Source organism: Oncorhynchus kisutch, linkage group LG22 (genome assembly GCF_002021735.2).
Source record: "Oncorhynchus kisutch isolate 150728-3 linkage group LG22, Okis_V2, whole genome shotgun sequence".
Taxonomy (NCBI): domain Eukaryota; kingdom Metazoa; phylum Chordata; class Actinopteri; order Salmoniformes; family Salmonidae; genus Oncorhynchus; species Oncorhynchus kisutch.
This window is the reverse complement of record NC_034195.2, coordinates 4,282,847-4,344,259: the sequence shown is the minus strand read 5'-3', so window position 1 is coordinate 4,344,259 and position 61,413 is coordinate 4,282,847. Positions and strand designations below refer to the sequence as shown.

Below are 61,413 nucleotides of genomic sequence, written 5' to 3'. Positions count from 1 at the left end.
AGTAGCTCAGTTTGGTACCTGCAGGACTTTAGGAATATGGTTGTCTGCCCCTGCTGTGGGCTATATGTAAAAATAAATATTACAAATTTAAAAATGCAACAATTCAAGAGTTGAATTCATCAAAGAAATCCATCAATGTCATTTTTACAAAGAAACATTATGTAAAGAAACATTTCAAAAGAACAGAATAGCCAATTTTTTTAAATGTTACTAAGCTTTGCTAGCCTGAACAATGATGCTGCGAGTGATCACATGGACGCATGGAACAGAGGTTATTCTTGGGAAAGTGATATTTTGAAAAATAGCTCACCTCTTGAATTTGAGTTATTTAAAAGGTGTTTTAGAAACTACAGAATCAGCCCTTAATGATACTATATAGAAATCAAAATGCTCTGTTTTTTTAAATTATTTATTTACCGTTATTTAACTAGGCAAGTCAGTTAAGAACAAATTCTTATTTTCAATGACGGCCTAGGAACAGTGGGTTAACTGTTGGATAGGTGAAAGCAAGGTTACCACACTCTTTGGAAAAAAGGTTCAATGGCTGCATTTACACAGGCAGCCCTATTCGGATCTTTTTTTCACTAATTGGTCTTTTGACCAATCAGATCAGCTCTAAAAAAGAGCTGATGTGAAGAAAATCGGATGTGATTCGTCAAATGACGAAATTTGTATAGCACCCCTAAAGGATCTATATAGAAGCCTTTTGTAGAGATCATTGGCTACGTTTTCACAGGCAGTCCAATTCAGATTTTTTTTTGCCAAATGATTGGCAAAAGATCTGATCTGATTGGTCATAACACTCACGAGCCAAAAGTGATCCCCATTTGTGTATTAGGTCATCATTGTGTACTTTAATTTTTTTGCAATTTGCTAGGAATCCAATTTGTACTATATGTTATGAATTTGTTGTGCTTAAGATCCTGGAGTGCATCTTTAAGCACGTCATACACGATTTTAAGATGTGATTTTGCAACCATTTGGGATCCATGACACATTTCTGGGATTGCAGGTAAATCGTATAGTTGTAGGCTCCAGCCAAGATGCCCCACCTGTTTTGAGCAACACACTTTTTGCATTAAAAAAAGTGTATACATTGGAGCAAAAAAGTATTTAGTCAGCCACCAATTGTGCAGGTTCTCCCACTTAAAAAGATGAGAGGCCTGTAATTTTCATCATAGGTACACTTCAACTATGACAGACAAAATGAGAAGAAAAAAAATCCAGAAAATCAAGTAGGATTTTGAATGAATTTATTTGCAAATTATGGTGGAAATAAGTATTTGGTCAATAACAAAAGTTTATCTCAATACTTTGTTAAATACCCTTTGTTGGCAATGACAGAGGTCAAACGTTTTCTGTAAGTCTTCACAAGGTTTTCGCACACTGTTGCTGGTATTTTGGCCCATTCCTCCATGCAGATTTTCTCTAGAGCAGTGATGTTTTGGGGCTGTTGCTGGGCAACATGGATTTTCAACTGCCTCCAAAGATTTTCTATGGGGTTGTCATCTGGAGACTGGCTAGACCCATCCAGGACCTTGAAGTGCTTTTTACGAAGCCACTCCTTTGTTGCCCGGGCGGTGTGTTTGGGATCATTGTCATGCTGAAAGACCCAGCCACGTTTCATCTTCAATGCCCTTGCTGATGGAAGGAGGTTTTCACTCAAAATCTCACGATACATGGCCCCATTCATTCTTACCTTTACACGGATCAGTCGTCCTGGTCCCTTTGCAGAAAAACAGCCCCAAAGCATGATGTTTCCACCACCATGCTTCACAGTAGGTATGGTGTTCTTTGGATGCAACTCAGCATTCTTTGTCCTCCAAACATGACGAGTTGAGTTTTTACCAAAACGTTCTATTTTGGTTTCATCTGACCATATGACATTCTCCCAATCTTCTTCTGGATCACACAAATGCTCTCTAGCAAACAGACGGGCCTGGACATGTACTGGCTTAAGCAGGGGGACATGTCTGGCACTGCAGGATTTGAGTCCCTGGCGGTGTAGTGTGTTACTGATGGTAGGCTTTGTTACTTTGGTCCCAGCTCTCTGCAGGTCATTCACTAGGTCCCCCCGTGTGGTTCTGGGATTTTTGCTCACCGTTCTTGTGATCATTTTGATCCCACGGGGTGAGATCTTGCGTGGAGCCCCAGATTGAGGGAGATTATCAGTGGTCTTTTTTGTCTTCCATTTCCTATTAATTGCTCCCACAGTTGAAGTCTTCAAACCAAGCTGCTTACCTATTGCAGATTCAGTCTTCCCAGCCTGGTGCAGGTCTACAATTCTGTTTCTGGTGTCCTTTGACAGCTCTTTGGTCTTGGCCATAGTGGAGTTTGGAGTGTGACTGTTTGAGGTGGTGGACAGGTAAGTTCAAACACATGCCATTAATACAGGTAACGAGTGGAGGACAGAGGAGCCTCTTAAAGAAGAAGTTACAGGTCTGTGAGAGCCAGAAATCTTGCTTGTTTGTAGGTGACCAAATACCTGATTTTTCAAATAAATTCATACAAAAATCTGTATTTTTTTTCTAATTTTGTCTGTCATAGTTGAAGTGTACCTATGATGAAAATTACAGGCCTTTCTCATCTTTTTAAGTGGGAGAACTTGCACAATTGGTGGCTGACTAAATAATGTTTTGCCCCACTGTATATGTGTAAAAAAATATATATCATTGAGTTAATAAAGCCGCATACAAACAGGCAGCTCCAAAATGGTGTTTCAGCCTAGCTCAGTGCTTTCTGTTGTGGTGGGGCCGGCCAGCAGAAAATAGGAGCATTTCACAGTGATTGGCTCAGTGTTCTGTCACTCATGGGGACACTACGTCACCCACCTTTAGTAAGGGTAGACATCAAGAATGTGAGCCCTTTGGGCCCTACCATAGACTTAGATTAGAAGTGCCCTTCCAAGAAGGCTCAAGATTGTAATTTTATCTGTGGCCAACATCAAATAATGTTATCTACAGTAGCTTTGATTGGACTGATCATGTAAACATCTTACTTTCAAAATCTTAGCTAGCAATTGTGTGGTGCACTTCGCAATTGTGCGGTGCACAATTGGCCCAGCGTTGTCTGGGTTTGGCCGGTTTAGGCCGCCATTGTAAATAAGAATTTGTTCTTAACTGACTTGCCTAGTTAAATAAAGGTTACAAGAGAAATAATGAAGATAAATTGCAGATAAAATGTATTGGTGCTCATCGGACATTGGACATAAACATTACACAATTACAAGTTGTTTGGAAGAAATCAGTGACAGTGGCTAACCGCAAGCATTGCAACTGGGAAGTCAGACTGGAAAAATACATTTTGAATGGTCACCCAACTCGGAATTGTAAATCTTTCACTTTGATGACAAAATTTGCCAACGATGGACAGCCACGCACAACAAGGAGACTTCAAAAATGTCTTATGCTGCTTCATAAATGATGTAATATGGAGAAATGGTCAGCCATATCAGCTATGGTTTTTAAAAAGGCAGTAAATGAAGCTGAATGAACTGTTTCACTGCCAGACAAGGCTCCGCTGCTAGTCCTGTGTAGCGGTGGTAAGGATTCACTCCATTGTGCTGGAAAGAAAGCTCTGCTGCTGGGACAGCTTTATGTAGGCACTAACAGTTTGTTGGCACCGCTTGTTGCTGTTACAGTGGAATTAATGTATTGTTTAGTGTTGTGTAGTGGCTTTGCTGGCATGCTTCTGAAAAAATTGTGGGGGGGGGGGTTTGCCCCACCAAGATTTACATGCTAAAATAGCCACTGCGTAGGTCACATAAAATGAGCAGGTCAAAGACATGCGATTATGGGTCTTGCGCTCATAATGGGGGTGCCACCATGAGACTTGTACAACTTGTATGTAGTAGCTCAGTTACAGCCACAGAGAAGAAGGGGTAATGATTACACTTAGCGCTACGACACATCTGGAAACCCGCAAGACCAGAGAGGGGTCTGGACAGGTTCAAAATTGTAGCGAACCTGTGTAATATGAGCACACAGGTTGCAGACTTCAGGAGTCCCAGATTATAATGTAATGCATAATGTAATAATGTAAGTGCTCCCAAGATGTCAAGATTTTAGTCCTAGTGTAACGGATGTGAAACGGGCTAGCTTAGCTAGCGGTGGTGCGCGCTAAATAGCGTTTCAATCGGTGACGTCACTTGCTCTGAGACCTTGAAGTAGTGGTTCCCTTTGCTCTGCAAGGGCCGCTGCTTTTGTGGAGCGATGGGTAATGATGCTTCGTGGGTGGCTGTTGTTGATGTGTGCAGAGGGTCCCTGGTTCGAGCCCGGGTATGGGCGAGGGGACGGTCTAAAGTTATACTGTTACACTAGTCTAGTGTATGCCTAGCTTTAGGGTTCTATATAGACACCAACACCAATCCAACATCAAGGAAGGATGCATGTCTGTCGTATTCGAACAAGGCCCTTTAATGAGCACTAATCACCACCCAGCACTGACGATGACTGTGCTCCTGTTTTTGCACAGTACAATTACCTATTTTAATTGTATGGGATTTTAATTAGCTTCATTGTCATAATTAGATCACATCAAACATTAGTCATCATCTGGCCAGCTTAAATGTGAATCTGAATAAACCTGATGAGAACATTTTATGAGATTTACTCTCTATCTCTCTCTCTCTCTGTCTCTCTCTCACACACACACACACACACACACACAATGAGGTAGGCTGCCTCCTACACAACACAGTCATTTCGGGCTGACACTAGGCTGACTGCCGACCGTGGACGGAGAACATACAGAAAGGACAATTTCATCCCGAAAATAATACAAGGTGTTCGTTTGATTCAAACGGAAATTAGCCCACTGTCTAGACTACAGCGTGTCATAATTTGCCCTGCGTATAGGCTACAGGATGGATGTCCAGAGTATGAAATAGAGACTAACCGAGTAGCATATCTAAACCGATGATGAGCGGGGTTACTTCGGGCACAGGGTCGGCTTCGTGCCGCTTCGCCCACTACTTCGTGGTGTGTGGATTGGACACGGAGACTGGTCTAGAACCCGAAGAATTAGCAGGTAAATATTATGTTGTTGATTGATATTTGCCTAATTAATAGAATAAAAAATGTATCTAAACTTAAGAATTAGCTTACGCAATTAAAGGCGAAAACCCGAGAGATCTTCAATTGATTGATTGATCAATTTATTTATCAAAGTGACTGTGGTGACTGTTCGAGAGGTTTTTATTTGTGTCTGGCAGCAAGTCCAGTGTCATGTGAGAAGTGATGTTCCGTGGCGTGAGACAACGTCGGGAAAACAGATGAGACTGGGAGCGGTGTTTATTGTTGTCACAGTCACCGCTGAGTGCATATGAAGCCCCTAGTTGGGTACTACGGGGTATTCTAAGAAGAATGTCTAATTGCTGACACAAAAAAGCAATGTTTGGAAGAAAATTGGTATGTGGACGAAGGTCATGCTTAGATTAATAAACTATAAAGGAAAACAAATGGCTACAGTTTATTTTGTTATTTTATGAAATGTTTTTTAGAAAAGGGGTGTTTTTTAAAGTACCCGGGTAACCCCGGTAGAAGATTAGGGCATAGGGTTTCACAGAAGTGTCTTTAAATCAATTTAAATTTAAATGACATTCTGGAGCAAAAGGTTTTCAATAGTTGTCTTTAATTCATTAAAAAAAGATGATTTGGAATGGAATATAACTAATAACATTAAATAACATTGGAATATAACATTTTAATAACAATAACTTAACTAATTAACCCAGTGTAAAATTGATGTGGCAACTCGCTTATCCTCTGCAACTGCACGATTCTAATTTGTACATTGGTCACAAATAAAGCTATCCCCAGGAAAATTGGAGCACAACTCATGAGCCCACCTTCTGCACTGCTCAGACCTAATCCAGTCCCCACCTGTGACTGAAAACTCGGGGAGAGATGCCAACTGAAAAGCTCACTTAAAACATAGCTAGCTATCTAGCTATATGACATAAAATGCTGTGTAAAATAGCTAAAAGGCTAACATTAACTGTAAAGCTATCAGTGACTAGTGGAAACATTTACAACTGCAACCAAGTTGCGTTATTTTGTTAATGTATTTTACCTCAGACGATCTGGCAGTAAGGTTGCTAGCTAGCACTCCTAGCAGCTTATGCTAACTAGCTAGCTGGCTAGCATTTACTGCTAGTGAAGTTGCTAGCTAGCATAAACTAGCGCTAACTGGGTTAGTCATTGTCTAAATGACAGTTTGCTTCCATTTGGTTCTTAAATGGTTTCCGTTGCCAGACGTAATGAATACACCCATAGTTTATCACAGTCATGGTAGAGGTAAGGGTTAAGGTTAGCACTGACCCAGCCAACCCACAGTTACTTCTTCGCTGTGGTTTTATGGCGAACTACGCTCAAAAAGGTGTATTGCCGCCACCAACCGAACGGTGGTGAAAAAACTCACAAAAAAAGTATTTGCGTTACAGGGTAGGGAAAATGAACATTAGACAAACTACAAAAAATAATTAATAACATATATTCCCATTACTTCAGTCATTTGAAAACTCAAATACCAAATACTATATAAATATAATAAATAAATATACAAATACTCAAATAGGCTCTGAGGCCTGAGAGGGTGGGACCGCACGATACAATATTCCATGTAGTTCCTCTGATGATAAATATTTTCGACCCAGAAATAGTTCAGTTGCAAAAACAATGACGTCCATCAATTCTTGACTTCTTTTCAACTTGTGTAGTGCCGTTTACATCGCTATAAAAGACACAAAGTCACTTTATTTAGGTGAAATGTTTATTAGCGGAGGAAGGCAGATCCCAACCATGTATATTATTCCACTCCCAATCACTCTTGTTGATGCTGCAGCAGAGTAGCCCACACACAGGGACAAACAAGTGAATTAACATCTTGGACATGTTTATTCTGATCTGCACTCATCTGTAGCTGGAACAGGGTGGATGCACACTCAACCAGATTAACAAAAGCCGTCTTGCTGGACTGTGCTTGGTACCAAATTAGACATGGCACTGTCAGGTGTGTGTGGTATCTCGTCTGCCGAGAATAGACCTCCTTGTGAGGTCAAAGGTGGTGCATGGCGGTTCTCCAGGGATAATCTCCTCCACTGATGAGTCCTGTTTTATCACAGACAACCATCTCCCTGTCCTATCCTCCGCTGTAATGGGTGTGGTGGGTCTTGTTCATTGATTATGGCACAAACTGTTTACAAAATGTTGTGCAACACGACACAAAAAAACAAGCCTTTCTTAAAAGGGCCTACTGTTTCGTGCCCTGTAGTGAACACGGCCTGTTTGTTCTGTAGCCAACTCCGTTGTGGTTGTCGTAGCCTACCTTGGGGCCAGAGCCTTTCCTGGTCAGGTCACTCGGATGCAGTGGATGGCGTGCTTCACGTTGCCACGGCAACCGCGACAGTCAGCCACGGTGATGCTGTCTTGCCTGAAACCCGAGGGGGAGTGGCCACTTCCAGAGAGTCCCTGGCCTATGGTGTGTAAATGGTATATTGCAGGCTCTTGTATATTGGATTCTCCATAATAAGTCCCTGGTGAGGAGGAGGCAAGGAAGTATGTGTGCGTGCGTGCGGGCGAGTGCACATATGCATGTGTCCGTGTGTGGGTTCTATTTAGAATAAAACAATTTGAACCTCTCCCCACTGCCTCTCTGTCATTGTTAAATCACAGAAAACACACACACATAGTCACACCCTGTATTCTGTTTTCCATGTGGAGTTGGGGGAGAACGACAGGGGAGGGAGTATCAAAGGCAGAATATCCTCTGTAGAATGTAGAATTCGTCCACAGGGAACATTGCGGGGTGGTAACCGGACACATTTATCCCTCTGTGACTGTCGTCATGCAGCCTAGCTAGACTAGTGCTTTGTCTCAGGCTATGAAAATGGAAAAAAAACATCCTTACCCCCCTTCACATTCACAACAGCCCCCCTACTCACTGAGGATCACGTTATCCAGACCATGCAGGGAAAGGAAAGGACAGAACTCAGTATTACTGTTATTAGTTATAGTGTGTGTTTGTGTGTTTCGATAAATGGATGTGTGGGCATGCATGTGTTCTAGATTATATATATTCTTTAATTAATGCATGCTCGTGTTTTTTCAAGGTAGGAGCGGGTGTGTGTGTCTTGGTGTAGCGTTTCCAAGTAAGGACAGTAGTGATAGCAGGTTCTCTGCTGGGTGGGACATGGTTCTGCTCCCTGCTGGGTTGGACAGGGTTCGCTCCCTGCTAGATGGGACAGGGTTCTGTTCCCTGCTGGGTGTGACAGGGTTCTGTTCCCTGCTGGGTGGGACATGGTTCTGTTCCCTGCTGGGTGGGACAGGGTTCTGCTCCCTGCTGGGTGGGACAGGGTTCTGTTCCCTGCTGGGTGGGACAGGGTTCTGCAATCTGGCCTTCACCAATCTGCTTATGTAACAGCAGGCCATCCTCGTCTGTGTGTGTGTGTGTGTGTGTGTGTGTGTCTGTCTGGATGGTGTTTTCTGAGAGGTATGTTTGTGTCGGTGAACAAATGTGTGTTCCTTTGAGGGGTGTGTGTGTCTGTCGATGGTGAATGTGTTTTTTGAGAGATGTCGTTTGTGTAATTGGAGAGTGACTGCAGAGAGACAATCTGCTCTTGTTGACCTCTCAATAGATGCCCCTTGTGTTTCTGCAGCCCTAATCAAATGTCACATGACGTTCCCGGCTGGAATGCCGGATCGTCGTGGTTTCATCTGCCGGCTGCTCCCGGCCGGCTGACTGTCACACGGAAGGACATTAGTGTCGGAGAGGGAACCCCCACAGTGGGCTGTTCAGGGACGCCGAACTGTCATCCGGTTTGGAACGTGTGATCCAACGCTGGATTGGAAAATGCTTTTTTAAGAATCGACATTGAACAGGTGTCAAGGGAAGTTTAGATTTTTAGAGCCTACTACAACCTTGCTTAAAGGAAGCATGAACGCAGCCTGTGATTAGTTTGTGTGAAGGAAGACAAGGATGGCTCCTGTTGGCTGTACTGTAAAAAGACCTATTGGACTCCTATTAGGCTATATTCAGTCACATTGAAAAGCTGGTGGTTATGCTTGTACAGTCGGTTTTGACCTCACATGAGCTCTTGGTTTCTTCTGTAACCAATCAATGATCAAATCCGAGTCGTCCATTCCCGTGAATGCGTTATCCCTCTGAGCTAAAGCCTTCATGCAAGTTCTCCAGTGTGGAAACAGTGGTGCATATGATTTCAGCAAGCATAGTTCAGCAAACCACTACATTTATTCAGGAGACGAAGACCACTTGGAGATTCTTATAATTGAGACGGAGTGTCTGCTCCTTGAATGAAAGCCCGTTGTCATTCTGTCTTTTTATCGGTCTGCCCACCTCCGTCTCCCTCCTTCTCCTCTTGCCCATCCGAGGGTGTGATGAATTGAATGTGGTGGGGCAATTGAGTTGGGCGAAGATGAAATTACATCGCTCTTTATATAGTCAGTCATCCCTGTCTCAATCTGTCCGTTTTGAAGGATGGGGCGCTGCGTACGACTGTTAATCACACATTTAAATATCTATCAGCCGTGAAATGTCAGCTGCTTTATCATAGGCCTCTTTGTCTTTTAGGTTTCGGATCACACCTCTGTTCGTCTGCGTATCTACTGTATGGGAAAATTGGGTGATTTTTACAGAATGCCTACTAGCATCCAATGAAATTGTATGCATTTGTAATCTTATTTAACATCACCAACACTATAGACCAATGAAAACCAGATCCAATCAGCAATGTTCATTAGGGCACCCCATAGCAACATGTTTTGAAATGTTTCGCAACAGTAAACCAAGTCAAGAGTTTCTTATTGGACAAGGTCTGGTAGTGCCTCCCCATTTGGATTGTTTTCCTTCCGTAAGTGGGCCTACTGAACCAGACTCAGGTTCGACAGCGAAAGGGTTATATGTGGCATAAAAATGGCGTCGTCCTCTTCCTGTCCTGAGAACTGATGTGACTGACTGAACTCCCCTTGAGAAATCTAGCCATGCTTGAAGAGGGATCCTGTGACGTTGAGATTTGCAGCAGTGTCTCGGAGACGTTTCAGTCCCTGGAGTGGAACCGTGAGACTAAAGGCCCGTTCCAATGTGAAGGAATTGCCGTCTTAATTCTTTCTACTGTTCCTCCTTCCTTCCTCTGACTAATCACTGATCCGTCATGGCAGAATTGGTAGGATAAAGTAGGATAAATGTATTTTCGTAGTGTTTTAACATGGCCAACAGATCTGTTGTGGTTGTCTCTGGAGTGAGCTGAGCTGATTTCACAGTGCTGTGTGGGAGATGTCTAGCTAGGGCAATGATGATTATGATAGTCGCACAGCCTAACCGAGGCCCCATTTTTAATCTTTCATCCGCAGAACAAAAACAAGCCACCCTCCCCTCCCCCTCCCTGCTTCACCATCCCTCCTGTTAGCTCCCTCTTCTTCCCCCTCTGCTTCCATATCTCCCTATCCCTCTTCTCTTTCTGTCTCTTGAACCCTTTCATCTCCTACGATTCTCTCTCTCTCTCTCTCTCTCTCTCTCTCTCTCTCTCTCTCTCTCTCTCTCTACCTTTTGTCTTTAATGTGGTCAGCAACTTCCTAATATTTGACCTCAATCTCTGACACTAAACAGCTCAAAAACAACAGTGTACCATTCATTCACCAGTGGACTGTTCATTTCAAGTGGTTATGTTTAAAATGCGTCCCCGTGAGACCTTCAAAGAACAGGTTCAGTGAATGGACATGAGCAGTGAAACCCATTCCCAGGCACGGAGTGAATAGAGATTTGATCACAGGTGGCTTGCCGCACCTTAATTGGGTAGGATGGGCTCTGGAGCCATCTTCCCCTCACCAGCCTCCTGTGGATTTCGCACAGATGTTTGATGTTGCCTCATGGCTGTGTGCGCGTGCGTGCATGCATGCGCGTGCGTGCGTGTGTGTGTGTGAACCTACCTATCTGGGTCAGCTAATGAAACGTAGCGACTGACTCCCTCTCCAAGGCCCCGGCAAACTTAATGCAGGCGGAAATGGTGACCATGGCAGCCAGACGTCCCTCTCTTCTCGACGGCTCAAGGCTCTTCTTTTTTTGTTGCCCTGAGGAAGATCAAGGCTTGGTAGATAACGCGTCACAGTGTGGTCTTAGTGTTTGTCACATCTCTTGAGCTACACTGTTGGTTAAGGGCTTGTAAGTAGGCATTTCACAGTAAGGTCTATACTTGTTGTATGCGGCACGTGTGACAAATACAATTAGATTTTGATTTGATCTCTGCGTGTCCCTTGATTAAAATACAAATAGAGGACCAGAATGGATGACGCTCTGATTCACTTCCTTATCACACCGATATCCAACATTGGCTGCCCTGTTCTCATAACATCGCATTCGTACAATGGCTCCTACCCAACCGGGTCGTTTTCAATAGTGCACACCATAGCAAAACGTAAATGAGGGTTTCTCCCGCAGGAGGCTGAAAAGATTTGGCATGTGACTGGCTGCATCACCGCTTGGTTTGGCAATTGCACCGCCCTTGACCGCACAGCTCTGCAAAGGATGGTGCGGACAGCCCAGTACATAACTGGGGCCGAGATACTAAGCTATATGGAATTGTTTTAAGGTCATACCAAGGATCATTTTGCTATTTGATTTGGAATGTTAAGACCCCTTGAAGTGTATATATATATATATATATATATATATATAAAAATGATTTGGCCTTACTGCTATTAGCCCAATAACATATTCATTACATGGAACAACAGTCCCCCCTCAAACAAATCTGAAGGAAGTTTGTTCTGAAGTGTCTGTCCTATATCTGAGAGATATAAGAACGATCAGGATATTTTAGTGAATAGGACCCAGCCTGCATTCATACTACCCACCCACCAGCCTGCATTCATACTACCCACCCACCAGCCTGCTTTCATACTACCCACCCACCAGCCTGCATTCATACTACCCACCCACCAGCCTGCATTCATACTACCCACCCACCAGCCTGCATACATACTAACCACCCACCAGCCTGCATACATACTACCCACCCACCAGCCTGCATTCATACTACCCACCCACCAGCCTGCATTCATACTAACCACCCACCAGCCTGCATTCATACTACCCACCCACCAGCCTGCATTCATACTAACCACCCACCAGCCTGCATTCATACTACCCACCCACCAGCCTGCATACATACTAACCACCCACCAGCCTGCATACATACTACCCACCCACCAGCCTGCATTCATACTACCCACCCACCAGCCTGCTTTCATACTACCCACCCACCAACCGCTTTCCTACTACCCATCCACCAGCCTACATAAATTCTTGTCTGCAGCATCCTTTCTGTTGTCGGCTTTCCATACGTCATCGGAGAAGTAGGTAGAATAATATAATCTGGGTGGATATGCGTTAGATTGTAAGACGCGTTGTTTTAATTAATTATTTAAAATTTAAAACATTTCTCCCCAATTTCGTGGTATCCAATTGTTAGTAGTTACTATCTTGTATCTTGTACAGAAACCCAGCCTAAAACCCCAAACAGCAAGCAATGCAGGTATAGAAGCACGGTGGCTAGGAAAAACTCCCTAGAAAGGCCAAAACCTAGGAAGAAACCTAGAGAGGAACCAGGCTATGAGGAGTGGCCAGTCCTCTTCTGGCTGTGCCGGGTGGAGATTATAACAGAACATGGCCAAGATGTTCAAATGTTCATAAATGACCAGCATGGTCAAATAATAATAATCACAGTATTTGTCGAGGGTGCAGCAAGTCTGCACCTCAGGAGTAAATGTCAGTTGGCTTTTCATAGCCGATCATTAAGAGTATCTCTACCACTCCTGCTGTCTCTAGAGAGTTGAAAACAGAAGGTTTGGGACAGGTAGCACGTCCGGTGAACAGGTCAGGATTCCATAGCCCCAGGCAGAACAGTTGAAACTGGAGCAGCAGCATGGCCAGGTGGACTGGGAACAGCAATGAGTCATCATGCCAGGTAGTCCTGAGGCATGGTCCTAGGGCTCAGGTCCTCTGAGAGAGAGAAAGAGGACACCAGATAAGACAGGAGAAGTACTCCAGATATAACAAACTGAACCTAGCCCACCGACACATAAACTACTGCAGCATAAATACTGGAGGCTGAGACAGGAGGGGTCAGGAGACACTGTTTCCCCATCCGATGATACACCCAGACAGGGCCAAACAGGAAGGATATAACCCCACCCACTTTGCCAAAGCACAGCCCCCACACCATTAGAGGGATATCTTCAACCACCAACTTACCATCCTGAGACAAGGCCGAGTATAGCCCACAAAGATCTCCGCCACGGCACAACCCAAGGGGGAGCGCCAACCCAGACAGGAAGATCACATCAGTGACTCAACCCACTCAAGTGACGCACCCTTCCTAGGGACGGCATGCAAGAGCACCAGTAAGCCAGTGACTCAGACCCTGTAATAGGGTTAGAGGCAGAGAATCCCAGTGGAAAGAGGGGAACCGGCCAGGCAGAGACAGCAAGGTCTGTTCGTTGCTCCAGAGCCTTTCCATTCACCTTCACACTCCTGGGCCAGACTACACTCAATCATATGACCCACTGAAGAGATGAGTCTTCAGTAAAGACTTAAAGGTTGAGACCGAGTTTGCGTCTCTCACATTGTTAGGCAGACCATTCCATAAAAATGGAGCTCTATAGGAGAAAGCCCTGCCTCCAGCTGTTTGCTTAGAAATTCTAGGGATAATTAGGAGGCCTGCATCTTGTGACCATAGCGTACATGTAGGTATGTACGGCAGGACCAAATCAGAGAGATATGTAGGAGCAAGCCCATGTAATGCTTTGTAGATTAGCAGTAAAACCTTGAAATCAGCCCTTGCCTTGACAGGAAGCCAGTGTAGGAAAAGGCTAGCCATGGAGTAATATGATCAAAGTTTTTGGTTCTAGTCAGGATTGTAGCAGCCGTATTTAGCACTAACTGAAGTTTATTTAGTGCTTTATCCGGGTAGCCGGAAAGTAGAGCATTGCAGTAGTCTAACCTAGAAGTAACAAAAGCATGGATTAATTTTTCTGAATCATTTTTGGACAGAACGTTTCTGATTTTTGCAATGTTACGTAGATGGAAAAAAGCTGTCCTTGAAACAGTCTTGATATGTTCGTCAAAAGAGAGATCAGGTTCCAGAGTAACGCCGAGGTCCTTCACAGTTTTATTTGAGACGACTGTACAACCATTAAGATTAATTGTCAGATTCAACAGAAGATATCTTTGTTTCTTGGGACCTAGAACAAGCATCTCTCTTTTGTCCGAATTTATAAGTAGAAAGTTTGCAGCCATCCACTTCCTTATGTCTGAAACACAGGCTTCTAGCGAGGGCAATTTTGGGGCTTCACCATGTTTCATTGAAATGTACAGCTGTGTGTCATCCGCATAGCAGTGAAAGTTAACATTATGTTTTCGAATGACATCCCCAAGAGGTCAAATATTTAGTGAAAACAATAGTGGTCCTAAAACGGAACCTTGAGGAACACCGAAATTTACAGTTGATTTGTCAGAGGACAAATCATTCACAGAGACAAACTGATATCTTTCCGACAGATAAGATCTAAACCAGGCCAGAACTTGTCCGTGTAGACCAATTAGGGTTTCCAATCTCTCCAAAAGAATGTGGGGATCGATGGTATCAAAAGCAGCACTAAGGTCTAGGAGCACGAGGACAGATGCAGAGCCTCGGTCTGATGCCATTAAAAGGTAATTTACCACCTTCACAAGTGCAGTCTCAGTGCTATGATGGCGTCTAAAACCAGACTGAAGCATTTCGTATACATTGTTCGTCTTCAGGAAGGCAGTGAGTTGCTGCGCAACAGCTTATTATTATTTATTTTTTTCAATTCGATATAGGCCGATAGTTTTTATATTTTCTGGGTCAAGGTTTGGCTTTTTCAAGAGAGGCTTTATTACTGCCACTTTTAGTGAGTTTGGTACATATCTGGTGGATAGAGAGCCGTTTATTATGTTCAACATAGGAGGGCCACGCACAGGAAGCAGCTCTTTCAGTAGTTTAGTTGAACTAGGGTCCAATATGCAGCTTGAAGGTTTAGAGGCCATGATTATTTTTATCATTGTGTCAAGAGATATAGTACTAAAACACTTCAGTGTCTCTCTTGATCCTAGGTCCTGGCAGAGTTGTGCAGACTCAGGACAACTGAGCTTTGAAGGAATACGCAGATTTAAAGAGGAGTCCGTAATTTGCTTTCTAATAATCATGATCTTTTCCTCAAAGAAGTACATGAATTTATTACTGCTGAAGTGAAAGCCATCCTCACTTGGGAATGCTGCTTTTTAGTTAGGGTGCAACTGCATCTAGGGTATTGCGCAAGGTTAAACTGAGTTCCTCAGTTTGGTGGTTAACTGATTTTTGTCCTCTAACGTCCTTGGGTAGGCAGAGGGAGTCTGGAAGGGTATCAAGGAATCTTTGTGTTGTCTGTGAATTTATAGCACGATTTTTGATGATCCTTGGTTGGGGTCTGAGCAGATTATTTGTTGCAATTGCAAACGTAATAAAATGGTGGTCCGATTGTCCAGGATTATGAGGAAAAACATTAAGATCCACAACATTTATTCCATGGGACAAAACTAGGTCCAGAGTATGACTGTGACAGTGAGTAGGTCCAGAGACATGTTGGACAAAACCCACTGAGTCGATGATGGCGCCGAAAGCCTTTTGGAGTAGGTCTGTGGACTTTTCCCATGTGAATATTAAAGTAAACAAAAATGTGAATATTATCTGCTATGACTACAAGGTCCGATAGGAATTCAAGGAACTCAATGAGGAACGCTGTATATGGCCCAGGAGGCCTGTAAACAGTAGCTATAGAAAGTGATTGAGTCGGCTGCGTAGATTTCATGACTAGAAGCTCAAAAGATGAAAACGTCTTTTTTTTTTGTCAATTGAAATTTGCTATCGTAAATGTTAGCAACACCTCTGCCTTTGCGGGATGCACGGGGGATATGGTCACTAGTGTAACCAGGAGGTAAGGCCTCAATTAACACAGTAAATTCATCAGGCTTCAGCCATGTTTCAGTCAGGCCAGTGATCAGTGATTAGTTCATTGACTGTAACTGCCTTTGAAGTGAGGGATCTAACATTAAGTAGCCCTATTTTGAGATGTGAGATATCACGATCTCTTTCAATAATGGCAGGAATGGAGGAGGTCTTTATCCTAGTGAGATTGCTAAGGCGAACACCGCCATGTTTAGTTTTGCCCAACCCAGGTCGAGGCACAGACACGGTCTCAATGGGGATAGCTGAGCTGACTACACTGACTGTGCTAGTGGCAGACTAACAGCCTGCTGCCTGGCATGCACCCGATTTCATTGTGGAGCTAGAGGAGTTAGAGCCCTGTCTATGTTGGTAGATAAGATGAGAGCATCCCTCCAGCTAGGATGGAGTCCGTCACTCCTCAGCAGGCCAGGCTTGGTCCTGTTTGTGGGTGAGTCCCAGAAAGAGGGCCAATTATCTACAAATTCTATCTTTTGGGAGGGGCAGAAAACAGTTTTCAACCAGCGATTGAGTTGTGAGACTCTGCTGTAGAGCTCATCACTCCCCCTAACTGGGAGGGGTCCAGAGACAATTACTCGATGCCGACACATATTTCTAGCTGATTTACACGCTGAAGCTATGTTGCACTTGGTGACCTCTGACTGTTTCATCCTAACATCGTTGGTGCCGACATGGATAACAATATCTCTATACTCTCTACACTCACCAGTTTTAGCTTTAGCCAGCAATATCTTCAGATTAGCCTTAACGTCGGTAGCCCTGCCCCCTGGTAAACAGTGATGGCAGGATGAATCGTTTTAAGTCTAATACTGCGGGTAATGGAGTCGCCAATGACGAGGGTTTTCAATTTGTCAGAACTAATGGTGGGAGGCTTCGGCGTCTCAGACCCCGTAACGGGAGGAGTAGAGACCAGAGAAGGCTTGGCCTCTGACTCCGACTCGCTGCTTAATGGGGAAAACCGGTTGAAAGTTTCTGTCGGCTGAATGAGCGACACTGGTTGAGCATAACTACAGCATTTCCCTCCAGAAACCATGAGAAAGTTGTCCGGCTGAGGGGACATTGCCTCCAGAAGCCATGAGAAAGTTGTCCGGCTGAGGGGACCATGCGAGGGGATTTATACTAACGTTATTATTTGTACTTACTGGTGCCACAGAAGCTGTTTCATCCTTTCCTACACTGAAATTACCCTTGCCTAACGATTGCTTCTGAAGCTGGGCTTGCAGCACAGCTATCCTCGCTGTAAGACGATCGTTCTCCTGTATATTATGAGTATAGCGACTGCAATTAGAAGGCATTATGTTAATGTTACTACTTAGCTTCGGCTGTTGGAGGTCCTGACGAACCATGTCCAGATAAAGCGTCCGGAGTGAAAAAGTTGAATGAAAAAAAGTTGAGGGGAAAAACCCAAAATATAAACGGTAATTAAAAAGTAAAAACCGTAAAGTTGTCAGGTAGCAAAGTAAGGTTGACAACAAAACGCACAGCAACACGTAAACAAGTCTGCAAGTTGTGACCGGAAATGGCGTCACACATGTGTGCATGTGCGCATCCACATCCCAGGCAGGGTAGTAATGGGAAGAGTGATGCACTCTAGGGAAAGATGGTGTTCCTTCAAAAATGAGGTAGTTTGAGTGTACATACCAGGGTTGTGCTCAATTCTGAATTGAATAGAGAATGCCTCATTAATTCCAATTGAATTTGAATTGAAGTAGTAAACAGGATGCAGAATTGCAATTAGAATTTGAATGAAAGGGAATTGAATTCAGTCAAATTCAATCAAATGTAAATGACTCTTCTATATTAGGTCTAGTCTATACAGATATACATATTGTACATGTAAAAATGCATGTAAAATATTGTTGAAACAATTGATTTTCAGGACAAACTCTTAATGCATGATCAATGAAAACAACCTCCATGCAAATATTCCAATATTAATAATAATAATAATAATAATAATAATATTAGGTCTAGTCTATACAGATATACATATTGTACATGTAAAAATGCATGTAAAATATTGTTGAAACAATTGATTTTCAGGACAAACTCTTAATGCATGATCAATGAAAACAACCTCCATGCAAATATTCCATGTTGTTATATTTAATTAATATTCATTCATTCATTAATCAAAATAAAGAAAATCCCAGAATGCATTAGCCCTCAAGTTGACCCTAAAAGCCTTCAAAGAGAAAACCACAAATATTATGGTCGGTGGACATATAATTGGCTATTCTAAGCACAAAGGTTAAAAGAATTTCAATGAAACCTCAGGTTCTATGACTGAGCGGAATTTTTTTGAATTGCACTGAATTAAATTCGACTTCCTGTCACTCAAATTCTACATGATGTGGGATGTGGCCAATTGTAATTTCAACTCATGAGTTGAATGGGAGTCAATTCCAAAATCCTGGATGGAGCACAACGCTGGTACACACCAGTGGCTTGCATCACACACACACACACACACACACACACACACACACACACACACACACACACACACACACACACACACACACACAGCTATCTGTGTGTAATTGGAGCAGGCAGTTGACACAGGGGACAGTGAGAGAGGCAGGAGATGCATCAGGCAGACAAGGTTATACATCAAGGTCAGAGGAAGTGTGTGTCACTGAATTCTCTCCTTCCCTTCAGTGCATGTACACATACCATACATACATACGTGTGTCAGAAAATGTAGTACGTTTTTTTCATTTGATAGTCTGCTACACAAACAAAAAAACACTTTCACTTTGCTGAAACTATGACAGCCAAACCAAAGATCCTCTTTGCTATCAAGACCCAGTTTCAGCTTGTATCCGCGTACTGTAAACAGTCAGGTTCACCCTGCAGAGCGTTGGGATGCGTTCTGTGCATTGCTCCTGCTTCTACAACATCTTGAATCAAATCCCCCCTCATCTTCCTCACTTATCTCCCTCTCCAAATCAACCCTCCTATCCCCTAGGGTTGTCACGATACCAATATTGCAATACCATGACAATACTGGATTTTCATGAAGCAGACTGAACTTTATGGTCTTTTACAAACCAGCTCTATGTGAAATACTGTGTGATATAGCTTTAAAAAAATAAACAAATGTGACTCTGGGTGACAACAGAAAGTCAGCTTAATGTTTTGTCTCCTTGCCATGATACTTCAGAGTATGACTGGGACAACCCTACCTGTCCCCCTGTTCTCTCTCCTCCTCTATCTGACTTTCTGGCGATGGTGCAGTGTGAGGGGATGTGGGCACTGTAGCTGCTTTGAAGGCACCTCAGGGTTGGTCGTTATATAAGTCTGGACTTGGCAGGGCTTCCCCCCGTCACTGCAGAACCACCCCTATTGTCTCACTTCTCTGTTGTCTCACTAACGGTCTCACGTCTCTACTGCCTTACCGCTCTACTGTCTCAGTAATGTCACAAATCTATTGTATCACTTCTCTCTCACCTCTACTGTCTCACTGATATCTCACCCCTCAACTATCTCTTCTCTCTGCTGTTGCCCAACTCTGTCTCATCTCTCTACATTTTCTACTAGCGGGTTAACTTAATTTCCATCTCTGGTCTCACCCCTCTACCATCTCACCTCTGGCTCATTAAAGGTATTCAATACACACAGAGTTTTTAGCTGATATCAGATGATGGGCCAAAAGCTTTGCTGTCTCAGTTATATAAAACCCTGTCTGGTAACCGCACTGTTGCTCTCCGCCCTGTCCCCTTATTAAGAATTCAGTGCGGGGAATGAAGGTCACTTGTCCCTCTGAATTTGTCTGTGCCAGTATTGCAATGCTGACATACTTGTTCTCTCCATCTGTCTGTCTCTACCCTCTCTCTCTCTCTCTTCCCCGCCACTCGTTTTCAACCCCTTTCTCTCTTTCCTAGGTGAGAGCTTTGAGCAGAGCCCTCTACGGAGGTCCTTCAAGTCCAAGGTTCTGGCCCACTACCCTGAGAGCACAGACAGGAGTCCCTTCAACAGAGATGCAGTCAACATGGTAAGACAGTGGGGCTAGGATACATTTAGAGAACTTAGCAAAAGGTTAAGTCTGTCTTTTATGTCATTTTGGCTGTTTTAGCCCTTTATGGAAAGATGGTTGTTTTGAAAATGGCCTCATTTCATGCATTCATTACAAGAAAGTATAGCTTCTGTTGTGCACATATTTTACACAGAATAGAGGACTTTCCATTTGTTGTTTGTGCACTATTGTGCACTATTGGGATAGTTCATCTCCTTCCCCAGAGGCAGATGAACTGGTGGAGACCATTTTTATGTCTCTGCGTGCAGTTTTGAAGGAAGTGGCTAACTAGCGTTAGCGCAATGCTAACTAGCGTTAATTGAACCATTTGAAAGTGGTTGGGCAAATGTCTGATTGTTTGGCAAGAGCCTTAAATGCCATCACGTCTTTATTTTGTTCTCCGGTACCATAATGCATTTATCTTTCATGCGAATGAGAGAATATTTTCCGTTTTTAAGTGTTTATTTTCATGGCACACTCTTGTATCTACAAGTCTGGATGATAAAAGCGTTAGGGCAGGAACTCAACACAATCTACTAACATAGATGAACCAATAAAAAAAAACTTGAGTTGTTTTTGGTGAAAAGTTCAAAGTTGTTGTGAGCAGTCTCCCTACAGACACTGAGGTACTTTGTAGCAGATAGAGAGCCTTTTCATGGAGCCACACTCTGGTTCTTTCCACAAATAAGGACCCTTTTGACCACTAGTCTTTAATGTTGTTTGTCAGAATGAAAGCTCTTCAGAATGATTTGACCCCTCTAATCCCTGTCCATAATCACTTGCGTTTGATTTAAGAGCAGGCTATTGAAGGCAGTTGAGATTGTTTGCCAACTCTTTCTGTACCTTCCCCTACCTCGTCTTCCTCTCCTATCACTCTCTCTCTCGCCCCTTTATTTTCTTTTTCCTCTGCTATGTCCTCTAAAACATCCCAACTCGCTCTTCCTTCGACATCTCTCCCACCTCTATTCCATTCACCATCCTCTCACTCCTCTCTCTCGCTCTTTTTCTCCCCACCTCACCTCCTTCCTCTTCCCATGTCTCTCTTCCTCCCTTCATATCTCTCTCCTCACCCTCTCTCTCCTTTCTTCATCTCTCATTCTCCATCTTCCTCCTTCATCTCTCTCTCTCTCTCTCTCTCTCTCTCTCTCATCCCCAGCTCTGCATGCCGCACGGCCTGTCGTTCCGTAGTCAGGCGGACGGCCGCGAGCACCACTTCCACTCCTTCACGGTCGCCCAGGACGACGGCACGCGCTCCTATGGCTTCGTGCACACGTACTACGAAGCAGTGACAAGTGCCCAGATCACCACGGCGATGCAGACCCTTCATCAGATGCACCATGTGGAGCACTACTCCACCTCCTCTTCGTCATCTTCCTCCGCCTCCTCGCCCTCCACATCCAGCATGGACTCTCTGGTGAGCAGCCTGGATGAGTTGGATGCCGACTCCCTGTCGGCTTGTTTGGGCTGCGCGGCGGGCTCCTTCCAGCCGGCCCGGGACACCCTGTATGCCTCCAAGGCCCTCTGCCTCCTCACGCCCCTCCCCTTCCTGCACGCCGCCCACCACTTCCTGTCCCAGTTGCACCAGACGGTGACATCGCAAGCGGCCCCGCCACTGCCTTTGGAGAGCTACATCCACAACATCCTGTACGAGGTGCCCGTGCCGCCGCCCGGTCGTTCGCTCCAGTTCCACGGGGTCCAGGGGCCTATCGTGTGCCAGCAGCCCGGCCCAGAGGAGCTCCCGCTCGGGGACTACCCACTGGGAGAGGCCTTCTCCCTGCTGGGGGTGGAGAACATGGTGAGGCTGCTCACCTCTGTGCTGCTGGAGACCCAGGTCCTGCTCTACTCACAGGGTAAGCACCAAAAGATCAGGCAGCATTTTCTGAAAGATCACCTGCCTAGGTTGTGTTTCGATCATTTTTCAAATGTAACCCAAAAGTGTGCACTTGTTCATTTCCCATCATGCGTCTCTCTGTCTCCAGACTACCAGCGGTTGATGACGGTGGCAGAGGGCATCACCAACCTACTGTTTCCATTCCAGTGGCAGCACGTCTACCTGCCCATCTTGCCCGTGCCCCTGCACCATCTCCTGGATGCCCCCGTGCCCTTCTTGATTGGCATCCAACGGAAGGATTGCTCCCAATGCTCCACTTTGGATCTGTCCCATGAGGTATTGAATGTACTTAATTGTAAGCAAGCTAGTTACAGTGCCTCCTAAAGAGATGATTTACACCGGAGAAAAGGGGTGGGCTATCAGCTGATCATTGATGTTGATGTAAACCCGCTAGTCAGCTCGCTCTATTTCTTTGACTGGATTGACCTCTGTGTCTGTCTCTCTGCTGCGCGTATCCGCCTACCAGACCTAATTCTGACAATGATGTAGGCCGTGTTGTTCAAATGTTACACCGCTGTGGCAGTACTGTTGATATTTAAACTAGGTAGCTACACACACACTTAACCGGTGACCGCATCTCTCGAGCATGTTTGGATACCGGGCAACCTCAGTACAGGGCAGACTGGGAGCGGAGAAACTGCGCCACGGGGCGTGTCGAGAGCTCCATACGGGGCAGATCAACATGCCAACGGACACGGGATGAGGGGTGGCGAACATGACCACGACTTGCAGGCAGTGGGTTCTGAACAAAACATATCATTTTGGGGGAAATTATACCACCACCCAAAAGGGCACTTTGGAGACTGGAAGGGAAAAGGGGCATGTGCTCTGCACAGGCCCTATCTGTGTATGTGCCTTCTTAGTACTTTGTGTTTGGAACTGTAGGCAACGGTGGCTTAATTTTTTTTTTTTTTATTACCCTCAAAATGCCTTTATTTAACCAGTCTTTTATTGAGAACACATTTCTTCTTTAAATACGACCTGACCAAGAGGGAGCAACCATTTTTAAATGGTTTGAAGTTGACCTGGGAGGAGCAGGAGGACAAACGATGTTCTCATGTAGTCCAAAGTTCATATTTCTTTAATAAGAATGGGAGGTTGCTGAGTCCACACACCTAGTTAGTTTTAAATCCACTCTTCAATTACAATTCAACTGGCCAAACCAACTGGCTATACCATAGACTTTGAAGCATTCTATACTGAACAAAAAGATAAACACAACATGCAACTATTCCAAAGATTTTACTGAGTTACAGTTCATATATGGAAATCAGTCAATTGAAATGAATTCAGTAGGCCCTGATCTATGGATTTCACATGACTGGGAATACAGATATGGATTTCACATGACTGGGAATACAGATATGGATTTCACATGACTGGGAATACAGATATGGATTTCACATGACTGGGAATACAGATATGGATTTCACATGACTGGGAATACAGATATGGATTTCACATGACTGGGAATACAGATATGGATTTCACATGACTGGGAATACAGATATGGATTTCACATGACTGGGAATACAGATATGGATTTCACATGACTGGGAATACAGATATGCATCTGTTGGTCACAGATACCTTTATAAAACTTTTTTTTTTAAATTAATACAAAAAAGGTAGGGACGTAAATCAGAAAACCAGTCAGTATCTAGTGTGACAACCATTTTCCTCATGCAGCGCGACACGTCTCCTTCGCATAGAGTTGATCATGCTGTTGATTGTGGCCTGTGGAACGTTGACCCACTCCTCTTCAAATGGCTGTGCCAAGTTGCTGGATTGTGTACAGATCCTTGCGACACGGGGGCCGTGCATTATCATGCTGAAACATGAGGGGATGGCGGCGGATGAACGGCACGACAACAGGCCTCAGGATATCGACATGGCATCTCTGTGCATTCAAATTGCCATCAAGAAAATGCAATTGTCTTCGTTGTCCGTAGCTTTTACCTGCCCATACCATAACCCCACCTCCACCATGGGGCACTCTGTTCACAACGATGACATCAGCAAACCGCATGCCCACACAATGCCATACACGTGGTCTGCGGTTGTGAGGGTGGTTGGACGTACTGCCAAATTCTCTAAAACGATGCTGGAGGTGGCTTATGGTAGAGAAATTAACATTAAATTATCTGGCAACAGCTCTGGTGGACATCCTTGCTGTCAGCATGCCAATTGCACTCTCCCTCAAGACTTTAGACATCTGTGGCATTGTGTTACGTGAAAACTGCACATTTTAGAGTTGTCCCCGGCACAAGGTGCACCTGTGTAATGATCCTGCTGTTTAATCATCTTCTTGATATGCCACACCTGTCAGGCGGATGGAGAAATGCTCACTAAACAGGGATGTAAACAAATTTGTGCACAACATTTTTGAGAAATAAGCTTTATTGTGCATATGGAACATTTCTGGGATCTTTTATTGCAGCTCATGAAACATGGGACCGACATTTTAGCGTTTATATTTTTGTTCAGATTAGTTCTCTGTAGCATTCTACTGGGCATTTTGATACACCTTCTGACTGGCATTCTAGCAGGCATTCACTGACCTTGGAAAAAACATTCCAACAAGCATTCGAACACAATGCACCGTTTCACTGTAGCGTTTCTAATAACAGGCATTCCATTACGCAATGTAACAGGCAGTGAAAAGAGCTTTGTAACATTTGCTGCATTCTTGCAGTGCCTGCACTAATCCATCCTATTATAGTTGCATTATAACCCCCCCGAGCTCTCTGGTGTTGGAGAACATAGAAATTCACATAGCTCCTCCGCTTCTCCCTTCTCTCCCCAAATCCAATTCTCCATCCCTCAACGAAAGATCGCGTCGTTTCACACAAGCATTTCGCTAGGCATGCGTCCCAAATGGCACCCTAAACCCTGTGTAAAGGTGCCATTTGGGACACAGTTTTAGGAGTTTTCTTTGAAGTGCTAGAGCTGGCCCAGAGAGAGGGAGCAGGAGACATCAGTAGAGAGAGAGAGGTGGGAGGAGGAAGGCATCAAGCAACACATTTCTAAAGATATCAGACAACGTGAATAATTAAGGTTTAAGAATTCCACAGTTTATTTCTGGATGTATGTGAGAGGGTAGGGGGGCCACAGGAGGCAGCAATAGAATGCACACTTAGCAGATTGTGGAACGCATCCCGACCCTATCCTGTGTATTAAATATCTATCTGTCTACAACCCCTTTTTTCCAGCAGGATTAAGTGCGTTTTATCTGTATCCTTATCTAAAGTCATGGCTTTTTAAAAAGCACATAGCTTTTGATGGCATTTAGCTGATGTGTCACAGTACAGTGGGATGTCAACATATTTTGTCATGGTAAATTGGGTCAACATACTCCGAGGGGGAAGGCGAGGGCGTGGTTTATGTTGCCATGAGAAGTGGAGGGGGAAGGCGAGGGCGTGGTTTATGTTGCCATGAGAAGTGGAGGGGGAAGGCGAGGGCGTGGTTTATGTTGCCATGAGAAGTGGAGGGGGAAGGCGAGGGCGTGGTTTATGTTGCAATGAGAAGTGGAGGGGGACGGCGAGGGCGTGGTTTATGTTGCAATGAGAAGTGGAGGGGGAAGGCGAGGGCGTGGTTTATGTTGCAAGCTTTCCAATGAGAAGTGGAGTGGGAAGGCGAAGGCGTGGTTTATGTTCCCATGAGAAGTGGAGCGACAATGCTTCAATCCTATGAACTTTTAAAGGCACATTCTTTGATATTTACATGTTTGATCATTTAAATGAATGATACCCACTGTTCATGCCTGTTCATGATGAATATCACTGTCTTTTCTTAAGTTGAGGAGTGGGCCTTTAAACTAGAACTGTAAACAAATGGTGGTCTGTGTGAATCTGTCTCATCACATGCAGTTAAGTAATAAACTGGACCATGGCATAACGTCAGTGCTAAATTTGGACCAACAGAGTGTCACTTAAGCAGAGCACACTGTTGATGCTGTTATGGGATTTCATGGTGTCGGTCTCTGACATAGTCTGTGTCAGGCCAGTGCCTGCTAAGCTTCTCTCCAGAGGTCGACTCGTTTCTCTGACTGTTTTCCGCATTGACGGACATTTTGTCAGTGAATGAGGGGATGTGCAATGAAACAGTTTCCCCCCTCTGCAACCAGAGGGGGGAAAAAATTCTCGACCACCTTTACTCCACACAGAGAGATGCGTACAAAGCTCTCTCTCGCCCTCCATTTGGCTCATCTGACCATAATTCTATCCTCCTGATTCCTGCTTACAAGCAAAAATGAAAGCATGAAGCACCAGTGACTCGGTCTATAAAAAGGTGGTCAGATGAAGCAGATGTTAAACTACAGGACTGTTTTTCTAGCACAGACTGGAACATGTTAAGGGATTCTTCCGATGACATTGAGGAGTTCACCACATCAGTCACTGGCTTTATCAATAAGTGCATCGAGGACGTTGTCCCCACAGTGACTGTGCGTACATACCCTAACCAGAAACCATGGATTACAGGCAACATCCGCACTGAGCTAACACCTAGAGCTGCCGTTTTCAAGGAGCGGGACTCTAACCCGGAAGCTTATAAGAAATCCCCTCCGACGAACCATCAAACAGGCAAAGCGTCAATACGGGACTAAGACCTATCAGACAAGCTAAACTACTTCAATGCTACGCTTCGAGGCAAATAACACTGAAACATGCATGAGAGCACCAGCTGTTCCGGAAGACTTTGTGATCACGCCCTCTACAGCCGATGTGAGAAAGACCTTTAAACAGTTCAACATTCACAAGGACACAGGGCCAGACGGATTACCAGGATGTGTACTGCGAGCATGCGCTGACCGACTGGCAAGTGTCTTCACTGACATTTTCAACCTCTCCTTGTCCGAGTCTGTAATACCAACATGTTTTAAGCAGGCCACCATAGTCCCTGTGGCCAAGAACACGTCTGTAGCCATGAAATCCTTTGAAAGTCTTGTCATTGCTCACATCAACACTATTTTCCCAGAAACCCTAGTCCCACTCCAATTTGCATACCGCACCAACAGATCCACAGATGATGCAATCTCTATTGCACTCCACACTGCCCTTTCCCACCTGGACAACAGGAACACCTATGCGAGACAGCTATTTATTGACACTACAGCTCAGTGTTCAATACCGTAGTGCCCTCAAAGCTCATCACTAAGCTAAGGACCCTGGGACTAAACACCTCCTTCTGCAGCTGGATCCTGGACTTCCTGACGGGCCGCCCCCCCAGGTGGTGAGAGTAGGTAACAACACATCCACCACGCTGATCCTCAACACGGGGGCCCCTCAGGGGTACGTGCTCAGCTCCTGTACACCCTGTTCACTCATGACAGCACGGTCAGGCACGACTCCAACTCCATCATTAAGTTTGCCGATGACACAACAGTGGTAGGCCTGATCACTGACGAGACAGCCTATAGGGAGTTCAGAGACCTGACCGTGTGGTGCCAGGACAACAACCTCTCCCTCAACGTGATCAAGACAAAGGAGATGATTGTGGACTACATGAAAAGGAGGACCTAAGCCCTCATTCTCATCGACGGGGCTGTAGTGGAGTAGGTTGAGAGCGTCAAGTTCCTTTGGTGTCCACATCACCAACAAACTAACATGGTCCAAGCAGCACACCAAGACAGTTGTGAAGAGGGCACGACAAAACCTATTCCCCCTCAGGAGACTGAAAAGATTTGGCATGGGTCCTCAGATCCTCAAAAGGTTTTACAGCTGCACCATCAAGAGTATCCTGCCTGACTGGTTGCATCAAGGCACTACAGAGGGTAGTGTGTATGGCCCAGTACATCTCCGGGGCCAAACTTCCTGCCATCCAGGACCTCTATACCAGGCGGTGTCGGAGGAAGACCCTAGTCATAGACTGTTCTCTCTGCTACCGCACGGCAAGCGGTACCGGAGCGCCAAGTCTAGTTCTAAGAGGCTTCTAAACAGCTAAGACTCCTGAACAGCCAATCAAATTGCTACCCAGACTAGACCCCCCCCCCCCCCCAATGCTGCTGCTACTCTCTGTTATTATGTATTCGTAGTCACTTTAATAACTCCACCTACATCGACACCAGTGCCCCCCGCACATTGACACATTGACTCTGTACCGGTACCACCTGTATAAATCCCCGCTATTGTTATTTACTGCTGCTCTTCAATTATTTGTTATTCTTATCTCTTATTTTCTTAAAACTGAATGGTTGGTTAAGGGCTTGTAAGTAAGCATTTTACTGTAGGGTCTACACCGGTTGTATTCGGCGCATGTGACAAATAAAATTTGATTTGATTTGAACTTGGCCTGGTCCCAGATCTTTGGCTGTTTAGCCAACTCCAATTGTTCTGGTTGACTCTACAGCGCAAAGAGATCTGGGACCAGGCTACGTGAAACTAGTATGCCAAGAGAGACAGGGTTTTTAGAGAGGAAAGGGAGAGAGGAGGTGAAAGGAGAGATGAGATGTAGGCGAAATGAGGAAAAGAGAGAGTGATCTGGGGAAGAGAGGGATTTGAAACGAGCTGCACCTTTTTATACCCACTGTAAACTGTGTACAACTGTAAACTGTGTACATGACGAGTAACATGTTTTTTTTGATCTGTCCCCCTTCCAGGCCAACCTGTGCTTTGTGGACATAGACAACCACCGTGTGGATCCACCCGAGGACCTGCCCCTCTTCCCAGACCAGCCCGAGCTCATCCTCGAGCTGAACGAGGTGCTGCTGCGTTTCGGCCTCCAGCCACATGGTGGCGCCACCACCGGCAACCCCGCCCCTGCCGCTCCCCTCTGCCTCAGCAGCCTCGTCCTGGAGGATCTGATGGAAGACAGGCGCAATGGGAACCTGGGAGGGGAGGAGTTGGCCGTGCTGGAACGACTGCAGGCACTAGCCAGGAGGTGTGGAGAAGGAGGGGTGGAGGGGGGAAAGACCCTTGGACGGGCGTTCCAGGAGGAGGAGGAGGAACTGAATGCGGCCAAAATGAACGTGCAGCTGAGGGAGGTGTTCGCAGGGCGTTTTGCCGTCATTTTCGGGAGGTACGAAGAGTTTGTGATCCACAGCGCTCCCGACCTGGAGTCCTGGCTAGGCAACCGTGACGGAACCAGCAACTTTGATAAGGTAATGGTGAAGATTGATCGACAGTCACTCACTGAAGGAATACCATAGACACGCATTATATCCATAGGCTACTCCTTCACAGTCAGTAATCATACATACATTCACAAGAAGCTCTCATTCAGGATAGAAGCAATGTTCGCCCGCTGTTACTGCTTTAACTGGTTAGTGGTATCACCAGGGCTCCTTCCTGTCGGTGCAGCCTGCCCCGCACCTGCACTTCCTGTCCTGGTTCCTGGAGACGGCCATGTTCTCATCATTCTTGGACAGCAAGGTGTTGTCTCGCTGGGCCGACCAGGAGCCACTGCAGCGTGTGTTCGACGGCCGCCTGGAGAGGGAGCACCCTTACGACACGTTGGAGGATGACCCCGGCAACCGTCGCTACAGGAAGTGCAGCGTGCTCCACAAGTCAGGTGGGTGGGTGACTGCAGGGTGTGGAAATTGGATCCAGGGGTGTTACAGTAGTACTCACATTTCCATTATTCTTCTTATTCTTATTATTATTTTTGCTAACTGCATCCGGTTGGCCCCCCAGTCCTCCTATCTCTGGGTCATGTTCATTAGAAAATATTTTAAAATCTTTTGCAACAGTAAATGAAAATGAGTTCAGATAGTCCCTCACTCTTGTAGTCTGCTGGTGCCTGATGAACACGGTCCGTTTGTCCAATGCACAGAGTATATTGAGAGGCAGAGATTAGGTAAAGATCCTGAGAGTTGCCAAAACCCGGAATGTGACTTTCAAACCATTATACATCTCGCATTGTATGGGTTAGCGGATTCGTCTTGGCCTTTTTTTCTTTCGATGGAGCGGCTGCGACATAGAATAAAAGATGAGTGAGGGATGGGGGATATTTGTTCTGGTGAAATTAGAGGGGAAATTAAGTTCACTATCAATCTGAGAGAAGACCAAATTGTAAAAAAGGGAGAGTGGAGGGTAAAAGAGGTAGAAAATGATATATGAGGGGGAGAAAGGGAGGTAGACTGAGAAGGGGATTCTTTAGAGCGGTGGAGGATGGGGAGGGGGGATAAGTAGCATATGATGAGAGGAGGAGGGAGAAAACAGTACATTTTTTCCCTATAATGAGAGCCCCAAAACTCTCGGCTTTGAAGTACTGCCAAGTGCTCTGCCAAGCTCTCTCTCTCTTTCTGTTTCTCTCTCTCTCTCTCTGTTTCTATCTCTCTTTCTGATTCCCTCTCTCTTTCTCTCTCTTTCTCTCTCTCACTCTTTCTGTTTCTCTCTCTCTTTCTGTTTCTCTCTCTCTCTTTCTGTTTCTCTCACTCTTTCTGTTTCTCTTTCTCTCTCTCTTTCTGTTTATCTCTCTTTCTGTTTCTCTCTCTCTCTGTTTGTTTCTCCCTTTATCTCTCCCTTGAGTTTCCCAGAAATGTGTCTTTCAAAGGGAACCAGATAGGGTTCACTTCCATATCGTGACAACAACACATGACTGTAGTTATGTACAAAGAGCTTTACAGATCATAGACTTACATACAGTATGACAATGATCAGAAATTCTCTATTCAGAAACACGCATATACAATGATCATTCAATGTAAGACTTCTATGTAGAGGAATGAAAAGCTAGAAATGAGGAAGTGATAACGCTGTTGGTAGAGCATGGCACTTGCAATGCCAGGATTGTGGGTTCGATTCCTGCTGCGACCGTCCATACAAAAACGATGCACGCATGTCTATAAGTCACTTTGGCATATATTCATATTATTTTACTGCCCTATCCTGGTTACACATCTACCATAGTTTCTGGAAATGACCGCATGGAAGGATAATACCAGAGACAGCACAGTACAGTTTGGGTCAGCACTATAATGTGAAAAGGTTCATTGGCACTGCCTCTCCGACAGCATTCTCCAGTAGGCCCCACTCACATCGCCCACCTCTATTTTGCTCTGATCCCTAGCCCAGGCCATGGAACGCAGGTTGCTGAAGGTTGACCACACGGCCATCCACCCCCACCTGTTGGACATGAGGATCGGCCAAGGTCGACACCAACAGGGCTGCTTCCCCAGGCTGCAGGCTGATGTACTGGCACAGGGACATAACACCAATAAGTAAGTGACATACACCCATATATACACACTGACACACAAGAATGATCTAAGCACACACGCACACAAATCACCTGCATGCACCCAAACACACAATGTACACTGAGTCTGATGCAGTTGCCCCTGTGTACAGGTGGTCAAGCCGTAACACTCGCAGGAGCGACATTAAGAGACCAGTGACCAATGACACGACATCAGGACTGGGCAATGACCAGAGAGAGGTAAACACCTGCTTTACCTATGGCCCTGTCCAAAATCAACCACTAGCCCTTTCCCTTAACTGGTGTAAGCAATATGGTGATGCCTTCACATTTCTTTGCATGACCATCATTCTGGATTCTTCGGGGGGGGTTTTAAAAGTGGAAAAAATGAAATGAGCCAGGTAGTCCCTCTCTGTTTTAGTCCGATCTACAAACCCAGGATGGGTAGGGGCTAGGAAAGGAGTTATTGGTTGTTTTCAGAATTAACATTATTTTTGTGTCTGATTGGCTCGTGCTCTCTGGGTTTATCCGTTAGAAGTATTCCCCGGGGAGGAGGAGCCTAAACCAGTCCAAGCTTCTTGACCCCTCCCCCTCAGCTGTCACTCAAATCCAGCGGGGGTTTGTGGAGGGGCTCCTGAGTGAATGTCGCCTGAAGGTAAGGGGTCTCCTGACCCACCACAGCAGGGGCACATCATCTTTCAGTTGGGCATCGACTCTAGACAATCACACAGCATATTAGAGGTAGAGTGATTGTCCAAAATGGAACCATATTCCCTATATTGTTCTCCACTTTTGGAGAAATGCAGTGTGAGTGTGCAGTGCATCTGTAGCTGAAAAATGTCAGTTTTGTGACCTCTGATTGTTGAAATGATAACATAAATCAAGACTACATTCAATGAGGGCCAAGTCCTCCTAACTTGAGTTGTGGGTGCTTAATTCTGACCCTTGCATGAATCATGTATTGACATGTGTCCCAATTCTCCACACTTCTCCTAAAGTGTACCCTAGCACACCCCCCGTCATGGACCTAAAATCCTTAAATCAAGTCCACACTTCGGTAGAAGGGTGTAGAATTGGGACGCAGGCTAAGAGTAAGAAGTCAGGATTTAGGCCCGATTTAGTGTTTGTTGTGTGTCTCTGTGTGGTGCAGACCAGGCGTATGTTGATGGAGAGGATGGGGAAGGAGAGTGTGGAGCTGGGTCAGGGTGAGGCCAGCATCACAGGTCTGCAGGAGAACACACTGATACACAGCCTCTGTGACCTGCTGGAGAGGACCTGGGGCCACGGGCTGCTGCTCAAACAGGTTCGTAACAAACATACACAAACACACGTTCAAACATACTGTAATCACACACTGCTGTTTTGCCGTGATTGAGTGTTTGTTCCGTCCAGGGAAGGTCGGCTCTGTGGTCCCACCTGCTCCACTGCCAGGCCAATGGGGAGAAGATGGAGCCACCATCACCTGCCGAGTCTCCAGGTCAGAGCAGATACCTTCTAGCCTGTTTGTGCTGCCAATGACAATGATCATTGGAATTTAATTTCCAGCACAAACAGATCTGGGACCAGGCTAGACACATACAAGGAATGTAGTATAGTAATCTAATCATGCCTCAATCATTCTATGTTCTGGTCTGCTAGCATCACCTGTCATTAACAAGATAATAGTTTGTCTGTTACGTGTACTCTGTCAAGTCTGATCACATCTGCCAATCACTCTCTCTTCCTGGTTACAGTGTCCAATGGGCTGGACAGCATGAGGCTAGAGGAGGGGCTTGCACCCCCGAAGGGCTCCTTTGTACAGGATATGAGGTAATAAAGCGCAACATAACCCAAATGGACAGTGCAACACAACCCAAAACAGTGCAATCTTTGAAAACTGTTGAATTTCTGATAGCGTTTTTAAACATGTTTGTTTTAGGTTTGTCCAGACTATGAGTGAGGGTCTCAGTGAGATGGGTCGGGCGCGGGCCTGGATCCATCTTTCCCTGGAGAAGAAAGTGCTCTCGCAACACCTCAAACTGCTGCTGGCCAACCAGAACCTAATCAGGTATACACACATACCCTCTTCACACTACTGACCGCAATCATTCCTGTTCCTACGAACTTCATGCTACAATGACTACCGCCCTGTAGCACTCACTTCTGTAATCATGAAGTGCTTTGAGAGTTATGGCACACTATCAACTCCGCCATCCCAGCCCCCTCTAGACCCACTCCAATTTGAATACTGGCCCAACAGATCCATAGACAATGCAATCGAAATTGCCCTCCACACTGCCCTCACCCACCTAGATAAGAGGAATACCTACGTGAGAAATGCTGTTCAGTGACTAAAGCTCAGCATTCAACACCATTGTCTCCTTTAAGCTCATCACCAAGCTTGGGACTCTGGGTCTGAACACCTCCCTCTGCAAATGGATCCTAGATTTCCCGACGGGCCGACCCCAGGTGGTGAGGGTAGGCAACATCACATCTGCCACCCGTAACACAGGGGGCCCCACAGGGGTGTGTGCTTCGTCCCCTCCTGTACTTCCTGTTCTATCCACGACTGCGTGGCCACGCACGACTCCAGCACCATCAAGTTCGCTGACGACACGGCGGTGGCAGGCCTGATCACCGACGACGATGAGACAGCATACAGGGAGGAGGTCAGTGACCTGGCAGTATGGTGCCGGAGCAACAACCTGTCCCTCGACGTCAGCAAGACCAAGGAGATGATCGTGGACTACAGGAAGGGGGGGGGGGGGGCGAACATGCCCCCATCCATATCGACAGGGCGGCAGTGGAGCAGGTAGACAGCTTCAAGTTACTCAGTGTCCAAACCACTGGTCCAAACACACACGCAAGGTCGTGAAGAAGAAGCGACAGTATCTCTTCCCCCTCAGGAGGTTGAAAAAGTTTGTCAGGGGCCCTCAAATCCTGGAAAGGTTCTACAGCTGTAGCACTGAGAGCATATCGACTAGGTGCATCACTGCTTGGTATGGCAATAACACCGCCTTCGACCGCATGGCGCTACAGAGGGTTGTGCGGAAAGCCTAGTACATCACTGGGGCCGAGCTACCTGCCAACCAGGACCTGTATATTAAGCGGTCTGAAAAGAAGGCCCGGAAAATCGTTCAAGACTCCAGCCACCCAAGCCATAGACTGTTTCCTCTGCTGATGCACGGCATGAGGTCCAGTTGCATCAAGTCTGACACCAACGGGCTCTTGAACAGCTTCTATCCCCAAGCAATACAACTGATAAATAGCTAGCAAAATAGCTACACAGACGGTCTGCGTTAACCTTGTATCTTTATTGACCCTTTATTTGTGCACTGTCTCTATGCACACTCACACGGCCCTATACACACTCACTCCAACACACACACACAATCCCTCACTCCATCATTTTCCCACTCACACAGAATACGCACATACATTTATGCTGACTCTACACATCCGCACAGCCACTCACATACAAGCTGCTGCTACCATTTATCCTGATGCCTCGTCACCTTACCCCTCTACATATCTACCTCCATCACTCCAGTAGTCCTGCACATTGTAAATATTGTATTGGAACTGACTTAATAATTGTTTTCCTGTAGATAGTATGCTTACTTACTTACTTTATTGCGCATTTTTTATTCAATTGTTATTGATTAGCGCATTGTTGGGTTTTGAGTTTGCAAGAAAGTCATTTCACTGTACTTGTGCATGTGCCATTAAAACTTGAAACTTGAGCTGAGCAGAGCCGAGCCACTCAGAAGTCAGTGGTGGTCAAATTAAGTTATACCGAAGACATCCTTACTCGCAAAGTCAGAATTGTTTACAATGAAAATGCCATATGGAAACAATTTATCATAAAACAGTTTGGGAAGCCGCACTGAGCTGGCTTGGTTGCACCTCCACGATAGTTGCTAGGACCGTGCTGGAAAGGACCATGTGAAAAAGAAAATATTTGAGCCTCCACGTTTCGGGTCGTCACCATGACGTGAAAAGGGCAATGACAGATGAATCTTCAGACGTCTGCTTCGTTTCCTTCTCTCTGTGAGGTGTGTGTGTGTGTGTTCACTTTTCGGTCCCCTCCCTACAGGCAGCTGTACAAGCCCCATGCGTTCCTACTGTGTGAGGAGGAGAGGGAGCAGTTCCTGTTCCACCTGCTGTCCCTCAACACTGTGGACTACCTCTGCTTCACACGCACATTCACCTCCATCAGTAAGTGTAGCAGGGCTGTGTTCAATGAGAAGCGTTCCTTTTTAGCTTTCTGCTAAATGTGTTCATTTGTTGCGGCTCCTAATGAACACGATCCAGCTTCCAAGATACTGAAACCAGAAAAGTTCCTGGAACATATCTCGTTGGGTTCCTTGTTCCTATTTGGTTGTATGACAACAGTATGAGACTGTTTTCCAAATGTTATTAGAGCGGCACAGTTATTAGATTGATTTTGCAGAAACATTACTTTCATATCATAAGTCAACATCTACCTGCAGTTCTGAAAACAGTTCTTAAGACAGTCCCTGAAACGCTTTAAGAAGGAATGTTTTTAGAACACTGCCATCTTGGATAGTGGAACGTTACCACTAGCGTACTAGGGAACCGAACATCGTTACCACTAGCGTACTAGGGAACCGAACATCGTTACCACTAGCGTACTAGGGAACCGAACATCGTTACCGCTAGCGTACTAGGGAACCGAACATCGTTACCGCTAGCGTACTAGGGAACCGAACATTGTTACCGCTAGCGTACTAGGGAACCGAACATCGTTACCGCTAGCGTACTAGGGAACCGAACATCGTTACCGCTAGCGTACTAGGGAACCGAACATCGTTACCGCTAGCGTACTAGGGAACCGAACATCGTTACCGCTAGCGTACTAGGGAACCGAACATCGTTACCGCTAGCGTACTAGGGAACCGAACATCGTTACCGCTAGCGTACTAGGGAACCGAACATCGTTACCGCTAGCGTACTAGGGAACCGAACATCGTTACCGCTAGCGTACTAGGGAACCGAACATCGTTACCGCTAGCGTACTAGGGAACCGAACATCGTTACCGCTAGCGTACTAGGGAACCGAACATCGTTACCGCTAGCGTACTAGGGAACCGAACATCGTTACCGCTAGCGTACTAGGGAACCGTACATCGTTACCGCTAGCGTACTAGGGAACCGAACATCGTTACCGCTAGCGTACTAGGGAACCGAACATCGTTACCGCTAGCGTACTAGGGAACCGAACATCGTTACCGCTAGCGTACTAGGGAACCGAACATCGTTACCGCTAGCGTACTAGGGAACCGAACATCGTTACCGCTAGCGTACTAGGGAACCGAACATCGTTACCGCTAGCGTACTAGGGAACCGAACATCGTTACCGCTAGCGTACTAGGGAACCGAACATCGTTACCGCTAGCGTACTAGGGAACCGAACATCGTTACCGCTAGCGTACTAAGGGAACCGAACATCGTTACCGCTAGCGTACTAGGGAACCGAACATCGTTACCGCTAGCGTACTAGGGAACCGAACATCGTTACCGCTAGCGTACTAGGGAACCGAACATCGTTACCGCTAGCGTACTAGGGAACCGAACATCGTTACCGCTAGCGTACTAGGGAACCGAACATCGTTACCGCTAGCGTACTAGGGAACCGAACATCGTTACCGCTAGCGTACTAGGGAACCGAACATCGTTACCGCTAGCGTACTAGGGAACCGAACATCGTTACCGCTAGCGTACTAGGGAACCGAACATCGTTACCGCTAGCGTACTAGGGAACCGAACATCGTTACCGCTAGCGGACTAGGGAACCGAACATCGTTACCGCTAGCGTACTAGGGAACCGAACATCGTTACCGCTAGCGTACTAGGGAACCGAACATCGTTACCGCTAGCGTACTAGGGAACCGAACATCGTTACCGCTAGCGTACTAGGGAACCGAACATCGTTACCGCTAGCGTACTAGGGAACCGAACATCGTTACCGCTAGCGTACTAGGGAACCGAACATCGTTACCGCTAGCGGACTAGGGAACCGAACATCGTTACCGCTAGCGTACTAGGGAACCGAACATCGTTACCGCTAGCGGACTAGGGAACCGAACATTGTTAGCTGGTTTAAACTAGAGCAGGGATCATCAACTAGATTCAGTCGCGGGCCGATAAAAAAAAAAAAATATTGTCTTGAGTAAATGAAGGGGCCATGAACTTAATTATAAATAATGTGTAGACTGCAAATTGACCGCGAGAAGCCAAAACAGACATTATGTTTGAGTAAAACATAATCATTTCAGACCTTGTTTATATTTGTAGATGATCCCATGTCTCTATTATGCATGAGAATACTTGGGAACAGATTTCTGGGGTTTTGAACATCTTATGTCCTACAATGATTTTTTAAATGTCCAATTGGGGGGGGGGGGGGGGGGGGGGCAAATAAAACCACCCGCGGGACAAATTCTGTGAGGTTGGGGAAACCTGAACTAGAGGTAAGGCATCTAACATTGCACTGAAATGTTTTCACCGCCTTGCAGTGATAAGAGCATCTGCTAAATGACCAAAATGTAAAAGTCCTTGTTTCTTGTGTCCCTTCAGGCATTCCATACCGTGTTGTCATAACGCCCATGAAGAAGCTGAGCATTGCCATGACAATGTCCAACCCTTGGGTGTGTGTGTCTGGAGAGCTGGGGGACTCTGGGGTCAGGCAGATCCCCAAGAACACACAGGAGATCATCTTCCAGGTGAGATGCTCCGTTCCTCTGGGCTGGGTGGCGTGGATGGAAGCTACTGCTTTGGGAATTCAAACACACATGTGCAAACACATGCATGTACACACACACCACACATGTACACGCATTCTCACAAATCACTGTCTCACACACACACACACACACACACACACACACACACACACACACACACACACACACACACACACACACACACACACACACACACACACACAGTTCTCACTCTGGTCTCTCTGTCTCTGTGTCAGTGCCAGAACCTGGGCAGGCTGAGCACCCTGCAGTTGGGGCAGGAGAACTCTGGCCTACTGGCTAAGTGTCTGGTAGACTGTGTGATTGTGCACAACGAGATCACTGGACACACCTACAGGTAACGCACACATACTGTATGGACACACTGTTTTGGCTGCATGTCAAACCTGCATTAAACTCCACATCTTTTGGGCCACGTTAGTCGGAAAAGTGTTGCTCTAATTTCTGCACTCACCTAGGTCATGTTCATTTGGGCACGCAACGGAAAACGTTTTAAAACATTCTGCAACAGGAAAATTCATGTTTATTATTAGACAAGTTCAGGTCGTCCCTCCCTTTTTGTTTGGTGCCCAATGAATGTGACTCTCCTTCAAAATTCTGAACCAATCCCAAATTACTTCTCGCTTGCCCTATTTCACATCTATCCTCTGACCCCATTATCTATCCTCTGACCCCATTATCTATCCTCTGACCCCATTATCTATCCTCTGACCCCCTTATCTATCCTCTGACCCCATTATCTATCCTCTGACCCCATTATCTATCCTCTGACCCCATTATCTAACCTCTGACCCCATTATCTATCTACAGTTTTCTACTGTGTTATTGACTTGTTAATTGTTTACTCCATGTGTAACTCTTTGTTGTATGCTCACACTGCTATGCTTTATCTTGGCCAGGTCGCAGTTGCAAATGAGAACTTGTTCTCAACTAGCCTACCTGGTTAAATAAAGGTGAAATAAAAATAAAATAAAAATAAAATCCACGCTCTCCTCCCAGGTTCCCCTGTGGCCGCTGGCTGGGGAAGGGTGTGGGTGACGGCAGCCTGGAGAGGGTGCTGATTGGTCAGCTGGTGTCTCCCAGAGGAGAGGAGGAGTCTGGGAGGTGGACGGGGACGCCCCCGGAGCAGGGTTCACCCCCTCAGAGTGGACACATGGGGTCACTGGGGCGCTGTAACAACAGTATGTATGGGGGTCAGACACACACGCAGTTTGCACCTGTAATTAAAACGACAGTCAAAAACAGATATTTCACTGTTTATAGAAACAGTCAACCATAATATTTTCTTTCTATTGTCATGAGTAAAATGTGCAAAAAAAAAATCTTAAGTTACTCATTGCTATACCTTACTTTTAATGCTCTCCTTATCTCCTTATCTCCTCCACGCCATTGTCCATCTTCACGTCTCTTCCTCCTCTCAATCCCTCCATCTCTTCTCCATGATCGTCGCTCCCCCTCTCTCCTTCATTCAGGACTGTCTTCTGTCCAGGTGCAGGAGGAAATGAGGGAGGCAGTAAACAACCTCGTCAAGCACTTCCACAAAGCAGAGCAGGAGGTATGGGTGGGTGTGTGTAGGTGTGTAGGTCTGCGTGTGTGAGAGAGAGATTCCAAAAACAGAAATAGAGAGAGAGCACAGCAGAGAGGTCTAATCTCTGATGAGAAGAGTGTGTGTGTGTGTGCTGGTCTGCGCAGGCCGATGTGTGTGCGCTAGGCTTGGGGAATTTAGAAGTACCACCTATAGTATGATTTTCAATACCGTACTCTGTGGTGGAAATTCTACCTTTTAACTAATAACGAGGAGAGGCAAAGTCAATAATAATGACAGGAAGTCACTCCAGACATACTTCCTCTAACAGCAGCTCAACGGTTCCCCCAAGTTGGGAAAGCAAGCGCCTTTGACTCTCGGCCCAAATGATGTATGTCCTACCCCTAAACACGCACAAAACATGAACCTTTCGCCCAGAAACAGGCTCCAAACAGAACAACAGCTCTATCACTTTACTCTGTCTCCAGTTAGGCTGAGAGGAAGCAGTTGTTTCTGTCATTCTTGGCTGAGCGCCCAGACATCATGGGGTCCTTCTACACACAACACAATTAGAACAGGCCTCTATTAATGCGCACCCACTATTAATGCACACCCACTATTAATGCACACCCACTATTAATGCACACCCACTATTAATGCACACCCACTATTAATGCACACCCACTATTAATGTGCACTTTTCTACCTTGTATGAGTTTGTTAAAGGAACATTCTCAAGCCCAATGGCTTAAAGGATATTTTCGTACACAAGCATTAGTAAGGTTTAACAGAAAATGCCCTTGCAATTCCCCTTCACCCCTCCAAATAAATGGCTATGTGCCCGTCTGAAACCCCCTGGATTAGTGGAGGCTGGTGGGAAGAGCTATAGGAGGACGGGCTCATTGTAATGTCTGGAATGGAATCATCTTTTTGGCCTTCCTGTGACATCGAGTGCTGTAGGTGTCCTGGAGGGCAGGTAGTTTGCCCCCGGTGATGCGTTTTGCAGACCACACTACCCTCTGGAGAGCCTTGCGGTTGTGGGCAGAGCAATTGCCATACCAGGTGGTGATACAGCCTGACAAGACGCTCTCGATTGTGCAGCTGTAACAGTTTGTGAGTGTTTTAGGTGACAAGCCAAATTCCTTCAGCCTCCTGAAGAGGTGACAGCACCTTCTTCACCACGTTGTCTGTGTGGGTGGACCATTTCAGTTTGTCCGTGATGTGTGAGGAACTTACATTTCCACCTTCTCCACTACTGTCCCGTCGATGGGGATGGGGTGTACCCTCTGCTGTTTTCTGAAGTCCATGATCATCTCCTTTGTTTTGTTGACGTTGAGTGAGAGGTTATTTTCCTGACACCACACTCTGAGGGCCCTCACCTCCTCCCTGTAGGCTGTCTCGTTGTTGTTGGTAATCAAGCCTACCACTGTAGTGTCGTCTGCAAACTTGCTGATTGAGTTGGAGGCATGCATGGCCACACAGGCATAGTTGAACAGGGAGTACAGGAGGGGGCTGTGAATTCACCCTTGTGGGGACCCAGTGTTGCGGATCAGTGGGGTGGAGATGTTGTTCCCTACCCTCACCACCTGGGGGGCGGCCCTTCAGAAAGTCCAGGACCCAGTTGCATAGGGCAGGGTCGAGACCCAGGGTCTCAAGCTTAATGACGAGTTTGGAGGTTACTATGGTGTTAAATGCTGAGCTGTAGTCAATGAACAGCATTCTTACATAGTTATTCCTCTTTTCCAGATGGGTTAGGGCAGTGTGATGGCAATTGTGTCGCCTGTGGACCTATTGGGGTGGTAAGCAAATTGGAGTGGGTCTAGGGTATCAGATAGGGTGGAGGTGATATGATCCTTGACTAGTCCCTCAAAGAACTTCATGATGACAGAAGTGAGTGCTAAGGGACGATAGTAATTTAGTTTCAGTTACCTTAGCTTTCTTGGGAACAGGAACAATGGTGGCCATCTTGAAGCATGTGGGGACAGCAGACAGGGATAAGGATTGCCTTGCGAGGGTTAACACATTTAAATGTTTTACTCAAGTTGGCCACGGTGAAGGAGAGCTCACAGGCTTTGGTAGCAGGCTGTGTCAGTGGCACTGTATAGTCCTTAAAGCGAGCAAAGAACTTGTTTAATTTGTCTGGGAGCAAGATGTCGATGTCTGCGACGGGGCTGGTTTTCTTTTTGTAATCCGTGATTGACTGTAGACCCTGCCACATACGTCTCGTGTTTCAGCCGTTGAATTGCGACTCTACTTTGTCTCTATACTGACACTTTGCTTGTATGATTGCCTTACGGAGGGAATAGCTACACTGTTTGTATTCGGTCATGTTTCCAGTCGCCTTGCCATGATTAAAAGTGGTGGTTCGTGCTTTCAGTTTTGCTGACGAATGCTGCCATCAATCCATGGTTTCTGGTTAGAGAAGGTTTTAATATCATTGATGCACTTGCTAATAAACTTGCTCACAGAGTCAGTGTATACGTCAATGTTGTTGTCTGAGGCAACCCGGAACATAATCAAGTCCACGTGAAGCAGTCTTGAAGCGTTGAATCTGATTGGTCAGACCAGCGTTGGATAGACATGAGCACGGGCGTTTCCTGTTTTAGTTTCTGTCTATAGGCTGGGAGCAACAAATGGAGTCATGGTCAGATTTGCCGAAGGGAGGGTGGGGAGGGCTTTGTATGCATCACGGACGTTAGAGTAGCAATGGTCCAGAATGCTACCAGCGCGTGTCACGCATTTGATATGCTGATAGAATTTAGGAAGCCTTGTTCTCAGATTAGCTTTGTTAAAATCCCCAGCTACAATAAATGCAGCCTCAGGATATTTGGTTTTTAGTTTACATAGAGTCCAGTAAAGTTATTTCAGCAGGGTCGTCGAGGTGTCTGCTTGGTAGATAATTTGTTCAGCATTTGATTGCAAGGAATTCTAGGTTAGGTGAACAAAGGGACTTGAGTTCCTGTATGTTGTTATGATTACACCATGAGTCGTTAATCATAAGGCATACACCCCCGCCCTTCTTCTTACCAGAGAGATATTTGTTTCTGTAGCGTTAAGATTTTCCTTCACTTGGAACTAAGGAACTAAGGGGCCTAGCCCGAACTATGAAAAATCGCCCCAGACCATTATTCCTCCTCCACCAAACTTTACAGTTGGCACTATGCATTGGGGCAGGTAGCGTTCTCCTGGCTTCCGCATACCCAGAATCATCTGTCGGACTGCCAGATGGTGAAGTGTGATTCATCCCTCCAGAGAACACGTTTCCACTGTTAGAGTCCAATGGCGGCAAGCTTCACACCACTCCAGCCGATACTTGGCATTGCGCATGGTGATCTTAGGCTTGTGTGGAGCTGCTCAGCCATGGAAACCCATTTCATGAAGATCCTGACAAACAGTTATTGTGCTGACGTTCCTTCCTGAGACAGTTTGGAACTCTGTAGTGAGTGTTGCAACCGAGGACAGACAATGTTTATGCACTACAAAATGGTATATCATAACCTGCAGTTTTGGAACAATGGGAAAGTAGTTCTGCTTCGAAAGTTGATTAATTTGAAACTCCACTTTTGAGAAAATGGCACTTGAATATTTTGGTACACCTACTGGAGAGCTCTCCTTTGTCGACACCTATTCAGCCTCGTTCACACCCTCTGAAGCCTTAGCCCCACCCATCTCTTTAAGGATTCACATGTGCTAAAATGGTGAAAGTAGTAGCCTACAATAAGGTAAAACTCCAGGTAAATATACCCTTTATCTAGTCCTTGGACTATATCCTAATCTGACTTTGCACATTTGCATAGTAGCGATATCAAAAATAGAAAGTGTCCAGATAAAAAAAACATTTGATAATTATGAGATGTCGCTTACCCAGACACACTTGTCTAAATTGATGGGTCATGTGAAAGAAATGCTATAACCACCCCCCAGCCACATTTACCTAAGAAGATGGGTCACTTTTGTCTAGACATTTACACATGTTCATGAAATACAATAGATGGCCGTAATCAACCCCAGACACACCTGGCTAACTTGATGGGTCATGTAATCATCTGGTGAAGTGGACTCTTTTTTGTTTAGACATGTAGCTAGCTAGCTAAAGAAGGAACCATAATCCCAACCCATACTACAAGCAATACAAACGGATTTTCATCGCTAGCCACTTTGCATGAAATGCAAGTATTTGTAGTATTTCTGCAGGTACCTAAAGCTAACCAACTACGTTCAATGTTAAGTAGCTAGCTAACATTAGGATATAACTAGCAATGCATATGGATTTTTGAGATACTAATAATATTATTACACAGATCATACAGTGCCTTGCGAAAGTATTCGGCCCCCTTGAACTTTGCGATCTTTTGCCACATTTCAGGCTTCAAACATAAAGATATAAAACTGTATTTTTTGGTGAAGAATCAAAAACAAGTGGGACACAATCATGAAGTGGAACGACATTTATTGGATATTTCAAACTTTTGTAACAAATCAAAAACTGAAAAATTGGGCATGCAAAATTATTCAGCCCCTTTACTTTCAGTGCAGCAAACTCTCTCCAGAAGTTCAGTGAGGATCTCTGAATGATCCAATGTTGACCTAAATGACTAATGATGATAAATACAATCCACCTGTGTGTAATCAAGTCTCCGTATAAATGCACCTGCACTGTGATAGTCTCAGAGGTCCGTTAAAAGCGCAGAGAGCATCATGAAGAACAAGGAACACACCAGGCAGGTCCGAGATACTGTTGTGAAGAAGTTTAAAGCCGGATTTGGATACAAAAAGATTTCCCAAGCTTTAAACATCCCAAGGAGCACTGTGCAAGCGATAATATTGAAATGGAAGGAGTATGAGACCACTGCAAATCTACCAAGACCTGGCCGTCCCTCTAAACTTTCAGCTCATACAAGGAGAAGACTGATCAGAGATGCAGCCAAGAGGCCCATGATCACTCTGGATGAACTGCAGAGATCTACAGCTGAGGTGGGAGACTCTGTCCATAGGACAACAATCAGTCGTATATTGCACAAATCTGGCCTTTATGGAAGAGTGGCAAGAAGAAAGCCATTTCTTAAAGATATCCATAAAAAGTGTCGTTTAAAGTTTGCCACAAGCCTCCTGGGAGACACACCAAACATGTGGAAGAAGGTGCTCTGGTCAGATGAAACCAAAATTTAACTTTTTGGCAACAATGCAAAATGTTATGTTTGGCGTAAAAGCAACACAGCTCATCACCCTGAACACATCATCCCCACTGTCAAACATGGGGGTGGCAGCATCATGGTGTGCCCCCAGCTGTGCTCTGGACACCATATGTGAACTGATTGCCCCCCATCTATCTTCAGAGTTCGTGCTGCTAGGCGACCTAAACTGGAACATGCTTAACACCCCAGCCATCCTACAATCTAAACTTGATGCCCTCAATCTCACACAAATAATCAATGAACCTACCAGGTACCTCCCCAAAACCTTAAACACGGGCACCCTCATAGATATCATCCTAACCAACTTCCCCTCTAAATACACCTCTGCTGTCTTCAACCAAGATCTCAGCGATCACTGCCTCATTGCCTGCATCCGTAATGGGTCAGCGGTCAAACGACCTCCACTCATCACTGTAAAACGCTCCCTGAAACACTTCTGCGAGCAGGCCTTTCTAATCGACCTGGCCGGGGTATCCTGGAAGGATATTGATCTCATCCCGTCAGTAGAGGATGCCTGGATATTTTTTTAAAATGCCTTCCTAACCATCTTAAATAAACATGCCCCATTCAAGAAATTTAGAACCAGGAACAGATATAGCCCTTGGTTCTCCCCAGACCTGACTGCCCTTAACCAACACAAAAACATCCTATGGCGTTCTGCATTAGCATCGAACAGCCCCCGTGATATGCAGCTGTTCAGGGAAGCTAGAAATCATTATACACAGGCAGTTAGAAAAGCCAAGGCTAGCTTTTTCAAGCAGAAATTTGCTTCCTGCAACACTAACTCAAAAAAGTTCTGGGACACTGTAAAGTCCATGGAGAATAAGAACACCTCCTCCCAGCTGCCCACTGCACTGAAGATAGGAAACACTGTCACCACTGATAAATCCACCATAATTGAGAATTTCAATAAGCATTTTTCTACGGCTGGCCATGCTTTCCACCTGGCTACTCCTACCCCGGACAACAGCACTGCACCCCCAACAGCAACTCGCCCAAGCCTTCCCCATTTCTCCTTCTCCCAAATCCATTCAGCTGATGTTCTGAAAGAGCTGCAAAATCTGGACCCCTACAAATCAGCCGGGCTAGACAATCTGGACCCTTTCTTTCTAAAATTATCTGCCGAAATTGTTGCCACCCCTATTACTAGCCTGTTCAACCTCTCTTTCGTGTCGTCTGAGATTCCCAAAGATTGGAAAGCAGCTGCGGTCATCCCCCTCTTCAAAGGGGGGGACACTCTTGACCCAAACTGCTACAGACCTATATCTATCCTACCGTGCCTTTCTAAGGTCTTCGAAAGCCAAGTCAACAAACAGATTACCGACCATTTCGAATCTCACCATACCTTCTCTGCTATGCAATCTGGTTTCAGAGCTGGTCATGGGTGCACCTCAGCCACGCTCAAGGTCCTAAACGATATCTTAACCGCCATCGATAAGAAACATTACTGTGCAGCCGTATTCATTGATCTGGCCAAGGCTTTCGACTCTGTCAATCACCATATCCTCATCGGCAGACTCGACAGCCTTGGTTTCTCAAATGATTGCCTCGCCTGGTTCACCAACTACTTCTCTGATAGAGTTCAGTGTGTCAAGTCGGAGGGTCTGCTGTCCGGACCTCTGGCAGTCTCTATGGGGGTGCCACAGGGTTCAATTCTTGGACCGACTCTCTTCTCTGTATACATCAATGAGGTCGCTCTTGCTGCTGGTGAGTCCCTGATCCACCTCTACGCAGACGACACCATTCTGTATACTTCCGGCCCTTCTTTGGACACTGTGTTAACAACCCTCCAGGCAAGCTTCAATGCCATACAACTCTCCTTCCGTGGCCTCCAATTGCTCTTAAATACAAGTAAAACTAAATGCATGCTCTTCAACCGATCGCTACCTGCACCTACCCGCCTGTCCAACATCACTACTCTGGACGGCTCTGACTTAGAATACGTGGACAACTACAAATACTTAGGTGTCTGGTTAGACTGTAAACTCTCCTTCCAGACCCATATCAAACATCTCCAATCCAAAGTTAAATCTAGAATTGGCTTCCTATTTCGCAACAAAGCATCCTTCACTCATGCTGCCAAACATACCCTTGTAAAACTGACCATCCTACCAATCCTCGACTTTGGCGATGTCATTTACAAAATAGCCTCCAATACCCTACTCAACAAATTGGATGCAGTCTATCACAGTGCAATCCGTTTTATCACCAAAGCCCCATATACTACCCACCATTGCGACCTGTACGCTCTCGTTGGCTGGCCCTCGCTTCATACTCGTCGCCAAACCCACTGGCTCCATGTCATCTACAAGACCCTGCTAGGTAAAGTCCCCCCTTATCTCAGCTCGCTGGTCACCATAGCATCTCCCACCTGTAGCACACGCTCCAGCAGGTATATCTCTCTAGTCACCCCCAAGACCAATTCTTTCTTTGGCCGCCTCTCCTTCCAGTTCTCTGCTGCCAATGACTGGAACGAACTACAAAAATCTCTGAAACTGGAAACACTTATCTCCCTCACTAGCTTTAAGCACCAACTGTCAGAGCAGCTCACAGATTACTGCACCTGTACATAGCCCACCTATAATTTAGCCCAAACAACTACCTCTTTCCCAACTGTATTTAATTTTTATTTATTTATTTATTTTGCTCCTTTGCACCCCATTATTTTTTTATTTCTACTTTGCACATTCTTCCATTGCAAAACTACCATTCCAGTATTTTACTTGCTATATTGTATTTACTTTGCCATCATGGCCTTTTTTTGCCTTTACCTCCCTTCTCACCTCATTTGCTCACATTGTATATAGACTTGTTTATACTGCATTATTGACTGTATGTTTGTTTTTACTCCATGTGTAACTCTGTGTCGTTTTATCTGTCGAACTGCTTTGCTTTATCTTGGCCAGGTCGCAATTGTAAATGAGAACTTGTTCTCAACTTGCCTACCTGGTTAAATAAAGGTAAAATAAAAAAATAAAAAATAAATAAAATGGTTTGGGCCTGCTTTTCTTCAGCAGGGACAGGGATGATGGTTAAAATTGATGGGAAGATGGATGGAGCCAAATACAGGACCATTCTGGAAGAAAACCTGATGGAGTCTGCAAAAGACCTGAGACTGGGATGGAGATTTGTCTTCCAACAAGACAATGATCCAAAACATAAAGCAAAATCTACAATGGAATGGTTCAAAAATAAACATATCCAGGTGTTGGCCAAGTCAAAGTCCAGACCTGAATCCAATCGAGAATCTGTGGAAAGAACTGAAAACTGCTGTTCACAAATGCTCTCCATCCAACCTCACTGAGCTCGAGCTGTTTTGCAAGGAGGAATGGGTAAAAATGTCAGTCTCTCGATGTGCAAAACTGATAGAGACATACCCCAAGCGACTTACAGCTGTAATCGCAGCAAAAGGTGACGCTACAAAGTATTAACTTAAGGGGGCTGAATAATTTTGCACGCCGCCCAATTTTTCAGTTTTTGATTTGTTAAAAAAGTTTGAAATATCCAATAAATGTCGTTCCACTTCATGATTGTGTCCCACTTGTTGTTGATTCTTCACAAAAAAATACAGTTTTATATCTTTATGTTTGAAGCCTGAAATGTGGCAAAAGGTCGCAAAGTTCAAGGGGGCCGAATACTTTCGCAAGGCACTGTACATGTAACGCTAGCTAGCGAACCAGCAAGCTAACATTCCCTAGCTAGCTAACAGTACGCTTTAACTTGCAATGAAAACGACTTTGGCAATATTAGAAACATATAATAACTGAAAATGTAGCTAGACTCTTACCCGTATACATGGATGAACGCTTTACGGCAGACTGGAATCCCTGTTACTAAGTAAGGTATTCTGTGTCGTGTCCGTTTTTGTTTGTACAGCTTGTTTGGCCCGCGTTGTGTCAAATCACTCCGGTTCACACTGATCGTGTGCAGAAAGCAGTCCATCACAACTTTTCCCCACTGATCTTTGTCGATAGAGCCTGCTAAATTCAGGGCAGCAATGTTGTTGAGAGTAGAAGCAACACTTTTGCAGTTCTCCATGGCTAATGTTAGACCTTTAAAAAAATGCCACATGTAGTATCTACACATACTGAGCAGCTCATGTTATAGACAGAAGCATGCTACATGGCAGACCATTCTGAACTCATCTCTTGGCATGTCCAGCCTATCCATTATCTCAGCCAATCGTGGCTAGAGGGAAAGTTCCTGTCTTTTTCTGTGGCTAAACCAACTAGGCTCATAATTTAACAATTGTATCAGTATTTACAGATGACATACAAGTCTGTTATTAAGGCACATGAAAGTTCACATGTTCCAAAAGGCATTTCTGCCAAAGAACACATTGAGTTCAATTTCAAAGGCCTCTCCTGTGAAGTAGTGATGTGTGACATACGCCTAGCTTCCTGAAACGGGTCACATTTGTGCTTGACTAGAGCGCATTTAAGTCTGGCAAAGACTATATATGTTTTATTTCTATTGCATAGATACATAGCCACTGACCAATCTGACCAATCATAGCCACTGACCAATCTGCATGAAGGGGAATCACCAATAAGGTCGCACGCTCAACTGTGCAACAGTGTAGGACAGATTCATGCTGGAAGAATCTACTGCCATACTGTGTTCGATCTTGTCTAACCATGCTGTCTCAAGAGGACCACAATGGAAATAAGTCCCAGACTTTATTGTGTGATATCCTCGATGGTTTTATTCATGTGCATGTATGGCTTTTTCAAGTTTTATGTGTGCTTGTTTCTTTTTAAATGGTCGAATTAATAAACTAAATAAACTAAAAGGGGAAAGGAGAGGGATTTATGGTTCTATTTGTATGTCTTTTTTTTGTGGGAGGGGTATTGGAGGACAACTGGAGATCTACTTAGAGTTAGTATGGATACGCATTTCAAAATGGTGGACAGTGATAAGTATCTCAAAATGTAACCCATCATGGTAATCGGTGAATTAAGTATAGCTAGCTATAACATTTCAAAATGGTGGACAGTGATAAGTATCTCAAAATGTAACCCATCATGGTAATCGGTGAATTAAGTATAGCTAGCTATAACATTTCAAAATGGTGGACAGTGATAAGTATCTCAAAATGTAACCCATCATGGTAATCGGTGAATTAAGTAGCTATAACACCAATGGTTTGGCTGATAATAAGAAAGGAAGAGCAGTTTTTATATGGCTAAAGGATAAAGATAACCATATTCATTGTCTTCAGGAGACTAATTGAATATCTTCCCGAAGAAGTGGCCTGGGAAAAATAAAAATAAATATATTTCAGTCAGGCTTAAAGAAATTCCAAGGTGTTATGATCCTGTTAAGAAACAATCATCTCCTTAGTTTTGTTGACATTGAGTGTGAGGTTATTTTCCTGACACCACACTCCGAGGGCCCTCACCTCCTCCCTGTAGGCCGTCTCGTCGTTGTTGGTAATCAAGCCTACCACTGTTGTGTCGTCCGCAAACTTGATGATTGAGTTGGAGGCGTGCGTGGCCACGCAGTCGTGGGTGAACAGGGAGTACAGGAGAGGGCTCAGAACGCACCCTTGTGGGGCCCCAGTGTTGAGGATCAGCGGGGAGGAGATGTTGTTGCCTACCCTCACCACCTGAGGGTGGCCCGTCAGGAAGTCCAGTACCCAGTTGCACAGGGCGGGGTCGAGACCCAGGGTCTCGAGCTTGATGACGAGCTTGGAGGGTACTATGGTGTTGAATGCCGAGCTGTAGTCGATGAACAGCATTCTCACATAGGTATTCCTCTTGTCCAGATGGGTTAGGGCAGTGTGCAGTGTGGTTGAGATTGCATCGTCTGTGGACCTATTTGGGCGGTAAGCAAATTGGAGTGGGTCTAGGGTGTCAGGTAGGGTGGAGGTGATATGGTCCTTCACTAGTCTCTCAAAGCACTTCATGATGACGGATGTGAGTGCTACGGGGCGGTAGTCGTTTAGCTCAGTTACCTTAGCTTTCTTGGGAACAGGAACAATGGTGGCCCTCTTGAAGCATGTGGGAACGGCAGACTGGTATAGGGGTTGATTGAATATGTCCGTAAACACACCGGCCAGCTGGTCTGCGCATGCTCTGAGGGCGCGGCTGGGGATGCCGTCTGGGCCTGCAGCCTTGCGAGGGTTAACACGTTTAAATGTCTTACTCACTTCGGCTGCAGTGAAGGAGAGACCGCATGTTTTCGTTGCAGGCCGTGTCAGTGGCACTGTATTGTCCTCAAAGCGGGCAAAAAAGTTATTTAGTCTGCCTGGGAGCAAGACATCCTGGTCCGTGACTGGGCTGGGTTTCTTCCTGTAGTCCGTGATTGACTGTAGACCCTGCCACATGCCTCTTGTGTCTGAGCCGTTGAATTGAGATTCTACTTTGTCTCTGTACTGGCGCTTAGCTTGTTTGATAGCCTTGCGGAGGGAATAGCTGCACTGTTTGTATTCAGTCATGTTACCAGACACCTTGCCCTGATTAAAAGCAGTGGTTCGCGCCTTCAGTTTCACACGAATGCTGCCATCAATCCACGGTTTCTGGTTAGGGAATGTTTTAATCGTTGCTATGGGAACGACATCTTCAACGCACGTTCTAATGAACTCGCACACCGAATCAGCGTATTCGTCAATGTTGTTGTCTGACGCAATACGAAACATCTCCCAGTCCACGTGATGGAAGCAGTCTTGGAGTGTGGAGTCAGCTTGGTCAGACCAGCGTTGGACAGACCTCAGCGTGGGAGCTTCTTGTTTTAGTTTCTGTCTGTAGGCAGGGATCAACAAAATGGAGTCGTGGTCAGCTTTTCCGAAAGGGGGGCGGGGCAGGGCCTTATATGCGTCGCGGAAGTTAGAGTAACAATGATCCAGGGTCTTTCCACCCCTGGTTGCGCAATCGATATGCTGATAAAATTTAGGGAGTCTTGTTTTCAGATTAGCCTTGTTAAAATCCCCAGCTACAATGAATGCAGCCTCCGGATAAATCGTTTCCAGTTTGCAGAGAGTTAAATAAAGTTTGTTCAGAGCCATCGATGTGTCTGCTTGGGGGGGGATATATACGGCTGTGATTATAATCGAAGAGAATTCTCTTGGTAGATAATGCGGTCTACATTTGATTGTGAGGAATTCTAAATCAGGTGAACAGAAGGATTTGAGTTCCTGTATGTTTCTTTCATCACACCATGTCACGTTGGTCATAAGGCATACGCCCCCGCCCCTCTTCTTACCAGAAAGATGTTTGTTTCTGTCGGCGCGATGCGTGGAGAAACCCGCTGGCTGCACCGCTTCGGATAGCGTCTCTCCAGTTAGCCATGTTTCCGTGAAGCAGAGAACGTTACAGTCTCTGATGTCCCTCTGGAATGCTACCCTTGCTCGGATTTCATCAACCTTGTTGTCAAGAGACTGGACATTGGCAAGAAGAATGCTAGGGAGTGGTGCACGGTGTGCCCGTCTCCGGAGTCTGACCAGAAGACCGCTTCGTTTCCCTCTTTATCTGAGTAGTACAGTATACCCCGGTAAATAAAAGCTGTTCATGAAGCCCTTTTAGTCGTAAGAGTCCCAACGCCTCTATCAATCAGCTTGAATAAATGACGCTTTCCTCGGCACAGTAGAAGCTGAGGAGCCTTGCAGATTTTCACAGCCCCTCGGTGAATTGTAAATTACAGAAAATTGGAAAGAAAGTGCCTTTAAAATCCATTCAATTATAATGTATAAAAACACACCGCTTTGGGTGATTGTGTGACAGCAAGTGCTTTGGATTTGGTTGTTTTAGGAACCTGAAGGGAAAGCTGAAGCGTTGGTGTTTGAAAGCCCTCTGGAAATGAAGTGTACTAAATATTATCGTCCCATGTTGGGGTTTGTCACCGTGGCAACCATAATTCAACTCCTCCACACTGCAGCCTGGCAATTGTACAACACCATAGGCAAGACAGTAGTGCCTCATTTGCAAGGACACTTTATGGCACGTGAAAATTGGCTACTCTCATACCATTGAACTCGTGCATCAAATGTCATCATTGTGGTGGACTCCTGGCTTACTAAACCTGCGTTCCAATTTCTGTGATGATATGCCCAAACATTTCTGAATGCAAGACCTCTCCTCTTCTCAGAGGGGGAACCTGACTGCTCTGCTGTGTGGAGAGGAGGGGCTGGTGCACTCCCTGGAACAGTTCCTCCTACATGGATTCAAGTCCTCCCGCTTATTCCAAAGGAGTGTGTTCATATGGGACTTTGTGGGTAAGTGGGTGTGGGTGTGTGTGTGCACGCGGACAGACTATGTGGAGTGTAGTACTCTAAGTCCATATAACTTGTCTGAATCTAGTGGCTGATTTAGTGTAATTTCACTTTTACATGATTCATTGTTAGTGCAGCACAGCATGACTCATCCAGTACAGTAAACAGCCTCATCTTTGCCTTCAAAAAGTTATTTTTCTAGAACAGTACATACACTGACTGAAATCATAGAACGACTTCTCAATTTGGCCGACTCCTTAGCTCAGATCTTTATTCCATAGTTATCCAAGGGTCATCCTTGCCATAGAAATGAAATTACTAGAAGTCTAGTATAGGAATAGTCCTTATTTATCTATGAACCCTGTCCTTCTAATGTGTTACCTGCTCCGCACCTCTCCCCCACAGAGAAGGTGGTGGTTTCCATGGAGACGGCGGATCAAATGGGTGACTTGCGGGGGTCAACGGAACTGTGTGACTCTCTGTGTCACTATGCCAACGCCATCAACGCCTCGCCGCGGAACATCGGCAAGGAGGGCAAGTTCCAGCTGCTGGTCTGCTTGGGAGTCAGGTGAGAGGTCAAAGTTGAAAGTTCAAACGGCAATGGAGATGGTAGGGGCCAGGAGGATGTAACGTCACATCACAAAACATTCAGATATACTGTAAATATGTTTAGTATGTTAGGTTCTAATTTTCAGAGTTCAAACTCAACGGACGCTATGAAAGCTTAACCAAGTTTATTCTTCCCAGAGGATCGATACAACCTTTTCACACAAGCACAAGGCTGAGTGTCCACTCACACATCTGATACGGGTCAAACACTTTTCTTTCTCCCTTAACTTCTCTGGGATATGTGGGACGGTAGCGTCCCACCTCGCCAACAGCCAGTGAAATTGCATGGCGCCAAATTCAAAACAACAGAAATCCCATAATTAAAATACTGCGACCTGGCCAAGATAAAGCATAGCAGTGTGAACAGATAAAACAGAGTTACACATGGAGTAAATAATTAACAAGTCAATAACACAGTAGAAAAAAAGAGAGTCTATATACATTGTGTGCAAAAGGCATGAGGAGGTAGGCGAATAATTACAATTTAGCAGATTAACACTGGAGTGATAAATGATCAGATGGTCATGTACAGGTAGAGATATTGGTGGGCAAAAGAGCAGAAAAGTAAATAAATAAAAACAGTATGGGGATGAGGTAGGTAAAATTGGGTGGGCTATTTACCGATAGACTATGTACAGCTGCAGCGATCGGTTAGCTGCTCAGATAGCAGATGTTTGAAATTGGTGAGGGAGATAAAAGTATCTCCAACTTCAGCGATTTTTGCAATTCGTTCCAGTCACAGGCAGCAGAGAACTGGAACGAAAGGCGGCCAAATTAGGTGTTGGCTTTAGGGATGATCAGTGAGATACACCTGCTGGAGCGCGTGCTCCAACATACAAGTATTTTACACCATTTTAAAGATACACTTCTTGTAAATCCAGCCACAGTGTCCAATTTCAAATAGGCTTTACAGCAAAAGCACACCAAACAATTATGTTAGGTCAACACCTAGTCACAGAAAACCATACAGCCATTTTCCAGCCAAGGAGAGGGCTCACAAAAATCTGAAATAGCGATTAAATTAATCACTAACCTTTGATGATCTTCATCAGATGGCACTCACAGGACTTCATGTTACACAATAAATGTGTGTTTTGTTCGATAAAGTTAATCTTTATGTCCAAAACCTCATTTGAAATTGGTGTGTTATGATCACAAATGCGTTGTCTCAAACAAACATCCGGTGAAAGTGCAGAGAGCCACATCAAATTACAGAAATACTCATAATAAACATTGATAAAATATACAAGTGTTATACATGGATATATAGATAAACTAGTCCTTAATGCAAACGCTGTGTCAGATTTCAAAAACACTTTACGGCGAAAGCACACCTTGCGATTTATGTTAGGTCAGCGCTAGTCACAGAAAAACATCCAGCCATTTTCGAAAGAAGGAGAGGTGTCAGAAAAGTCCGAAATAGCGTTATAAATATTCACTTACCTTTGATGATCTTGATCGGAATGCACTCCCAGGAATCCCAGTTCCACAATAAATGTTTGTTTTGTTCGATAAAGTCCATCATTTATGTTCAAATACGTCCTTTTTGTTTGCGCATTTAGCCCAGTAATCCAAATGCATAATGCGCGATCACTTGTTCAGACGAAATGTCAAAACAGTTCTATTACAGTTCGTAGAAACATGTCAAACGATGTATAGAATCAATCTTTAGGATGTTTTTAACATAAATCTTCAATTATGTTCCAACCGGAGAATTCCTTTGTCTTTAGAAATGCAATGGAAAGCAGCTAACTCTCACGGGGGCGCGCGTGATCAGCTCATGGCACTCTGCCTGACACCATATGAGTTCTGTTATACTCACAGACATCATTCAAAATGTTTTAGCAACTTCAGAATGTTGTCTATCCAAATCTACTAATTATATGCATATTCTAGCTTTTGGGCCTGAGTAGCAGGGAGTTTACTCTGGGCACCTTTTTATCCAAGCTACTCAATGCTGCCCCCCAGTCCCAAAGAAGTTAACGTGACCTGAGCTCATCTCGACCCCCCTTCATCACTAATCCATGGCTCTCTCCCCTTATCAATGCCTGCCACATGTGATCACTTTCCCTGTACTCTGCACATTCCAAGCTTAATTGCACACACTATATACCTTCCTCCTACAGATAACCATTAACTTCTGGTGTCGACCCTCTGAACCTAAGCACTCAATATTTCAATAGGATACCTGATATCATGTAAACGTTATACATTACCCTCTCTCCCTCCGTGACATGAATAAGTATATTTCATATTCTCAGAATCCAACAAGTAGAACAGATATGACTGTCATGCAGAATAGGGAATGATTTCAGCTCTGGTCATCATATTTCTATCTGCGTGTTCAGAACGCTGCATCCTTCAGAATAAACCCCAGTTGAGACCCCACTTGTGCAGGTGTGACTTGGATAGATGCATTTGAACAGGGCTTTCTAATGAAAATCGGAACGTCACCCCTGCCCTCTGGTGGTTGTGTTAATTGTGTCAGTCAGAGTTACACACTTTCACTCCCCCTGAAGCCCCTGAGCGCTGCTCCGGCAGAGTGGCTGGCAGCAGGAATGGGCCCGTAACCACACAAAGTAGAAGATTGGTCGTAAGTGCTGAGAATAAACATTTGACTCTTATGAGTAAAAATAAAAGCTATGCATGAAGCCTCTTTAATAATAAGAGTCACCCCTAGTGGACAGATATTTAGGACACCTCATGAGCTGTCCTAACCAGTTAAGAGTTACCAGCACGTGTCTTGATAATAGAGAAATGCAGCGAGTCAGTGGTTCCTGCACCACATGTAATTGCTTTGGAGTTGTTAAAAATTATAATAAATAAATAATAAATAAATAAAGGTTAAAATAATACAACATTTTAAATACATCAATAATCTAGATGTGTATGGTAACTCTGACAATGATTTCACATGCTATACCTAAATACTTATAACAAATAGGCTAATAAATCAACATTTTGATTATTTAATTGGTCTCCAAGGCAATATATGGTACATGCGTGTATGTGCCAGGGCTATTCTAGAGGGGGCTTCAGCACAGTCTTGCCCCTTCCTGGAGCCGCCAAGGCCTCACAGTCACCGACCTGACTCGTTTACATCACACTCTGTTATTTCGGCGAGGATTTTGGGCTGTAAGTGGTCTGAGGTGCTTTGTTTGGACATAGTACTCTTCTGTATATTGTATCTACATTTTCCTGAGATGGACCACCTAGCTAGTAACTGACCACTATATTGGAAGAAGCATCAAATAAAACTCATATTGAATGAGCTCACTTAATTGATGTTGTTGAATTTTAAATAAAATGCCTAACTTGAATCTGAGGACCTAGTCAACAGCTCCAGGTAGAAGTTGCCCCTATAAGCACAGATTTAGGATCAGCTCCCTCTCGCCAATTCCAATCCTTAACCATTCTAGCATAAATGCAAAACTTTGCTTAGATCAGTTGCCTTAGGGCAACTTCGTCCTAATCAGAGTAATCATCGGGTGTATTTAGAGAGGTGGAACATTCAGAACATTGCAGATAGAAATGTAATGAATAGAGCTGACATGATCCCTCTATTTCACATGGTAGGCAATCAGATTTGTTTTACACAATGTATTTCTGTCTGAACGTTAGGTAGCATTGTGCCCTCCTGAACAGGCCTCTGGAGAAAGTTATGATTTGACCTTTGACCCTTTGTGTTGGCAGGGACCAGCTGCTGCCCCAGTGGCTCCCCTTGTTGGCCGAGTCCCACCTGACAGCACGTCTCTACGAGGAGTCGGCTTTGGTCCAGGACCACGCAGCCGTCAACTCCCTCTCTCGCATCCTCCATACCCTCCACGAGTTCCCCATCACCCTGGAGACGGCCCTCATTAAGGGGGTTGACCTCTAACCCCACCGCCGCTGAGGACACTGGGATATGGAGTTTTACCCCTATTCACATAATGCACAACGTACACAGGGTAGCAGGACCTCAACAGGGTCGAGTGACTGCTAGGGCTGGCACAATTACCGTATAACCGCTTAACTGACGGTTATGGATGAAGACTGTCATGAAAATAAAATCACCTTCATAACCATTGAAATTATGATCATGTTTTTTTTTTGGGGGGGGGGGGGTGGAATGAACAGCTGACGGGACGGCTGGGCATTTGTGCGGTTGCGTCGGTTTCTGCTGTAACACGGACTCTACAACAGATGAAACTTTGTTGCTCCTTGGTGAAACAGGCAGGATGTTGTAGCAAACTAGTATTCGGTTGCCTAGGCAACGCCCCCCCCCCCCCCCCCCCCCCCTCCCTGCAGCAGCAGTCAGTAGAGAGAAAATGTGTGTCTTTAAAGCGGCAATCTGCGGTTGAAACAATAAAGCACCCCTGCTTTGGTGTAAAGCTGAGGGACGGGGCAGGAGGAATGTAACCACTCTTAAATTCATAAACAGAGCTATGGATGCAAAGACTGACCATCCATGATGTCAGAATTATAGTATTAACCATTTTTTCAGGGTAAAGTGTTAGTTTTAGATTTACTTTGTTTACAAACATTGTAGTAAAAACAAGCTTATATTTTAGGTTCTGATGGCGTATAACATTTGAACTAAATGAGGCATTTGTAAGTTATATTCTTCAAGAATCAATGAGTACATATCACTCAGTCACAAGTCCCAAAATGAATGTAGCAACTGCAGATTGCCCCTTAAAAAATATATATCATATCGTTCTGTTCGGGACTCAGATGTCACTTGCAACCAGGGTTGAGTAGGTTACTCTCTAAATGTAATCCGTTAGTTACTAGTTACCTGTCCAAAATGTAATCCGTTAGTTACTAGTTACCTGTCCAAAATGTAATCCGTTAGTTACTAGTTACCTGTCCAAAATGTAATGCATTAGTTACTAGTTACCTGTCCAAAATGTAATCCGTTAGTTACTAGTTACCTGTCCAAAATGTAATCCGTTAGTTACTAGTTACCTGTCCAAAATGTAATCCGTTAGTTACTAGTTACCTGTCCAAAATGTAATCCGTTAGTTACTAGTTACCTGTCCAAAATGTAATCCGTTAGTTACTAGTTACCTGTCCACAAGGTAAGGGTAAAATAACCTTTGGATTACCCAAACTTCAGAATGTAATCCGATTACTTTCTCGCTGATTAAAGTTACATGTATTTTATTTGATGTGACTGATTACATGTAACAAATGACTCCCCATGCAACCCTGTTTGCAACTTACGTCTACAGCAGAAATTGCATCCAAATTGCTTTGTGCGACACAGGCTTTAGACTATTGAGACACAACTACCGGGGCTGGTCAGAACTAGACAACTGAACTCTCATGAAAAGAGGAAGTTATTTGTGGGTGGTGTCTGGGAGGGGAAGGAACCCAGAAACAATCCACTGCCAAACGGCAGCTTCTGCAGACCTCTATTGCCACAGCACAGCAGGCTTATTGCCTTGTCCACTAAATCAGTCAATGTCATACATACTGTACATACATACTGTACATACATACTCTACATACACACAGAAGAAAACATGTTTTTTCTTTCTCCTCTTATGCTTATCTACACTGTGATCTGTCTGTAGGAGGAGTGAGGCGGAGTGATTCCCTTTTACCCAGCCAGCTTTGATGTCTCACATCGTGAAGAACAAGGGAGGAGAAAAGAGTTGCGGTGGTAGTGATGGTCATGAACTTTGACCTGCCCACCAGGCCTACTTTGAATCCTATTGCTGTTATGCTTTCGTTGGGAATATAAACCTGACAAATGCATGCATGGCCATATCAGGGGCGTATTCACTAGGAACCAAACGGGCCGAAACGAGGAGGGACAAACTTGTCCAATGAGAAACACTAATATTTGCTAATGTTTTCTATGGTATGCACTAATGAATACACCCCTGTTTTTCTCTCTCTGATGGTGTATTCTCTCCACACAGTTTTTCTGCCCGCCAATCATCACTAATGAATACACCCCTGTTTTTCTCTCTCTGATGGTGTATTCTCTCCACACAGTTTTTCTTCCCGCCAATCATGTGTATTTTTTTGTTATGGGCATTGTGAATGGATTCATTTAGGATAGTTACTCTGCTCAAAAGCTGGTGTACATGTTTGTCCTCCAAACCATGGTAACACTTAGTAATATCTTTCATGAAAAAAAAACATCAAATGCTTTATAAACTATACATGTTATAAAATAGTATGCTTATAAAGGCTTACAAATAACACTTAAGTTTATAAATGGTTTATTAATGGCCTGCCGAGTGGGCAGTGCTAGCTGTGCCACTAGAGTTCCTGGTTCGAGTCCAGGCTCTGTCCCAGCCAGCCGTGACCGGTAGACCCATGGGGCGGCGCACAATTGGCCTAGCATTGGCCGGGTTAGGGGAGGGTTTGGCCGGCAGGGATGTTCTTCTCCCATTGCACTCTAGCGACTCCTATGGCGAGCTGGGTGCAATGCACGCTGACACAGTCGCTTTCCAGCTTCCGAGTTAAGCAGGCATTGTGTCAAGAAGCGGTGCTGTTCAGCTCGGTTATGTTTCGGTTACGCACGGGTCTCCACCTTCGCCTCTCCCAAGTCTGTACGGGTCTCCACCTTCGCCTCTCCCAAGTCTGTACGGGAGTTGCAGCGATGGGACAAGACTGTAACTACCAATTGGATACCACGACATTGGGGAGAAAAGGGGGTAATTTTTAAAATAAATATGTTTATGAATGCCCATTCATGAAAGTTGATTTAAAGTGTTACCAAAATCTCATGTAATTTTCTCTTGAAATTGTCTCTGTGCAACAGTTGCCTAGTCATGTACATTGGAGGTTTTATTTTACCTACTGAAGCCATAAGAGGCACGGCTCTTAATGTTCCCTGACTTATTGATCTGTGTTGTTCGATTCACTGTTTGCCTCCGGGACCATTCTGTTTTTGCTGACAAATATAGATTAGTGAAATATTGAAAATGGTCTTTTGTTAAATTAACATTTTGTTCACACAGCTTCTTTTTTTTTTACTGTGAATGTTTGTTTATTTGAACGTCGCCTAGTAAGAAGTCGTCCTTCAGTGTCACAATATACAATGTTACTTAAGAAGTCGTCCTTCAGTGTCACAATATACAATGTTACTTACAGTAGACTTGTGAAAACAATCTGTCAACGAGTAGAAAAGTGTTTTATGCATTTTCTGAACGTAATATTGTGATGCTTATTTAATTGTAATTGCTAGATCTAAACACTGAGTACAGAAATAAGCTTCATATTATATTGATATTACATGTGCTTTCTTTGTTGACAAGGTCCCAAGATACTGTCTCGTGCGTTGTCCTGCAAGCACTATCCTTAGTCAAAGCCACAATGACCAAGTCTCTACTAATATTACCTGAACATAGATATGAGGGTAAGCAATAATGTATTATTGCTACTTTTAATATTTATGAAACGTGTCGTTAAAGATTAAAGTCTAAGATAAACTGTTTGCTTTGTTTGCCGGGTGATATGATTCTCACGACTCTTTTTACTGAAAGCAATGAGCCCATCAGCCCGATAGCTGAGTAGGGGCATAAAGCTTCAGTTACAAGTTACAAATTCTAAGGAGAGAGAGAGAGGCCACTTCAAACATAAAGATATAAAACTGTATTTTTTGTGAAGAATCAACAACAAGTGGGACACAATCATGAAGTGGAACGACATTTATTGGATATTTCAAACTATTTTAACAAAAACTGAAAAATTGGGCGTGCAAAATTATTCATGGTAAATAAGAATTTGTTCTTACTGACTTTCCTAGTTAAATAAAGGTTAAATAAAAGTTGTCAGGCTCTTTACTCAGTACTTTGTTGAAGCACCCTTGGCAGTGATTACAGCCTTGAGTATGACGCTACAAGCTTGGCACACCTGTATTTGGGGAGTTTCTCCCATTCTTCTCTGCAGACCCTGTCAAGCTCTGTCAGGTCTCAGCTATTTTCAGGTCTCTCCAGAGATGCTAGATTTGGTTCAAGTCCAGGGTCTGTCTGGGCCACTCAAGGACATTCAAAGACTTGTCCTGAAGCCACTCCTGCGTTGTCTTGG

At 44.9% G+C, this 61,413-nt stretch overlaps 1 protein-coding gene across 2 annotated transcripts; it reads left to right on the top strand.

Annotated features, from left to right (window-relative positions):
- Positions 1-4,658: 4,658 nt before the first annotated feature.
- On the top strand, positions 4,659-60,820 carry LOC109867807 (DENN domain-containing protein 5B-like). Of its 2 annotated transcripts, none has more exons than XM_020457117.2 (21): positions 4,659-5,028; positions 19,924-20,033; positions 21,211-21,904; positions 22,034-22,221; positions 28,544-29,044; positions 29,223-29,454; positions 30,955-31,105; positions 31,236-31,323; positions 31,619-31,738; positions 32,234-32,386; positions 32,476-32,560; positions 32,817-32,892; positions 33,002-33,130; positions 35,159-35,280; positions 37,663-37,808; positions 38,066-38,184; positions 38,847-39,028; positions 39,320-39,402; positions 52,653-52,779; positions 53,182-53,344; positions 57,079-60,820. In XM_020457117.2, the coding sequence occupies exons 1-21, from the start codon at positions 4,917-4,919 to the stop codon at positions 57,260-57,262; spliced, it is 3,765 nt and encodes a 1,254-aa protein (XP_020312706.2). In that variant the 5' UTR covers positions 4,659-4,916; the 3' UTR covers positions 57,263-60,820. The 2 variants fall into 2 exon arrangements, with proteins under 2 accessions (XP_020312706.2, XP_031657530.1); XM_031801670.1 differs by having other exon boundaries at positions 31,622-31,738; positions 57,079-57,455.
- The last annotated feature ends 593 nt before the right edge of the window (positions 60,821-61,413 follow it).

Excerpts from the sequence above, each read along its gene's own strand:
- LOC109867807 (XM_020457117.2), top strand. The coding sequence starts at position 4,917 with ATGATGAGCGGGGTTACTTCGGGCACAGGGTCGGCTTCGTGCCGCTTC. Across the intron at positions 39,403-52,652 it reads TCCACAAAGCAGAGCAGGAG|AGGGGGAACCTGACTGCTCT; the intron begins GTATGGGTGGGT and ends TCCTCTTCTCAG. Across the intron at positions 52,780-53,181 it reads GTTCATATGGGACTTTGTGG|AGAAGGTGGTGGTTTCCATG; the intron begins GTAAGTGGGTGT and ends TCTCCCCCACAG.